General features: G+C 41.0%; 3 protein-coding genes and 1 long non-coding RNA gene across 5 annotated transcripts; 3 read left to right on the top strand and 1 right to left on the bottom strand.

Annotated features, from left to right (window-relative positions):
• The first annotated feature begins 1,307 nt into the window (after positions 1-1,307).
• Positions 1,308-4,936, top strand: LOC139575633 (uncharacterized). Its single transcript, XM_071400807.1, has 10 exons — positions 1,308-2,051; positions 2,139-2,315; positions 2,406-2,467; positions 2,550-2,636; positions 2,724-2,765; positions 2,834-3,007; positions 3,087-3,122; positions 3,221-3,774; positions 4,057-4,168; positions 4,263-4,936. The coding sequence occupies exons 1-7, from the start codon at positions 1,871-1,873 to the stop codon at positions 3,120-3,122; spliced, it is 759 nt and encodes a 252-aa protein (XP_071256908.1). The 5' UTR covers positions 1,308-1,870; the 3' UTR covers positions 3,221-3,774; positions 4,057-4,168; positions 4,263-4,936.
• A 2,466-nt stretch (positions 4,937-7,402) lies between these two features.
• On the top strand, positions 7,403-11,230 carry LOC139575632 (myb/SANT-like DNA-binding domain-containing protein 4). 2 transcript variants are annotated; one of them, XM_071400806.1, is made up of 9 exons: positions 7,403-7,783; positions 8,175-8,245; positions 8,333-8,509; positions 8,600-8,661; positions 8,744-8,830; positions 8,918-8,959; positions 9,028-9,968; positions 10,251-10,362; positions 10,457-11,230. In XM_071400806.1, exons 1-7 carry the CDS (start codon positions 7,626-7,628, stop codon positions 9,253-9,255), a joined length of 825 nt encoding a protein of 274 aa, XP_071256907.1. In that variant the 5' UTR covers positions 7,403-7,625; the 3' UTR covers positions 9,256-9,968; positions 10,251-10,362; positions 10,457-11,230. The 2 variants fall into 2 exon arrangements, 1 of the variants encoding a protein (XP_071256907.1); XR_011674983.1 differs by lacking the exons at positions 7,403-7,783; positions 8,175-8,245; positions 8,333-8,509; positions 8,600-8,661 and having other exon boundaries at positions 8,760-8,830; positions 8,918-9,316; positions 9,415-9,968.
• A 12,151-nt stretch (positions 11,231-23,381) lies between these two features.
• Positions 23,382-36,745, top strand: LOC139575192 (uncharacterized). The gene is made up of 3 exons (XR_011674901.1): positions 23,382-23,455; positions 29,304-29,411; positions 35,629-36,745. It is a non-coding gene; the product is annotated as an uncharacterized lncRNA (long non-coding RNA).
• A 21,594-nt stretch (positions 36,746-58,339) lies between these two features.
• Positions 58,340-60,241, bottom strand: LOC139575631 (uncharacterized). The gene is made up of 2 exons (XM_071400805.1): positions 60,057-60,241; positions 58,340-59,691 (listed from the first exon to the last, which is right to left on the bottom strand). Exon 2 carries the CDS (start codon positions 59,666-59,668, stop codon positions 58,781-58,783), a length of 888 nt encoding a protein of 295 aa, XP_071256906.1. The 5' UTR covers positions 59,669-59,691; positions 60,057-60,241; the 3' UTR covers positions 58,340-58,780.
• Positions 60,242-60,948: the final 707 nt, after the last annotated feature.

Here is a 60,948-nt window from a genome sequence, read left to right as displayed (position 1 = left end):
GTATTGTGTAACATGATGTCATATGAGTGTCATCTGATGAAGATGTTCAAAGGTTAGTGATTAATTTATCTCTATTTCTGGTTTTTGTTACTACTATCTTTTGGTGGGAAAATGGCTGTGTTTTTCTGTGGCTATGTACTGAGCTAACATAATTGTTTGGTGTGCTTTCCCCATAAATCCTTTTTGAAATCAGACATGTTGGCTGGATTCACAACATGTGTAGCTTTAATTTGGTGTCTTTCATGTGTGATTTCATGAAAGATTGATTTTTGTAGTAATATATATTTTTTATTTTTTATTCCTTTGCCTCCAACCCCCTTCGATGTGTAGAACGGATGTGGGTGGAGCCAGGTCTACATAAGGGTGCAACTTTCAAAAAATCCCAAAAGCTCTGACGAAGGCCGTGTGGCCGATACGTAAGCTTATTAAATATCGGTGATACTATCAAGAGCAGTGTGCGGTTTCCTTTTCCTTCATGTAGTAATATATTTGAATTTGGCGCGCTACATTTTTTCTGGATTTTGGCCAAGTGGGACGCTACCGTCCCACCTATCCTAGAGAAGTTACAGTACTTTTCTTCCTCTTTCAAAATCTCCTTTGGTGAGTCATGAGTGACTCCATAATTTCTATAAACTTTCAGTAAATAAAAAAATTGGTCGCATTTCTATGTTGAAGATTGAATAATAATTTGGTGCATTTTTCCCCATATTCCATCCAGTTCTCTTTATTTTTTATAATATACTACACTGGATCTTTCTTGAATTAAGTTCCTCCATTTCTTTTTGTTTTTAACAAAAGAGAAAAAAGACAAACAAAGAAAAAACAGAAAACAATGCAAAAACAAAAGACATCAAGGACAACAAAAATCAGAACAGCAAGGAAAATGGAATATGTTTGAGTGCATATACAGCACATGTGCATATGTGTGAGTTTGAATGCAAGTGCGTGTGTATATGCATGTGTACACGCGTACAAACACCTCCACGGCATCAGCCTCAGGCAAACAGGCATTAGATGAAACAACGTTGCCCCTATTTCATTCAAACTTCACTTTTGTTTTAATTTTTTACTTTATCTTTGACCGTCATTCTATCCCCCGCCCAGCAACTCCACCCCCACTTGTCTTCAATTCACATCCCAACCCTCAACTTCCCTCAGCCCATCCCTAAAAGGGCACAGGGTGAGACCCAGATGCAGACACGGGAGGCAGATGGTTCGAGTCTCTGATATTTATTATAATCCAAGGGGCAGGCAAGAGAATGGTCAAGGACAGAAAAAAGATCATAACAAGGTCAGAGTCCAGGGGCCTGTTGCACAAAAGTAGAATTAAGACATCCGGGATAAATGACTCAGCTGAGCTCAATGAAGCCAAAACATGTGCGTCCAGGCTTAATTGGTTGCACAAAGACCAAGCCAGGATGAGCAGACACGGATTCATTAAGCCAGGTGAAACCAATCCTGGATAGGCGCGCGCTCACGGCTCACTCAAATAGACCCCGCCACAGATCACAGATTAACTGATTTACCATGGCAACTAGAGCCGCGTACTTTTCCCCGTCGGAAGCACAAATCCTCATGGAGGCATACGAGGAGGTAAAATATATAATTAAGAAGAAAGGCAACACCGCCACAGTGATAAAGCAAAGAGAAAAAGCGTGGCAAAGTATTGCAGACCGCCTGAATGCGTAAGTAGTGCACAATTACACACTCACCGCTCCGCTGAAACATCACAATTACAATTCAAATATTTAATTCACATCTCCAAAAATGCAGTTGTACTGTAATTATGAAACGGTTAAATTTTTAATTGAAATGCACTGCAGATATGAGTGAAATTGTGTAAAGTAACTCCATCACACTGTATAAAGCTATGATACATTTTTTGATATTTTTACTGAAAACAAGACAAAAATACCAAGTAATTTTTTGCAGTGTGACTCCATTAAATGTGTGTGTGTGTGTGTGTGTGTGTGTGTGTAGATTAAACATGAACGGGCCAAAACGGACATGGCAGCAGGTCAAAATCAAATACAAGAACATTCTGCAGAATGGTATGGTCCCTGACTAATATTTAACAAAGCACAAGCATATATTGTACCCAGAAGGTGCCTGCTCACACATTGTCTGTACTGTTTTAGCAGTGAAAAAGAATACCCACAGACAAGGCACGGGTGGTGGGTCACCAAAGGCTGACCTTACCCCAGCAGAGGACATGGCCTTGGAGCTAAATAAAGGCAGGCCCGTCTTAGAGGGGATCCCTGGGGGGAAAGAGACGAGCATAGGTTCCTCCCAAGATGCCACCCGCTTCATTCAAGGTATGTCCTTCCATCTCTACATGGGATACAACCACATTCATATTGAATCAATTTGGACTGTCTGACTTTGGTTTACCTATTGCCTTGCAGTGTCTGGCAGCACTGTGTTCCTGTTAGAGCCACCAGCACAAGCACCAGACGATGCTGATCCAGTGAGTACTCCATCAAAGGCATACTGTAGGCCTGGCATGTCTTGTCTACTAGCTTCAATATGAATCCGATTAAATGTGATAGGGTGAAGGCCCCAGTGCAGCAGCAACAGCACATGATGGAGACGATGATGAGGAGGAGACCATCTCTCTGGATTCCAGAAGGCATGAGGTATCATGTTAAGACTGTGAAAGTACTATTTACTCTACAATGGTGAGGAGTCCTCATCAAAATCAAAAAATCTAATTTCTTTTACAGGACCCAGATGCTATACAGTGGGAAAACCAGCCTGGCAACATAGTGCGTATTAATAAAAGGACACCACATCCTGCCAAATTCCAGCTGCGCTAATTGTATTGTGTTCACAGAGCTCACAAGCTATCAGAAAGTTGTATGGCAACCACCTCCGGCGCCAAATAGAACTGGCAGACATAGACATTCAGTACAAGAAGAAAAAGATGGAAAATCTTGCACTGGAGTCCGAAATAAAAAAGAGGACAATTAGGAAACTGGACCTTGAAATAAAAAAACTTGAGAGGGAGGTGAGATATGCCTTCAATGTACACTGTATGCTAACTGTAACACAAATGTATTAATCATTATTTTTCTTTCCTCCCCCAGCTCCAAGAAGATGACACAGCTCAAAATAAAAATTAGGTATATTCTCGTAAAGTCAAGTGAGCCATGACATATGAGCTCTTATTGTGAGCACACAGGACGGTGGCATCTTTCTAAGGTTTTTTTTATTTTCCCAGCAATCAGTACAACCAAGTCATCGTTATAAGGCATCGCCCTCTTTTGCCCACCCCCCCAGCACCAGGTGTGGCCACTAGCCTATATGAAGGCCCAAAATTGTGTGTTCCTTTCTGCTCTGACAATGGCATGCCCATTCGTGCGAGATGTGGTGGATGAAGAAGCACTTGTGCTGAGGAGAGCCTTCAGGCGAGAAAGGGTCTTCAGGGACCGGTTGGACCCACTGGCCTTCCCTGATGACCATCTATATGAAAGATACAGGTTTTCTGCAGATGGCATCAGGTATCTATGCAGACTACTGGGTCCCAGGATTAAGCACCGCACTGCACGGAGCCATGCACTGAGTGTGGAGCAAATGGTTTGTGTGGCCTTGCGTTTTTTGCTAGTGGAGCCTTCCTGTACTCAGTGGGGGATGCAGAACAGCTGAACAAGGCCACAATTTGCCGCACAATAAGGAGTGTGTGTCTGGCTATCAAAGCATTAGCAGATGTCTTCATCTCCTTCCCTGGCCACAGAAGACTCTGTGACATCAAAGAGGAGTTCTATAGGATTGCAGGTAAGAGGATCTACAAATTACAGGACAACTGTTAACACATAGTAGGATACTCATTACTTTGTGTGACAGGTTTCCCCAATGTCATTGGTGCAGTGGACTGCACACACATAAGGATAAAAGCCCCCTCAGGTGCCCATGAGGCCGATTTTTGTGAATAGGAAATCCTTTCACAGCATTAATGTTCAGGTGAACATAACTTTTTGATATTGTCCATTGACGAACACTCTGCATTGCCAGTGATGTGCATTGATTGGTGTAATATTCCTCATCTTATTATTTCAGATGGTCTGCAATGCTGACTGTGTGATCAGCAATGTTGTGGCAAAATGGCCTGGCTCAGTCCATGACTCCAGAATCTTTCGGGCCTCTGAAATCTATCAGTGCCTATCACAAGGTAAGCCACACAACCCCTATTTATAACCATCATGGCTGTGTCAAGAATATCACTGTGTTTATGAGGTAGTAATGATGAGATTTTGTGTTGACAGGTGAATTCTCTGGTGTGTTGCTGGGAGACAGGGGGTATGGCTGCCAGCCTTTTCTCCTGACACCTTTCACAGACCCCCAGGAAGCACAGCAGGCCTACAACCATGCCCATGCCAGGACCAGGGCATGTGATATTACTGTGGCTTGTGCTGTCCTCCACAATGTGGCCTGCCTGAGGAAGGAGAGGGCCCCCAGAGTGCCACCAGCCATGGACTGGGACAATCCGGCAATCTTCCCTGATGACGACAGTGGTCGGCTGCTGAGGGACCAATATGTGTTGAATTATTTTAGTTAGTATGTGTGCTTTCAATTTTGGTTAAATATGTCCTGCGGTGGCAGAGGAATTTGGTTTTTTTTGGGTTCGTTTTTTGACGAATTTGGCCTCTTATGATGTTTGTGCGGTATACTGTGTGTAATACAAGGCTGCAGGGAGGCTACTGCATCCATTCATTTGTCTGTTCAGTTGATGTGTATGGATTTGTCCTGCATTTATTTTAGTGTGCAGACATGCAGGGTGTGTTATATACAGACCTTTGAATGTGTATGTATCATTTTGTATAATATGCTTGGATTCTGTGCTTTCCATCTTGTAGAGTCACTGTGACTTCAGTTTCGAAAGGAGCTGATGGTTTACCTGCTTTGTTTTGTCCTTATTCAATAAAGGAACATAATGTTACACATTGTGTTTTTATATTCATATGGAATGTGTATTTGTTTATATGACAGAGTACTAGGGCCACACTGAAGAAAAAGGATAAAGTCATAAATTTATGAGGCTGGTTCTTTCTGCAGAAAAGCTACATATTGTTTTGATACTTATGACAATGTGATACTTAATATTCTGGCACATCAGCATGTCTTTGTTTATGAAACCATACTGAAGTACAATTTCACGAAATGCCCCACATCTGTCATTTTAACAACTGTCCTCCTTTAAAACAACTGGTTACAATATTATGACTTGTGTTTTTTTCCCCTCTGTGGCCCTAATATTCTATCATTTTATATATAGCCTTATAGTCTATGGGAAACTGTAAATTATCTAATGATAGCAACATTATCTAAAAATCATTTTTTATCCAAAATCATTGAAATTAATGATTACAAACGTTTAAATAATAACAGTGGGTCTAGTTATATGTGATAACAATGTATAGTGAGCAGTGAAATAACTATTGGTTTCCATTTGTGGTGACTGCTGACTGACATTAGGGATGAGATTAAATAGATCTTGGAATTTAGCCTGGTCTGGAGCAGGCTAGCTCCACAGAATAAATCTCCATGGTAATTTATACCATAACATATCCTCCTGCCCCCTATCCATCTTTAGTGCAACCGGATTACGGATCAATTGAGCCAGGATCACCAAGATATCCTGGCTTAATCCCTTATCCTAGTTTTGTGCAACAGGCCCCAGGAGGTAGAGATTGGCAGACAGGCTCGAGGTCAGGACAGGCAGTAAGGTCAGGCAGGCGGGTTCAGAGTAGATGCAGGCAGGGGTCAAAACCGGGAGGACGAGCAAAAAACTGAGAAAAGGGGAAAAACAGGAGCACGGAAAAACACCCTGGTTGACTTGACAAGACAAGACGAACTGGCAACAGACAAACAAGGTACCCAGGAATAAATACCCAGGGACTAATGAGGAAAACAGGTGACACCTGGAGGTGGGTGGAGACAAAAACAAAAACAGGTGAAACAGATCAGGGTGTGACAAATCCACCTATCTCTGCTGGCCACCCTGTTCAGATTTCTACGCACCATAGATCTTTCAACTATGCTGTGATGTATTACATACAATTTGAATCTATCTAATCAAATAGTATCCATAGATTGCGAATTGAAGATTAATACTTTTGCTAAGAGTATTAGTATATGGGTAATTGACCGACCAGGTTTCTCCAGATCTTACAACAATGCTATTTCTAAAGTTAATATTAGATGGCGGTTATGCTTTTTCAGCCATTCCTGAACCTGGCTACCTGTGGGCAATACCAAAACAAATGGTCTATTGATTCTGTATCCTCACAACAAAATCTGCAGAGTTGAGGTGATTGTATGTCTCAAATTTTCAACATTATGATGGTGGCAAGAATTCTGTACAATCATTTTAGCTGAAAGGCACAAAGTCTTGATGTAATGATTCTCGTCCTGGGAAGATGAGGAGGAAGGATCGGACCAATACGCAGCGTGGTAAGTGTCCATAATATGTATTTTAATAAATCAGCTGAACACTGAACAAAATAACAAAGAGCACGAACGAACAAACAAAACAGTTCTGTATGGTGAAAACACACAACACAGAAAACAACTATCCACAAACACAGGTGGGAACAGGCTACCAAAGTATGGTTCTCAATCAGAGACAACGATAGACAGCTGCCTCTGATTGAGAACCACACACGGCCAAACACAAAGAAATAGACAACATAGAACACCAGACATAGAATGCCCACCCCAACTCACGCCCTGACCAAACCAAAATAGAGACATAAAAAAGGAACTAAGGTCAACTCATACACCCTGTACCATGGAATCGGTACATCAACAATCTCTTCCCAACTTTTTTGCTTTCTGTATGGCACAGCTGTCAACATCCTGGTCCACAAATGAAACAGGTAAACTTTCCTATTCATGCTATTTTTACTCCTCCGCCAGTTTTGATCCTTTATATTGGGCAGACAGACCAGTTCCCTACCTTCTCTCGCTGCCACCTGCCTCTTCAATTTTGGGGGTAATGCTGCAATCAGTTGATTGTAATCTTGGATTGAGCAGACCTTCCCATACATTTCTGATGAAAGACATAACTCTACCATTCCAATTGACAATATAATTGTCACGTTCCTGACCTTATTTTCCTTTGTTTAGCTTTGTTTAGTTGGTCAGGACGTGAGCTGGGTGGGCAGTCTATGTTATGTGTTTCTATGTTTAGGATCATTGGTAATTAGCCTTATATGGTTCTCAATCAGGGACAGGTGTTTGACGTTTCCTCTGATTGAGAACCATATAAAGGTAGGCTGTTCACACTGTTTGTTTGTGGGTGATTGTCTTCCGTGTCTGTGTATGTACCACACGGGACTGTTTCGTTTGTTTAGTCTGTTCCTGTTCGTGCGTTCTTTGTGTTCTATAAGTTTTCATGTTCAGGGGCCTGTTGCACAAAAGTAGAATTAAGACATCCGGGATAAATGACTCAGCTGAGCTCAATGAAGCCAAAACATGTGCGTCCAGGCTTAATTGGTTGCACAAAGACCAAGCCAGGATGAGCAGACACGGATTCATTAAGCCAGGTGAAACCAATCCTGGATAGGTGCGCGCTCACGGCTCACTCAAATAGACCCCGCCACAGATCACAGATTAACTGATTTACCATGGCAACTAGAGCCGCGTACTTTTCCCCGTCGGAAGCACAAATCCTCATGGAGGCATACGAGGAGGTAAAAGATATAATTAAGAAGAAAGGCAACACCGCCACAGTGATAAAGCAAAGAGAAAAAGCGTGGCAAAGTATTGCAGACCGCCTGAATGCGTAAGTAGTGCACAATTACACACTCACCGCTCCGCTGAAACATCACAATTACAATTCAAATATTTAATTCACATCTCCAAAAATGCAGTTGTACTGTAATTATGAAACGGTTAAATTTTTAATTGAAATGCACTGCAGATATGAGTGAAATTGTGTAAAGTAACTCCATCACACTGTATAAAGCTATGATAAATTTTTTGATATTTTTACTGAAGACAAGACAACAATACCAAGTAATTTTTTGCAGTGTGACTCCATTAAATGTGTGTGTGTGTGTGTGTGTGTGTGTGTGTGTGTGTGTGTGTGTGTGTGTGTGTGTGTGTGTGTGTGTGTGTGTGTGTGTGTGTGTGTGTGTGTGTGTGTGTGTGTGTGTGTGTGTGTGTGTGTGTAGATTAAACATGAACGGGCCAAAACGGACATGGCAGCAGGTCAAAATCAAATACAAGAACATTCTGCAGAATGGTATGGTCCCTGACTAATATTTAACAAAGCACAAGCATATATTGTACCCAGAAGGTGCCTGCTCACACATTGTCTGTACTGTTTTAGCAGTGAAAAAGAATACCCACAGACAAGGCACGGGTGGTGGGTCACCAAAGGCTGACCTTACCCCAGCAGAGGACATGGCCTTGGAGCTAAATAAAGGCAGGCCCGTCTTAGAGGGGATCCCTGGGGGGAAAGAGACGAGCATAGGTTCCTCCCAAGATGCCACCCGCTTCATTCAAGGTATGTCCTTCCATCTCTACATGGGATACAACCACATTCATATTGAATCAATTTGGACTGTCTGACTTTGGTTTACCTATTGCCTTGCAGTGTCTGGCAGCACTGTGTTCCTGTTAGAGCCACCAGCACAAGCACCAGACGATGCTGATCCAGTGAATACTCCATCAAAGGCATACTGTAGGCCTGGCATGTCTTGTCTACTAGCTTCAATATGAATCCGATTAAATGTGATAGGGTGAAGGCCCCAGTGCAGCAGCAACAGCACATGATGGAGACGATGATGAGGAGGAGACCATCTCTCTGGATTCCAGAAGGCATGAGGTATCATGTTAAGACTGTGAAAGTACTATTTACTCTACAATGGTGAGGAGTCCTCATCAAAATCAAAAAATCTAATTTCTTTTACAGGACCCAGATGCTATACAGTGGGAAAACCAGCCTGGCAACATAGTGCGTATTAATAAAAGGACACCACATCCTGCCAAATTCCAGCTGCGCTAATTGTATTGTGTTCACAGAGCTCACAAGCTATCAGAAAGTTGTATGGCAACCACCTCCGGCGCCAAATAGAACTGGCAGACATAGACATTCAGTACAAGAAGAAAAAGATGGAAAATCTTGCACTGGAGTCCGAAATAAAAAAGAGGACAATTAGGAAACTGGACCTTGAAATAAAAAAACTTGAGAGGGAGGTGAGATATGCCTTCAATGTACACTGTATGCTAACTGTAACACAAATGTATTAATCATTATTTTTCTTTCCTCCCCCAGCTCCAAGAAGATGACACAGCTCAAAATAAAAATTAGGTATATTCTCGTAAAGTCAAGTGAGCCATGACATATGAGCTCTTATTGTGAGCACACAGGACGGTGGCATCTTTCTAAGGTTTTTTTTATTTTCCCAGCAATCAGTACAACCAAGTCATCGTTATAAGGCATCGCCCTCTTTTGCCCACCCCCCCAGCACCAGGTGTGGCCACTAGCCTATATGAAGGCCCAAAATTGTGTGTTCCTTTCTGCTCTGACAATGGCATGCCCATTCGTGCGAGATGTGGTGGATGAAGAAGCACTTGTGCTGAGGAGAGCCTTCAGGCGAGAAAGGGTCTTCAGGGACCGGTTGGACCCACTGGCCTTCCCTGATGACCATCTATATGAAAGATACAGGTTTTCTGCAGATGGCATCAGGTATCTATGCAGACTACTGGGTCCCAGGATTAAGCACCGCACTGCACGGAGCCATGCACTGAGTGTGGAGCAAATGGTTTGTGTGGCCTTGCGTTTTTTGCTAGTGGAGCCTTCCTGTACTCAGTGGGGGATGCAGAACAGCTGAACAAGGCCACAATTTGCCGCACAATAAGGAGTGTGTGTCTGGCTATCAAAGCATTAGCAGATGTCTTCATCTCCTTCCCTGGCCACAGAAGACTCTGTGACATCAAAGAGGAGTTCTATAGGATTGCAGGTAAGAGGATCTACAAATTACAGGACAACTGTTAACACATAGTAGGATACTCATTACTTTGTGTGACAGGTTTCCCCAATGTCATTGGTGCAGTGGACTGCACACACATAAGGATAAAAGCCCCCTCAGGTGCCCATGAGGCCGATTTTTGTGAATAGGAAATCCTTTCACAGCATTAATGTTCAGGTGAACATAACTTTTTGATATTGTCCATTGACGAACACTCTGCATTGCCAGTGATGTGCATTGATTGGTGTAATATTCCTCATCTTATTATTTCAGATGGTCTGCAATGCTGACTGTGTGATCAGCAATGTTGTGGCAAAATGGCCTGGCTCAGTCCATGACTCCAGAATCTTTCGGGCCTCTGAAATCTATCAGTGCCTATCACAAGGTAAGCCACACAACCCCTATTTATAACCATCATGGCTGTGTCAAGAATATCACTGTGTTTATGAGGTAGTAATGATGAGATTTTGTGTTGACAGGTGAATTCTCTGGTGTGTTGCTGGGAGACAGGGGGTATGGCTGCCAGCCTTTTCTCCTGACACCTTTCACAGACCCCCAGGAAGCACAGCAGGCCTACAACCATGCCCATGCCAGGACCAGGGCCAGAGTTGAAATGACCTTTGGCCTCCTGAAGGCACGCTTTCACTGCCTTCACAAATTAAGGGTCAGCCCTGTTAGGGCATGTGATATTACTGTGGCTTGTGCTGTCCTCCACAATGTGGCCTGCCTGAGGAAGGAGAGGGCCCCCAGAGTGCCACCAGCCATGGACTGGGACAATCCGGCAATCTTCCCTGATGACGACAGTGGTCGGCTGCTGAGGGACCAATATGTGTTGAATTATTTTAGTTAGTATGTGTGCTTTCAATTTTGGTTAAATATGTCCTGCGGTGGCAGAGGAATTTGGTTTTTTTTTGGGTTCGTTTTTTGACGAATTTGGCCTCTTATGATGTTTGTGCGGTATACTGTGTGTAATACAAGGCTGCAGGGAGGCTACTGCATCCATTCATTTGTCTGTTCAGTTGATGTGTATGGATTTGTCCTGCATTTATTTTAGTGTGCAGACATGCAGGGTGTGTTATATACAGACCTTTGAATGTGTATGTATCATTTTGTATAATATGCTTGGATTCTGTGCTTTCCATCTTGTAGAGTCACTGTGACTTCAGTTTCGAAAGGAGCTGATGGTTTACCTGCTTTGTTTTGTCCTTATTCAATAAAGGAACATAATATTACACATTGTGTTTTTATATTCATATGGAATGTGTATTTGTTTATATGACAGAGTACTAGGGCCACACTGAAGAAAAAGGATAAAGTCATACATTTATGAGGCTGGTTCTTTCTGCAGAAAAGCTACATATTGTTTTTACAGTTTTGATACTTATGACAATGTGATACTTAATATTCTGGCACATCAGCATGTCTTTGTTTATGAAACCATACTGAAGTACAATTTCACGAAATGCCCCACATCTGTCATTTTTACAACTGTCCTCCTTTAAAACAACTGGTTACAATATTATGACTTGTGTTTTTTTCCCCTCTGTGGCCCTAATATTCTATCATTTTATATATAGCCTTATAGTCTATGGGAAACTGTAAATTATCTAATGATAGCAACATTATCTAAAAATCATTTTTTATCCAAAATCATTGAAATTAATGATTACAAACGTTTAAATAATAACAGTGGGTCTAGTTATATGTGATAACAATGTATAGTGAGCAGTGAAATAACTATTGGTTTCCATTTGTGGTGACTGCTGACTGACATTAGGGATGAGATTAAATAGATCCTGGAATTTAGCCTGGTCTGGAGCAGGCTAGCTCCACAGAATAAATCTCCATGGTAATTTATACCATAACATATCCTCCTGCCCCCTATCCATCTTTAGTGCAACCGGATTACGGATCAATTGAGCCAGGATCACCAAGATATCCTGGCTTAATCCCTTATCCTAGTTTTGTGCAACAGGCCCCAGGTCTGTCTACGTCGTTTTGTTGTTTTGTAGTTATTCAAGTGCGCTTCGTGTTCGTCTTGTTTAATAAATCAACATGTATTCATCACCAGCTGCATTTTGGTCCGATCCTTGCTCCTCCTCAGACGAGGAGGAGAACATTCGTTACAATAATTTCAAAACAAAATACCCTTTTCAAACACATTTTCCATAAATGCAGGTATTTTATCAACCAGCACAATTGAGTCCAACCATAATATTTGTTCTATCTTTTCAGGGGGATGACATTGAAATTGTAACCAACTCTGCAAAGCTTGTTTGAAAAAGAGAGGTACTTTGAAAAATTGTACATTTTCAATTGATCAAATATTTGCAAATATTTGAGTTTTTTAAAGCCTTTTTTTAACAATGGATGAGTGTTTCTTAGTAATCTGCTTGAGAACCATTCAGGTTTTAAGTAAAATGTAGTAAAAATAATCTCAAATAATCTGGTTTAGCATCCCAGACAAAGCAAAATAGTTTTGGCTCATATGATTTGAAAAACGCATCATCAGGAGAAGGCAGCGCCATAAGTAAGTGAGTAAACTGAGATATGACTAAGGAGTTAATCAGTGCAATTTTACCTCTCTGTGGTTGCAGGATCTTGTCTGTTGTTACTAGTTTTCTATTAAAATTCACCATCAGCCCATTTCATAGGCAAATTGCAGGGTAATGTAAAAGTTGTATTTTTTAAAGATCCGATACGTAATATTGTACACTTATCATAATTAGGTTTTAGTCCAGAGAGTTCAGAAAAGTTATCTAGATCTTCAAAGAGACATTGAGGGATCTAGCTTGCGTACTTGATATAAAACTTGTGTCATCGGAATACTTGGATATCTTTGTTTTTAAGTCTTGGATTTCTGATCCTCTAATGTTGTTATTTGATCTGATTTTAATAGCTAGCATTTCGATGGCCATAACAAATAGATAGGGTGACAGCGGACACCCTTGTTTAACTCCTCTTGACAATTCTAAACTCTATGAGAAGTTTACTATTTACTATTTTACACCGGGGGTTGCTATACATTACCTTTACCCATTTTAACCTTTACAGCCCCGGCGTTCCGCTAGCAGAACTCCTCCCACATTCCACTGAAAAGGCAGAGCGCGAAATTCAAAAAATATTTTTTTGAAATATTTAACTTTCACACATTAACAAGTCCAATACAGCAAATGAAAGATACACATCTTGTGAATCCAGTCAACATGTCCGATTTTTAAAATGTTTTACAGCGAAAACACCACGTATATTTATGTTAGCTCACCACCAAATACAAAAAAGGACAGACATTTTTCACAGCACAGGTAGCATGCACGAAACTAACCAAGAACCAACCAAACTAACCAAGAAACAACGTCATCAAATGACAGTCCTATAACATGTTACACAATAAATCTATGTTTTGTTCGAAAAATGTGCATATTTGAGGTATAAATCAGTTTTACATTGCTGCTACCATCACAGCTACCGTCAGAAATAGCACCGAAGCAGCCAGAGTAATTATAGAGACCAACGTGAAATACCTAAATACTCATCAAAAACATTTCTGAAAAATCGATGGTGTACAGCAAATTAAAGACAAATTTGGCTTCCTCTTTTAAAATATAATTCGGAAAATCATAGATGACACGTTTTTAATACTTTTTAATTGTACACTATTCTTTCAATAGCTTGATCTGGAACCTATGCTGTCATTAATCTGTGATGTTACAAGACTAATACAATTTTAACTATTCTCTAGCTAACCTCTTTATAACAGGGTCATGTTAATTAGACACAAAACAGAATAAAGTACTTCCAAATGGGAGATGCTATGTGAACTTAATTTTGTCTGGTTTGCCATTCCAAATAACATTGAATATTTTTTGTTCATATAATTTGAAAAGCAATTTTTTAAAATATATATATTTTAGTTGTCTTTGGTGTATTTCCTATGCTACTATGCTGCCATTTTGTGGAATTATTGTATAATTGTGAGATGCAGCGCTGCCTTTCAAAAGAGACCTTGATCTAGTTTGACACTATATGCTACCAGTACAGTACATAGTGACAACACCTGACATTGAAATAGAAACACCACGTACAATAGAATCCAACTTTATTATGTTCATTAACACACACACACACACATCACACACACGCAAACACACACACACACACACTCACCCCCCCCCTCAAACCAATAAAAATTTTAATACTTTATAAATGTATACTATTATTTCAATAATTTGATCTGGAGTCTATGCTGTCATTAATCTGTGCTGTTACAAGACTAATACAGTCTTAACTAGTGTGTAGCTAACCTCTTTATAACCGGGTCGTGCTAATTAGACACAAAACGGAAGAAAGCACATCCAAACGGAAGATACTATCTGAACTTGTTCACTGGTTGTTTTTCATGATTGTGTTGTGTATATCTTTTTTGTCTTTGGTGTATTTCCTATGCTACTATCCTTCCATTTAGTTGAATAGTTGTGGAATTGTGATATGCAGTGCTCCGTTGGAAAAGAGACCTTGATCTCCTTTGACACTACATTCTGCCAGTGACAGATGTACATAGTGACAACAACAACAACAACTGACATTGAAACGCCACATACAATAGAATCCAACTTTAGAATCCATTTTTATTATTGTTGTGACAAAGTGTTGTTTGAAAAAGACATGTCTGACGTTGTACTGGCTATAGTTCACACAGTTTAAACTTCTTGTCATGGTCCTTGGTCCATTTGATGGGTACATTGAACTGTGCTTTGTCATTAAAGTGTTTTACTAAATATTTAATGTCAAGCATTAGTAATCTAAAAATACAGATGTTGTTTACATTGTTGTGGAAATTCATAGTTGGCTAGCTAGCAAGCAAGGGATAAGAACGTTGCCAGCCAGTATGGCAATAGAACATTTAGAATGAATGTCTGGGTCACGTCAGAGACAATACAGTAGACGGTTTGTGTTCAAAGTGATTGATGAGGTATTTTATGTGTCACGTGGTTATGCCCATTTATGTACATCCGGTCCTGACTTTCTCACGCTATCGAGTGAGTGCTTATGTAACCTGATAGTGCATCTGTTTAGGTTAAAGCATGTGTTTGCATTAAAGCTAAGTGACCTTGTTGAACTGTGGAATGTGTTTGAACATGTGAAAGAGCAGGGCAATGTTGTAGTGAGCTTATGTCTCTGCTGTTTAGTGATATTGTATATGAAACAGTATTTTCCGGTGGGGGGGGGGGGGGTAGGTATTGGTCAGTATAAGTAAAGAGCTGTGAACACTACGAGCGACAAGAAACCTTGAGAGATAAACCACAGAAGACTCTAAAGAAGAAATAAATAAAATATTTCTCCTAGACCAATTGTCGGTGTATTGTGTCCTTAGTGTCATGAACACAATGACAAAACCATCGAAGCCATTCTTTGTGAGGCCCCTGATTGTTTTAATGGCGTGGGGGATATGACTGACGGACATATGGGTTACATTTTCCAACCGGATGATTCAACGGTGAAGATTTTCACAAACGGCTGCCTCAACACCCCTTTTCAACCAAAAACAGGGTGTTTTTCTCCTGCGTTGCGGATGAGAGAATGGCTTAAGATACGACTTGCTCTATGTCAGTTCGGACAGGCCCTCAGGGGAACATCCCTGCCTGGGTATGCATTGGAAGAGGAAGTCTGAGGTCGAGATGATTTGAAAGCCATAAGAATCTCTTCAGTAGCATATAGTCCGGACTCCAAAGTGACAATTTTAGGTTGTGCTGAATTCAATAGTTGAAATGCCACCAAATCTGTTAGTTCGTATGTATTTTCAAAAGCCTGCACAGAGGTCAACTATTTTGTGCCTGTCTTTAGCTTTAGGTGGGGAGATTGCGTTAAAGTCCTTGAAATGATGAAACGTGGAAACTCTTTTCCAAAATCGTGAACATTTGCATCGATGGGCGCTTCTGTCTTCAAGACAGAACATGGGTCTAACGGCAAGAAGGTTGATATATCATGGAAAAGAAAAGATACGAAACCTGGAAGGCGCTGGAGATCAAGGGGGGAAGAGAGTTTCTGAACAGGCCACATATTGATGATGGGGATTTAGAGACAGATGGTGGTGTTGGTTTACAATAGATTATTTACAATAGATAAAGGCCTTTTTCTCTAAGAAAATGAATTACTTATAAAACATGTATATGTAGGATTGTTCAACAATAACGTGTAATATGTATGCATTTAGGTACTAAAGATTTTAAAAGTGTAATTTACATTGAAGGAAATATCAGGCTATCTCTGTGACTCTCTCTCTCTCTCTCGTGTGTGTGTGTGTGTGTGTGTGTGTGTGTGTGTGTGTGTGTGTGTGTGTGTGTGTGTGTGTGTGTGTGTGTGTGTGTGTGTGTGTGTGTGTGTGTGTGTGTGTGTGTGTGTGTGTGTGTGTGTGTGTGTGTGTGTGTGTGTGTGTGTGTGTGTGTGTGTGTGTGTGTGTGTGTGTGTGTGTGTGTGTGTGTGTATGTGTGTGTGTGTGTGTGTGTTGACAAGGATCTGTAGCGTCCGGGGGGGAGCTAATGACCTCTGTCCTCCACCCCACCAACATGTGGTTGTGTGTGGGAGGTCGTTCCGTTACAAACAGAGAAACATGCTGATAACATTATTTTCTAAGAAAGGAATTAAAGAATAATTATACATGTAAACATTTAAAGGATATAAATGGCATTTATGTATTAACATTTTAAAAGAAAATAAAGGGTTTTAAAAAACGAAAGTGTATTTATCTTCAATGAATGACCGCTCTTCCTATGGCCCTATGTCTCTGTGTGTGTGTGTGTGTGTGTGTGTGTGTGTGTGTGTGTGTGTGTGTGTGTGTGTGTGTGTGTGTGTGTGTGTGTGTGTGTGTGTGTGTGTGTGTGTGTGTGTGTGTGTGTGTGTGTGTGTGTGTGTGTGTGTGTGTGTGTGTGTGTGTGTGTGTGTGTGTGTGTGTGTGTGTGTGTGTGTGTGTGTGTGTGTGTGTGTGTGTGTGCGTGCGTGCGTGCGTGTGTGTGTGTGTGTGTACATCAGAGACTTGTACTTTTGTAGAGCTTATGTCAGCTTTCATGAGAACTCTCTCTTAACCTCAGCTATTGAGTTGGTCTGAAAGAGAGAGATAATTTCCTGTAAGTGGAAAGTTTCAAAGACCTGTTTCCTCATATGTGTCCTTTGTTAAAGGTTTCATGTCTCCTGAGCAAACAAACGGGTTTATTTATTGGCCGGAATCCATGCCAGATACATTTTTAATTAAATATCGGATAACATGATGTACTACTTCTAAAAAAGTTGGCTGGGGTGCATTCGGTTACTTGGAAGTTCAGGGGATGGTGTTGAAGTCTCAAAACACGTGTCCACTTGATACTGTAAGCCTGATTGGTTACCATAAAACTGCTGTAGCCTAAATTAAGCACAATAGAAAGCAAGTTCAATGGTTACCAATCAGTCTACCATTATACCAGGTTTGTGTTAATTATTATTTAATTGTTTTATTTATTTAACCTTTATTTGACTAGGCAGGTCAGTTAAGAACAAATTATTGTTTACAATGACAGCCTACTCCGGATGATACTCGGCCAAATGTGCACCGCCCTATGGGACTCCAAATCATGGCCGGATTGTGATGCAATCTGGAATCGAACCCAGGTCTGTAGTGACATCTCTAGCACTGAGATGCAGTGCCGTAGACCGCTGCGCCACTTGGGATCCCCAATTTGACCAAATACAGAAGACAGCACTTCCGAACAGAAAATGTTATATGAACTTGTCCAATGGTTGCTTTTCATGAATGGGTTTTGTATTTGAGATTTTCTTTGGTGTATTTCCTATGCTACTATCCTTCCATTTAGTTGAATAGTTGTGGAATTGTGATATGCAGTGCTCCGTTGGAAAAGAGACCTTGATCTCCTTTGACACTACATTCTGCCAGTGACAGATGTACATAGTGACAACAACAACAACAACTGACATTGAAACGCCACATACAATAGAATCCAACATTAAAATCCATTTTTATTATTGTTGTGACAAAGTGTTGTTTGAAAAAGACATGTCTGACGTTGTACTGGCTATAGTTCACACAGTTTAAACTTCTTGTCATGGTCCTTGGTCTATTTGATGGGTACATTGAACTGTGCTTTGTCATTAAAGTGTTTTACTAAATATTTAATGTCAAGCATTAGTAATCTAAAAATACAGATGTTGTTTACATTGTTGTGGAAATTCATAGTTGGCTAGCTAGCAAGCAAGGGATAAGAACGTTGCCAGCCAGTATGGCAATAGAACATTTAGAATGAATGTCTGGGTCACGTCAGAGACAATACAGTAGACGGTTTGTGTTCAAAGTGATTGATGAGGTATTTTATGTGTCACGTGGTTATGCCCATTTATGTACATCCGGTCCTGACTTTCTCACGCTATCGAGTGAGTGCTTATGTAACCTGATAGTGCATCTGTTTAGGGTAAAGCATGTGTTTGCATTAAAGCTAAGTGACCTTGTTGAACTGTGTAATGTGTTTGAACATGTGAAAGAGCAGGGCAATGTTGTAGTGAGCTTATGTCTCTGCTGTTTAGTGATATTGTATATGAAACAGTAATTTCCGGGGGGGGGGGGTATTGGTCAGTATAAGTAAAGAGCTGTGAACACTACGAGCGACAAGAAACCTTGAGAGATAAACCACAGAAGACTCTAAAGAAGAAATAAATAAAATATTTCTCCTAGACCAATTGTCGGTGTATTGTGTCCTTAGTGTCATGAACACAATGACAAAACCATCGAAGCCATTCTTTGTGAGGCCCCTGATTGTTTTAATGGCGTGGGGGATATGACTGACGGACATATGGGTTACATTTTCCAACCGGATGATTCAACGGTGAAGATTTTCACAAACGGCTGCCTCAACACCCCTTTTCAACCAAAAACAGGGTGTTTTTCTCCTGCGTTGCGGATGAGAGAATGGCTTAAGATACGACTTGCTCTATGTCAGATCGGACAGGCCCTCAGGGGAACATCCCTGCCTGGGTATGCATTGGAAGAGGAAGTCTGAGGTCGAGATGATTTGAAAGCCATAAGAATCTCTTCACTTCAAAGTGACAATTTTAGGTTGTGCTGAATTCAATAGTTGAAATGCCACCAAATCAGTTAGTTCGTATGTATTTTCAAAAGCCTGCACAGAGGTCAACTATTTTGTGCCTGTCTTTAGCTTTAGGTGGGGAGATTACGTTAAAGTCCTTGAAATGATGAAACGTGGAAACTCTTTTCCAAAATCGTGAACATTTGCATCGATGGGCGCTTCTGTCTTCAAGACAGAACATGGGTCTAACGGCAAGAAGGTTGATATATCATGGAAAAGAAAAGATACGAAACCTGGAAGGCGCTGGAGATCAAGGGGGGAAGAGAGTTTCTGAACAGGCCACATATTGATGATGGGGATTTAGAGACAGATGGTGGTGTTGGTTTACAATAGATTATTTACAATAGATAAAGGCCTTTTTCTCTAAGAAAATGAATTACTTATAAAACATGTATATGTAGGATTGTTCAACAATAACGTGTAATATGTATGCATTTAGGTACTAAAGATTTTAAAAGTGTAATTTACATTGAAGGAAATATCAGGCTATCTCTGTGACTCTCTCTCTCTCTCTCTGTGTGTGTGTGTGTGTGTGTGTGTGTGTGTGTGTGTGTGTGTGTGTGTGTGTGTGTGTGTGTGTGTGTGTGTGTGTGTGTGTGTGTGTGTGTGTGTGTGTGTGTGTGTGTGTGTGTGTGTGTGTGTGTGTGTGTGTGTGTGTGTGTGTGTGTGTGTGTGTGTGTGTGTGTGTGTGTGTGTGTGTATGTGTGTGTGTGTGTGTGTGTTGACAAGGATCTGTAGCGTCCGGGGGGGAGCTAATGACCTCTGTCCTCCACCCCACCAACATGTGGTTGTGTGTGGGAGGTCGTTCCGTTACAAACAGAGAAACATGCTGATAACATTATTTTCTAAGAAAGGAATTAAAGAATAATTATACATGTAAACATTTAAAGGATATAAATGGCATTTATGTATTAACATTTTAAAAGAAAATAAAGGGTTTTAAAAAACGAAAGTGTATTTATCTTCAATGAATGACCGCTCTTCCTATGGCCCTATGTCTCTGTGTGTGTGTGTGTGTGTGTGTGTGTGTGTGTGTGTGTGTGTGTGTGTGTGTGTGTGTGTGTGTGTGTGTGTGTGTGTGTGTGTGTGTGTGTGTGTGTGTGTGTGTGTGTGTGTGTGTGTGTGTGTGTGTGTGTGTGTGTGTGTGTGTGTGTGTGTGTGTGTGTGTGCGTGCGTGCGTGCGTGTGTGTGTGTGTGTGTACATCAGAGACTTGTACTTTTGTAGAGCTTATGTCAGCTTTCATGAGAACTCTCTCTTAACCTCAGCTATTGAGTTGGTCTGAAAGAGAGAGATAATTTCCTGTAAGTGGAAAGTTTCAAAGACCTGTTTCCTCATATGTGTCCTTTGTTAAAGGTTTCATGTCTCCTGAGCAAACAAACGGGTTTATTTATTGGCCGGAATCCATGCCAGATACATTTTTTATTAAATATCGGATAACATGATGTACTACTTCTAAAAAAGTTGGCTGGGGTGCATTCGGTTACTTGGAAGTTCAGGGGATGGTGTTGAAATCTCAAAACACGTGTCCATTGGTTGGTTACCATTAAACTGCTGTAGCCTAAATTAAGCACAATAGAAAGCAAGTTCAATGGTTACCAATCAGTCTACCATTATACCAGGTTTGTGTTAATTATTATTTAATTGTTTTATTTATTTAACCTTTATTTGACTAGGCAGGTCAGTTAAGAACAAATTATTGTTTACAATGACAGCCTACTCCGGATGATACTCGGCCAAATGTGCACCGCCCTATGGGACTCCAAATCATGGCCGGATTGTGATGCAATCTGGAATCGAACCCAGGTCTGTAGTGACATCTCTAGCACTGAGATGCAGTGCCGTAGACCGCTGCGCCACTTGGTATCCCCAATTTGACCAAATACAGAAGACAGCACTTCCGAACAGAAAATGTTATATGAACTTGTCCAATGGTTGCTTTACATGAATGGGTTTTGTATTTGAGATTTTCTTTGGTGTATTTCCTATGCTACTATCCTTCCATTTAGTTGAATAGTTGTGGAATTGTGATATGCAGTGCTCCGTTGGAAAAGAGACCTTGATCTCCTTTGACACTACATTCTGCCAGTGACAGATGTACATAGTGACAACAACAACAACAACTGACATTGAAACGCCACATACAATAGAATCCAACATTAAAATCCATTTTTATTATTGTTGTGACAAAGTGTTGTTTGAAAAAGACATGTCTGACGTTGTACTGGCTATAGTTCACACAGTTTAAACTTCTTGTCATGGTCCTTGGTCCATTTGATGGGTACATTGAACTGTGCTTTGTCATTAAAGTGTTTTACTAAATATTTAATGTCAAGCATTAGTAATCTAAAAATACAGATGTTGTTTACATTGTTGTGGAAATTCATAGTTGGCTAGCTAGCAAGCAAGGGATAAGAACGTTGCCAGCCAGTATGGCAATAGAACATTTAGAATGAATGTCTGGGTCACGTCAGAGACAATACAGTAGACGGTTTGTGTTCAAAGTGATTGATGAGGTATTTTATGTGTCACGTGGTTATGCCCATTTATGTACATCCGGTCCTGACTTTCTCACGCTATCGAGTGAGTGCTTATGTAACCTGATAGTGCATCTGTTTAGGGTAAAGCATGTGTTTGCATTAAAGCTAAGTGACCTTGTTGAACTGTGTAATGTGTTTGAACATGTGAAAGAGCAGGGCAATGTTGTAGTGAGCTTATGTCTCTGCTGTTTAGTGATATTGTATATGAAACAGTAATTTCCGGGGGGGGGGGGGGGGGTATTGGTCAGTATAAGTAAAGAGCTGTGAACACTACGAGCGACAAGAAACCTTAAGAGATAAACCACAGAAGACTCTAAAGAAGAAATAAATAAAATATTTCTCCTAGACCAATTGTCGGTGTATTGTGTCCTTAGTGTCATGAACACAATGACAAAACCATCGAAGCCATTCTTTGTGAGGCCCCTGATTGTTTTAATGGCGTGGGGGATATGACTGACGGACATATGGGTTACATTTTCCAACCGGATGATTCAACGGTGAAGATTTTCACAAACGGCTGCCTCAACACCCCTTTTCAACCAAAAACAGGGTGTTTTTCTCCTGCGTTGCGGATGAGAGAATGGCTTAAGATACGACTTGCTCTATGTCAGATCGGACAGGCCCTCAGGGGAACATCCCTGCCTGGGTATGCATTGGAAGAGGAAGTCTGAGGTCGAGATGATTTGAAAGCCATAAGAATCTCTTCACTTCAAAGTGACAATTTTAGGTTGTGCTGAATTCAATAGTTGAAATGCCACCAAATCAGTTAGTTCGTATGTATTTTCAAAAGCCTGCACAGAGGTCAACTATTTTGTGCCTGTCTTTAGCTTTAGGTGGGGAGATTACGTTAAAGTCCTTGAAATGATGAAACGTGGAAACTCTTTTCCAAAATCGTGAACATTTGCATCGATGGGCGCTTCTGTCTTCAAGACAGAACATGGGTCTAACGGCAAGAAGGTTGATATATCATGGAAAAGAAAAGATACGAAACCTGGAAGGCGCTGGAGATCAAGGGGGGAAGAGAGTTTCTGAACAGGCCACATATTGATGATGGGGATTTAGAGACAGATGGTGGTGTTGGTTTACAATAGATTATTTACAATAGATAAAGGCCTTTTTCTCTAAGAAAATGAATTACTTATAAAACATGTATATATAGGATTGTTCAACAATAACGTGTAATATGTATGCATTTAGGTACTAAAGATTTTAAAAGTGTAATTTACATTGAAGGAAATATCAGGCTATCTCTGTGACTCTCTCTCTCTCTCTCTGTGTGTGTGTGTGTGTGTGTGTGTGTGTGTGTGTGTGTGTGTGTGTGTGTGTGTGTGTGTGTGTGTGTGTGTGTGTGTGTGTGTGTGTGTGTGTGTGTGTGTGTGTGTGTGTGTGTGTGTGTGTGTGTGTGTGTGTGTGTGTGTGTGTGTGTGTGTGTGTGTGTGTGTGTGTGTGTGTGGAAGGTCTTTGAAACAACTGTCTGAAAACAGTAGGGTGTTGTGGCGGCCAAGGACCTCATGACCTCTGAACCTCCAAAATACTTCTCAGCATAACAAATGGGTGGTCATAAAAAATACATTTTAAAAAATTAAGTAAATAAATGCCAGAATGGGTTCTCAGAATGTGTCATGGTGTGGTTGTCGCAATCAATCAATCAGGCCATTCACTTAAACAAAGAGGATACCTGTCCCCTGCACCCCTATAAGCAGAGAGTCCTTACATTTTCTCATTTAGGACACAGTAGCTTTCTAGTTCTGAAGACCGAACAGCTAAAAGATAATCAGGGAATCCTTTATCCCCTCATGGAGAATTTTGACGGTGAGTTAAATTACAATATAATGAATGCTTTTTATATCTAAATATGCCTGTTTATAAATATGAATATATTGTATATTATAAAAGGAATGTTTTTTAATTCGGTATTATATAACCATATATATTTATATATTGAATGAGAGGAGTGGTTATTAATACATGTTTTTTTTTATTTGTTAAACGAGAATGGACTAGGGTCTACGTTGGGGTTTATCCCCAAAATGTTTTGGATAAAACCTAGGGTCTATGTCGGGGTTTATCCCCAAAATGTTTAGGATAAAACCTAGGGTCTACGTCGGGGTTTATCCCCAAAATGTTTAGGATAAAACCTAGGGTCTACGTCGGGGTTTATCCCCAAAATGTTTAGGATAAAACCTAGGGTCTACGTCGGGGTTTATCCCCAAAATGTTTAGGATAAAACCTAGGGTCTACGTCGGGGTTTATCCCCAAAATGTTTAGGATAAAACCTAGGGTCTACGTCGGGGTTTATCCCCAAAATGTTTAGGATAAAACCTAGGGTCTACGTCGGGGTTTATCCCCAAAATGTTTAGGATAAAACCTAGGGTCTACGTCAGGGTTTATCCCCAAAATGTTTAGGATAAAACCTAGGGTCTACGTCAGGGTTTATCCCCAAAATGTTTAGGATAAAACCTAGGGTCTACGTCAGGGTTTATCCCCAAAATGTTTAGGATAAAACCTAGGGTCTACGTCAGGGTTTATCCCCAAAATGTTTAGGATAAAACCTAGGGTCTACGTCAGGGTTTATCCCCAAAATGTTTAGGATAAAACCTAGGGTCTACGTCAGGGTTTATCCCCAAAATGTTTAGGATAAAACCTAGGGTCTACGTCAGGGTTTATCCCCAAAATGTTTAGGATAAAACCTAGGGTCTACGTCAGGGTTTATCCCCAAAATGTTTAGGATAAAACCTAGGGTCTACGTCGGGGTTTATCCCCAAAATGTTTAGGATAAAACCTAGGGTCTACGTCAGGGTTTATCCCCAAAATGTTTAGGATAAAACCTAGGGTCTACGTCAGGGTTTATCCCCAAAATGTTTAGGATAAAACCTAGGGTCTACGTCAGGGTTTATCCCCAAAATGTTTAGGATAAAACCTAGGGTCTACGTCGGGGTTTATCCCCAAAATGTTTAGGATAAAACATATTTATCAGGCGGTTAAATAGCAATCACTAACTCAGAGAGGCTATTGCCAACACTGAGACCCAATCACAGGACACTTTAATAAATGGGTCACTAGTCACTTTAAACAATGCCCCTTTAAATAATGCCACTTTAATAATGGTTACATATCTTACATTAAGCATATCACATGTATATACTGTATTTTATACCATCTATTGCACCATGCCTATGCCGCTCGGCCACCGATCATCCATATATCTATATGTACATATTCTCATTCAGCCTTTTTAGATTTGTTTGTGTGTTATGTAGTTTGTGGGGAATTGTTAGATTACCTGTTAGATTTTGTGTGAGCAGGTAGTTTTGGGGAATTAGTAGATAATACTTGTTAGATATTACTACACTGTCGGAACTATAAGCTATAAAATTAACATCTACTAACACTGTGTATGTGACCGTTAAAACTTTAATTTGCAGGTGTTCTATGAACACACGCATAGCAAAGACATACTCAGGAGTGGGCCAATGGCACCACCTAATGGATCAATGGCACCACCTAGTGGATGTTCAGTTACATAACCAAACATTACATGACTTTTTCATTTTAGATTTTTTTTTTATTTTTTTTAACCTTTATTTAACTAGGCAAGTCAGTTAGGAACAAATTCTTATTTTCAATGATGGCCTAGGAACAGTGGGTTAACTGCCTTGTTCACGGGCAGAACGACAGATTTGTACCTTGTCAGCTCGGGGATTTGAACTTGCTACCCTGCTTGCTAGGCTACCCTGCCGCCCCATGCTTGCTGAATGTAGCTAAAATGTTAGCATAATAATAGCATAGATAAATATATATTTTATCATATTTACCACCTGCACCCCATTCAATTCAAATGACTTTATTGACATGGCAAGTTCATTATTACTTACATTGTCAAAGTATACATATCGAAAAATAAAAATCAATTATATATGTATATATATACAAAATATATATATATATTTATATATAAATAAATGGTGGGACCAACAGCAATAATAATAGTAGTAGTGGACATGGGATTACCATTAACAACAACTACAACAACAATATTAATCAGAACAACAATACATTAAAGCAATGGTAGTAGACCAGTCTCAACATGACTGAGAAGACACATGACCTGGTATGAAAGACAAAACAAAACAAGATGGGAAATATTATCAACATTACTTCGCACTTTTCACTGGCTGTCCCTCAGGTTGTGGCAGGAGGACACATATTTGGCTGCCAAAACTGCACATTTTGGCTTTTCACCCAATAAATATTTGATTTTTTCTTCATCTTTTATAGTTTCAAATTCTTTGTATTGAATTATAATTTTGGGAAAGAAATATTCTCTTAGGTCTGAGTATTTGTCACAGTGTAATAGGAAATGTAGCTCTGTCTCTACCTCTCCCCTGGAGCAGAGTGAACACAGCCTGTCCTCTCTGGGCAGCCAGGTTTATCTGTGACGACCGGTCTCTATAGCCAGACTGTGCTCACTGAGTCTGTATCTAGTCAATGTTTTCCTCAGTTTTCTATCAGTCACAGTGGTCAGATAGTCTGCCACCATGTACTGTCTGTTTAGAGCCAAATAGCATTGAAGTTTACTTAGATTTTTTTGTGGTGTCTTTCCAATAGGTGATATATTTTTCTTTTTGTTTTGTGATGATTTGGTTGGGCCAGATTTTCTGAGGGCTGTCCTGAGGCTATATGGGGTTGGTTTGGGTTGGTGAACTGAGCCTCAGAACCAGCTGGCTGAGGGGACTCTTCTCTGGTTTCATCTCTTGACATTGTAGAGCTGTGTGATGGAATGTTTTGGGGTCACTTGTTTTTAGATGGTTGTAAAATTTGATGGCTCTTTTTTCTATTCGAATGAGGAGGGTTATTGGCCCAATTCTGCTCTACGTGCGTTATTTTGAGTTTTTCTTTGTACTTGCAATACAGTCTTGCAAAACTCTGCATGCAATATTTCAATTGGATGTTTGTCCCATTTAGTAAATTCATTATTAGAGAGTGGACCCCATACTTCACTGCCATATAGAGCAATTGGTTCTATAACTGATTGAAACATTTTGAGACAGATTCTAATTGGAATTTCGATTTTGATGTTCCTTTTAATGGCATAGAATGCTCTTCTTGCTTTGTCTCTCAGCTCATTCACAGCCATGTGAAAGCTACCTGTGTTGCTGATATTTAGTCCTAGATATGTGTCGTTTTTGGTGTGTTCTAATAGAACTGTGTCCAAATATAATTTATATTTGTCACCCTTATTTCAGGACCTTTTTTGGAATATCATTATATTAGTTTTTTTTAGGTTAACCTTTTGTCAATATGGGGGCGCCATTTCGACTTTGTAAAAATTCGTTCCCAAATTAAACTGCCTCGTACTCAATTCTTGCTCGTACAATATGCATATTATTATTACTATTGGATAGAAAACACTCTCTAGTTTCTAAAACCGTTTGAATTATATCTGTGAGTAAAACAGAACTAATTTTGAAGCAAACTTCCTGTCAGGAACTGAAAAATCTCAATTCGAGGTCTCTGTTCCAGGATCAGTTTATAAATTATCATGTATTCTATGGGGCGAGATGCACTGCATGCGCCTTCCCCTAGATGTCAGCAAGTAGTGAGAATTGGAATGGTGTTGCTAGGCAGATCTGAGGCCATATAAAGTCTCATGGAACCGGACGTGCACTCTTTTCAATGTTCGTCATGGCGCAATGGAGGACCTCACAATGGCATTCTGAAAAGCTCTCGTTATAGGCCTTAGATATATCCGGCTCTGATTTTATTTGATATAGGTGTTAAAGACATAATGTAGTTATTTTAAACCGAGTTATATCAGTTTATATCAGTATATTGCCATTTTCGGTATTTCATTTGCTGTACGCTGTGTATTTTTCATAAATGTTTTATGATGAGTATTTAGGTATTTCACGTTGGTCTCTGTAGTTATTCTAGCCGCTTTGGTGAGATTTTGTGATGGTGGCTGCAATGTCAAACTATGATTTATACCTGAAATATGCACATTTTTCGAACAAAACATATGCTATACAATAAATATGTTATCAGACTGTCATCTGATGAAGTTGTTTCTTGGTTAGTGACTATTTATATCTTTATTTGGTCAAAGTTGTGATAGTTACCTATGCAGTAAGAAAATGGTGGAGAAAAAAAAGTTGAGTCTTTTGCTATCGTGGTTAGCTAATAGAAATACATATTGTGTCTTCCCTGTAAAACATTTTAAAAATCAGAAATGATGGCTGGATTCACAAGATGTGTATCTTTCATCTGGTGTCTTGGACTTGTGATTTCATGATATTTAGATGCTAGTATTTACTTGTGGCGCTATGCTAGGCTATGCTAGTCAGCTTTTTTACTGATGAGGGTGCTCCCGAATCCGGGATGAGTAGCAAGTAGAAGTTAACGGTCAGAGTCCAGGTCTGACAGAGCCTGTGAAGACGAAATAGGTGCTGCTGTAACCCCTCTTTAGTGGGAGACAGCAGCACCAGGTCATCTGCGTACAGCAGACACTTGACTTCAGTGTTGTGTAGGGTGATACCAGGTGCTGCCGATTCTTCTAATGTTTTTGCCAATTCATTAATGTAGATGTTAAATAATGTTGGACTTATTGGGCAGCCCTGTTTCACTCCCCGCCCCTGAGAGAAGAAGTCTGTTTGCTTGTTGCCAATTGTAACCGCACATTTGTTTTTAGTGTACATTGATTTAATAAAATCATATGTTTTCCCTCCAATACCACTTTCTATTAGTTTATAAAAAAGACCTTTGTGCCAAATTGAATCAAATGCTTTCTTGAAATTCTCTCTCTATCTCTCGCTCTCTCTTTCTCTCTCTCATGTGGTTTCTTCAAATATTTAACAATTATTATATATATGGTTTTGCAGATATATTAAAACTGGAAGACATTACATTTTCAGGTAATTCAAATTATGTTGTTTTTATATAAAATGTATGTATTTTTAAGTAAAAATGTATATATTTTGTATAAATATATTTTAATATTATTTAAAACGTCTATAGGATACCCTACATTTACCCAGCTGTTACCTGCAATAATTGATTTGGATCATCAACCATCAGAAGTTATAATTATAGAAGATGATGATTTTGAGGAACAACCAAACGTCGGTGTATTTTTACTCAGTCCTACGCTCTCAAGATATTTTAGATGTGAGACAAAAAAATAAAATACATAATAATCTTTATACATTAAGCATTAAACAAAGTGTGTACAGTATTTTATAAAGTTAATCTTGTGTTTATAGCTGACAGCCCCCATACAAGAATACTCATTGTATTGTGGGCTCTGCAAATTAATGACTTGAGGGTAATGAAAACGACGATATTCTACCGTTCTGTACGGCCGGCTTTGACAAAACTCAAAACACCCCAAGAATCGAAGATTTGTCATACATATACACACCTCCAAGCAGCCCCAGCCATTCGTTGAATATTCCTGCGCCTACACCATATCCTGCAAGGCTCCACAGAACTGTAGTTAAAATACACAGAACTGCATCACCTCTGCCAGAGAAGGCCGACTGGTCTGAAAACGATTGGATTCAATAGCATGCTCTCTATGGATATGGTATGATCAGTTTTTATCACAGTTATAATTTTGTTAAAAGAATATGTTAATACAATTTCAAATAATGTTTTTTTTCAGACTCCAACAATACCTATACGAATCATGCAGAGCCTATACATCAAGAGGACATCGGGATAGGAAACACATCGAGGATTCCTCAGAAAAACAGCCATCAAACAACCAAAGGTAATTTAACTAAAACCAAGGCCTAACACATCCTGTGGCGGACTGCAATAGCATCAAATAGTCCCCGCGATATGCAACTGTTCAGGGAAGTCAGGAACCAATACACACAGTCAGTCAGGAAAGCAAAGGCTAGCTTTTTCAAACAGAAATTTGCATAACTCCAAAAAGTTTTGGGACACTGTAAAGTCCATGGAGAACAAGAGCACCTCCTCCCAGCTGCCCACTGCACTGAGGCTAGGTAACACGGTCACCACCGATAAATCCATGATAATCGAACATTTCAATAAACATTTCTCTACGGCTGGCCATGCTTTCCTCCTGGGTACCCCAACCCCGGTCAACAGCTCCGCACCCCCCGCAGCTACTTGCTCGAGCCTCCACAGCTTCTCCTTCACCCGAATCCAGATAGCAGATGCTCTGAAAGAGCTGCAAAACCTGGACCCGTACAAATCAGCTGGGCTAGACAATCTGGACCCTCTCTTTCTAAAATGATCCGCCGCCATTGTTGCAACCCCTATTACCAGTCTGTTCAACCTCTCTTTCGTATCGTCCGAGATCCCTAAAGATTGGAAAGCTGCCATGGTCATCCCCCTCTTCAAAGGGAGTGACACTCTAGACCCAAACTGTTTTAGACCTATATCCATCCTGCCCTGCCTTTCTAAAGTCTTTGAAAGCCAAGTTAATAAACAGATCACTGACCATTTTGAGTCCCACTGTTGTGACGTTGTATTAGTTACTACCCACCAGCAAGTAGGATCACCCTAGATATGACATTAGAGACAATGCCATGATAGTCATTTAGCCAAGACCTTGGACATATATAGAACATAATCCAAATTAGATGATTAAGGTGTGGTAGACACATTTTGTATACTTTTATGTTTTTATTCCAATTATTCGTGAAAATCCTCCAGTAACAATCGAACCAATTGGACATGGGCATAGTCATGGTTCATGACCTCTGCTAGCTTTCCTACAGACAGGATCGTTTTGTTCAGGAGAGTAGCGTGTGTGTTGACCACCAGAATAGTGTCCTGGAGAGACTTTCCCACATGTTGCAACCTGAGGGCCTGTGCCTTCATCTGCTGCTATATAAGTGGCATCTCTTCAGTAATCTCATTCCTCTTGACTGTGGCTAGACTGACTGCGTTGACGGCAGTGGTGCCTAGTGCAAATAGTGACCCTACTGCTGCCCCTATCGATAGTAGCGCCCCGACTAATCGTTTCTTTCGCCTGGGCTCGGCTAGTTCTGACTGGGTTACTGTGAACTTTTGGATTTGGGCCAACGTATGGGCAGTGTCTAGCTGGGCGTGCTTAATTGCCTGGCTGGTCCAGTCAGCCCCGGCCCAACTCAAATGCGCCGCAATGTGTTGGCGGTACACATTCTCTGCATCTAGGCGGACATACACCCTCTGCGTGTGTACTCTGCAGTTAGTTATGAGGAGTCCTGGGCCGTTGCGGAGAACGATTCCCGTAGGGGGTCCGTTCGTGATTACGTCTGCTGGGTTGGTTTTGACCAGGGCGCAGAGTGTCAGGATCAGCCAAAGGAACTCCATCCTACAGAAACGCATAATCAGAGATTGATGGATTATTTAAGTTATTTGTTTTTGTAAGCAAAAATGTTTTGACAATTATTTTTCTGGTTTTCTTATTTTGAAACAGTACAGCGTAGGACAATATCAGTAGTGACAACAGATGTATATCTGGTAGCTGGGAAGAGAATAAAATATGTTAGGTGCAACGTACTAATCTCCTGGAAGGGATCAGCTGAGGGTACTTAAGAATTGTCTTAGTACCTCTGACTTTGCTAGGTTTTTATCTATTCGGTGCTGGCTAGCACCCCTTCTATTCCCATGGGGGGAGTGTACAACTTGATTTGGTTCCGGTGGACCCACTTTAATGTGGCATTTGGTCGACCTTTGCTGATTCTGATCTGGGAAGCTAGAGGTGATAGCTTCACCACAGTCTCGTGTGGCCCCGTCAAGTGGGGCAGGAACTTTGTGTATACACCAAACCCTGCGGGTTTGTAGTACCACACCTTATCCCCAACCTCTTGTCACCTCTGCACTTCTTTCCAACTGTCCTTGAGCATATGCAAAGGTAGTCTGGAGATAGTTCCGCAAGTCGGTCACGTATTGATGAGCCATGTAGGCGGTGGCTGCGGCGACCTCTCCCGGTTGGTACAGGAGATGCAGTGGAAGTGTCATTTGCTGGCCCGTCATCATCTCGATGGGTATTATTCCTGTAGACCTGTTGCGTGTGGCTCTGATCGCCATCAGTACCAATGGGAGTTTGAGGTGCCAATCTTTGTGGTTGGTTGCCACATATTTTCTCAAGATTCTGATGATTGTTTGGTTGCTCCTTTCTACCCTGCCCGAGCTCCTAGGGTGGTATGCCATGTGGAGTTTAGCTTTGACTCCCAGAAGCCTCCACAGTTCGTTCATTACAGCTGCCGAAAAGTGGGTTCCTCTGTCGCTGTCCACGGTTTCTCCTGGCAGGCCGAAACGAGGTGGTTTAGCGTGGTTTAGCAAAAGAACGGCCGTGGTTTCCGCTGTGTCATTGGTCGCCGGCAGGCACTCCACCCACTTTGTGAATGCGCAAGTCACTGTGAGGAGATACTTGTTGCCTCTGGCCGACCTGGCAACTGGGCCGACCCAGTCGATCTGGATCGAGCTCCAGGGGTAAGACACACCCTTGCGTTGCAGGGGTGCTCTGTGAAGTAGCTTGGAGGGTTGAAACTGGCAGCAAACTAGACACCCCCTGATGTATTGTGCCACGTCTTGTTCCATGTGAGGCCAGTAGGCCACCTGTCGCAATGTTTCACATGTAGCCTTGAGCCCCCTATGGCCTCCACATGGCTCGTCGTGGGCATGGGCTATCATTATCTCCCTCTGTGTTTTAGGAACCACCCACCTTCGAGCGGTGTAGGTTTCTGAAACATACACCAGTAGGTTATCTACAAGAGTGAGGTGCTGTTAAGTTGCGTACAGCGAACGCAAGTCGTGTGAACCTGCCAAAGCCAGTTCGGACACTGGGTGGTTGACAGGATCTGACAGGAATGCCATCAAAGTGGTGAGGGACTCATCTTGGTGTTGCATTGCTACCAGGTCGCCATTCAGGAATGAATGCGTTAACAACACATTATGTTCGTGCGACGACGTTTTCCGTGGTGCTACATGGCTATGCGTTACCGCAGACACCATAGCTTCCCCAGTGTTTTTTTTGTCTCGAGCATCAAACACCCAAGGGGTGCCGTGAATTGCACCGGATTTCGCCATGCTGTTGGCATGGTCATTGCCAAGTTTGTCACGACCAGGTGATTTGGAGTGTCCTTTGTGACTTTCTTCCAATACACCTGTATGTCGTGTTTGGTGATGAGGTCATCACAAGCTAGGATGAGCTCTTTGTTTTTCACCTCCTTACCACTTGAAGTAGTCATGTGCTTTAGTTTCCAAAACGGCAAGAAACGCTATCCCTCACGGATTCGTTGGCTTTTCAGAAAAGTCACAGGCTGGTGACATGTTTCTATGATCACCTTTTGTCCGCCGACATAACTGGTGAAGTGTTTGATAGCCCAGACTGTCGACAGCAGCGCTTTTTCACAGTCTGAGTATTTGTGTTCAGCAGGGTTGAGTGTTTTGCTCGCGTAAGCAACCACACGTTTGTCTTGGTCGTATTTTTGGTACAACCCAGCGCTAAGGCAGTGCTCTGAGAAACCGACTTCCAAGAAGAATGTCTTGTCTTTGTTGGGGTATACCAGGCAGGGTGCCTTGCCAAGCTGGTTTTTCAAGGAAGCCACAGCTTCGTTGTGAGTGACACCCCAAATGAATGGGGTGTGTTTCTGAAGAAGACGAGTCAACGGTTTTGTCAAGTCGGCGTAGTTTCCGATGAATTGATGCGCACCTCGTGAAGGTTCGTAGGTGTTTTGATGTTGCGGACAGCTTGGATTCTGTTAGACTGTGACAGGATGCCCTCGGCACCCACCAGAAGCCCAACGTAGTTTACCTTGGTCCTGCACCATTGTCCTTTCATGATGGCCAACTTAGACCCTGCAGTCCTGAGTTGGGTGAGAACGTGGTCAATTTCATTGAGGTGATGTGACCAAGTCTCACTTCTCATGAGAACGTCGTCCACGTAGATTATCGTCCCCCTAGAGGCTGCGTCTGGCATTGCCTTGTGCAGGAAGATGTTGAACTCTGAGGGGGAGTTCGCATACCCGAATGGGCAACGATTGAACGTGAAGAGCTTGTTCGAGAAAGAGAAAGCCAACTTGTGTTGGTCACGAGGGTCGACTGTCATGGTCCAGGAACCATTAGCCACGTCGACGGTGGAGAAGTACTTGGCGTTTGCCACCTTTGGCAACTCTTGGTCTAGCTGTGTCATTGGCCAACAAGACAACGGAACCAGTTTGTTGAGTTGTCTATAGTCAACGGTAAGACGCCATTTACTCGTTGGTTTTAGAACGGGCCACACGGGAGCGCTGTACGTACTGTTACATTCCCTGGTTATCTGTTTAGCTAATAAGGAATTGATAATCTCTTGTACCGCTGCGTATGCAGCGATCGGGATTTTGTATTGTCTAACAAACGTAGGAGTTGCTCTGGGTGGCGTAGGAATACGCACCACATGGATACCCGTAACCCCGCAATCCAGTGAGTCTGTTGACCAGATCTCACTGTGTTTGTTAATTTGCATTTTATTGCATGACATAAGTATTTGATCACCTACCAACCAGTAGGTAGGTGCAAAATCGGCAGTGTATCAAATACTTGTTCTCCCCACTGTATATCAACGATGTCGCTCTTGCTGCGGGTGATTCCCTGATCCACCTCTACGCAGACGACACCATTCTGTGTACATTTGGCCCTTCTTTGGCTAACTAACCTCCAAACGAGCTTCAATGCCATACAACACTCCTTCCGTGGCCTCTAACTGCTCTTAAACGCTAGCAAAACCAAATGCATGCTTTTCAACCGTTCGCTGCCCGCACCCGCCCGACCGACTAGCATCACTACTCTGGATGGTTCTGACCTAGAATACGTGGACAACTACAAATACCTAGGTGTCTGGCTAGACTGTAACCTCTCCTTCCAGACTCATATCAAACATCTCCAATCCAAAATAAAACCTAGAATCGGCTTTCTATTTTGCAACAAAACCTCCTCCAAACTTACCCTAGTAAAACTGACTATCCTACCGATCCTCGACTTCGGCGATGTCATCTACAAAATAGCTTCCAATACTCTACTCAGCAAATTGGATGTAATCTATCACAGTGCCATCCGTTTTGTTACCAAAGCGCCTTATACCACCCACCACTGCAACCTGTATGCTCTAGTCAGCTGGCCCTCGCTACATATTCATCGCCAAACCCACTGGCTCCAGGTCATCTATAAGTCTATGCTAGGTAAAGCTCCGCCTTATCTCAGCTCACTGGTCACGATAACAACACCCACCCGTAGCACGCGCTCCTGCAGGTATATCTCACTGGTCATCCCCAAAGCCAACACCTGCTTTGGCCGCCTTTCCTTCCAGTTCTCTGCTGCCAGTGACTGGAACGAATTGCAAAAATCGCTGAAGCTGGAGACTTACATTTCCCTCACTAACTTTAAACATCAGTTATCTGAGCAGCTAACCGATCGGTGCCACTGTACATAGTCCATCTGTAAATAGCCCACCCAATCTACATACCTCATCCCCATATTGTTTTTATTTACTTTTTTGCTCTTTTGCACACCAGTATCACTACGTACACACCATCATCTGCTCATCGTCATCATCTGCTCATCTATCACTCCAGTGTTAATCTGCAAAATTGTAATTACTTTGCTACTATGGCCTATTTATTGCCTTACCTCCTCACGCCATTTGCACACACTGTATATAGACTTTATTTTTTCTATTGTTATTGATTGTACGCTTGTTTATTCCATGTGTAACTGTGTTGTAGTTTGTGTCGCACTGCTTTGCTTTATCTTGGCCAGGTCGCAGTTGTAAATGAGAACTTGTTCTCGACTAGCTTACCTGGTTACGTAAAGGTAAAAATATATATATTTTTAAATAAATAAATAACAGTGATAAACAGAAACAGGGAGTCAGGTGTTGTGTTATTATATTTTTGTACTGTTTAAAAAACAATTTTATTAATATTATTGGTTATTTAATATAATATATATTTAATTTTTTATACGCTATTTGGTATATCTTCTTCTTTCAGACTCCTCCCAGGCCTATACAAACATAGAAGACCCAATACACCAAGAGGAAGAGGAGGAAGAGGACGCTGATGACATACAGAGTAAAACATCTATCACACCCTGACCTTAGATAACCTTTTTATGTCTCTATTTGGTTTGGTCAGGGTGTGATTTGGGGTGGGCATTCTATGTTTTGTTTTCTATGTTTCTTTATTTCTATGTTTTGGCCGGGTATGGTTCTCAATCAGGGACAGCTGTCTATCGTTGTCTCTGATTGGGAATCATACTTAGGTAGCCCTTTTTCCCTCCTTTTAGTGTGGGTAGTTATCTTTGTTAGTGGTACTATAGCCCTGTAAGCTTCACGGCTGTTTTTTGTTTGTTGTTTTGTTGGTGACATTTTAAACAAGAAGAGAAATGTACGCTCACCACGCTGCACCTTGGACTTCCTTTAACGACGGCCGTGACAACATCTAAACCAGTTGATACATTCAATGCTGTTAATGTCAAGGATGCTAAGGTCAATGATGTTGAGGATGAGCTATGATGAGGATGATGCGTTGATGATGCAATTCTGAGGTAGAACCAATACTCATTGAAGATAGCATCAATAAGGACACTGATCCTGAAATAAAACTTCGAGATAGGTTTCTCACAGCCTTTTACAGGGCTCTAAAAGCCAGAGAGGTCCAGCTACACACACGTATGGTTGCTTTACTAAGACGTCAGTACAGTCAAGATCTATCCTTCTGGCATAAAACCATGCCACGCTTGATAAGCACCTATCTGATTAAAAAACGCCCAAACAAACGATAAAAGATGTATGTAACATGGATACTTCTAGACTACCGCCAGAACTGATCTCCTTAATTAATCAAATTAATGAGAGCTCCCCTCCTTCAACAACAACCCCCACACAACCCCCCCGCCTCCTATAACTCATACACATGATCACCCATTATCACAGGTCCCCCACATTAATGAGAGCTCCCCTCCCTCAACACCACCTCCCACACACATCCACATGGCACCTACAACCCCGACAGGCTATGAAGACAATGAACAACAACACAGTGATTTTGATGAATTAGAAAATTGTGTAATAAATCAGATGGGTAACGGTCTTGATAGAAGTGTACGTGTTTTGTACCGCAATGAATTTAACAATACAGAGATTTGTCTGTTTTTTATTTCACATGTATGAATCAGAGCCTTGAATATGCAGTTTTTTAAGTGATGATTTTTGATACTCTAGGAGATCTTTTAGAAAGGGCTACAGATTTCGCCAAACCTCGGGATGTTTTACAGCTTGAAATGTGTGGGGATAGTATGCAAAACACAGTATCTCTTGTTTTACCTAATGGCGAAGCAGATCTTGAACAATTTATAGCCCTGCTGGAATGTCTTGTTGAATCTAATTTATCCATCATAGCTGATAGGACCTTAGAACTAGTTGTACAAATAGTCCGCCGACCCCTAGGCGGAGGGGGTCAGAGAAGGAAACTTGATAGTCTCATGCAATCAGAAATCATAAAAAAGAAGCAGGCCTATCTCATAAATGTTATCAATCCTGGTAATCAATTATGCTTTACAATAGGCCTATCACATTTACTCAACCCTGGATGTACTGATCTAGAAGCTTTACAAAAGGCTAGTGACCTCCAAAAGGCTGTAGGTCTATCTATACATGAGCCAGTGGCTTTCTCTGACATAGTCAAATTAGAAAATTTGCTCAACATCAACATTGTGGTTTTGTACCATAGTAGAACTAATTATGCTCTCTTGAAATTCCAGAACAACCCGCAACCTCATCCTCATATTCTGTACTTTTATGTGCAAAATAGTAATTTTTTATGGTATTACCAACATCAGAGCTTTCTTAGGAGCACCGTGTGTCCATGTCATACAGGCTACACCCAACAGGGGGGGCACTCTTGTCATTAGAACTGTTCAGTATGTCAGGATGAAAAATGTCCGATGCAGCCCTTACACTTAACACCATGTGAGGATTGTCATCGTACATGTCGCTCCTCCTGCTACGAAAACACAAAATTGAAACATGCACCCCAAGGCTTGTAAATCTTGTAAATCAAGCAGTTGTGAAATTAACATGAAATGTCCAAAATGCCATTGCAATTACAACCTTATAATAGACAACCCCAACCCCCAATCTGGGATGATACACTGATCTGTAAAGGGGCTTTGAAAAGTAGAGACACGGAACTGGTTCAAGATGGGGCACATGAGTGCTATATTCAACCCTTGGCTGAAGATGAACATTCAGAGAAATATGTGTTTTATGACTTTGAGACTAATCAGGAATCAGGGGTTCATTTGGCTATTTTTGTATCTACCATGACTTTCAAGGGGGAAAAGTGGTCGGCAGAGGGTCCTAATTGTGCATTACACTTTCTCAAACATTTCCGAAAACCCCAGTACAAAAACTTCACTTTCATAGCTCACAATTCTAGAGCATATGATTCCTATCTTCTTTTGAACCCCTTGATACAACAAGGCGTCGCACCCAGTGTCATAGCGCAAGGTAGGAAAATCTTGTGTTTTGTAACCCCGCCTTCAACCAGAGATACATTGACATTCTAAGTTTCTTACCCATGAGATTGGCTCAAAAGCCAGAGGTCTTGGGTTTTGAAAACTGTGTGAAAGGTTGGTTTCCTCATTTCTTCACATCTGAGAAGAATCGACATCATATTTAGGAACTTATTCCACCCCCGAAATGTATGGGTATGATCAAATGTCTCCCAAAGAGCGAGAGAGATTCATGACTTGGTATGAGACAGTACGTCATAATACCTTTGATTTCCATAAATTATACTGTGACAATGATGTGGTTATCCTGCGTGACGGATGCCTCAGATTCAGAGAAGAGGTAATCAAAGATGCCGGCATTGACCCCTGGAGTTGTTCAACTATTGCATCGGCATGCATGAAAACCTATCGTACACACTTTTTACCTCCAGCATCTATAGCTATTCCATCGCCTGACAACTACCACTGACAATTCAAGTCATACTCTAGCGGGTCCATTCAATGGTTGGAGTACTTATCCAACATCCTAAAGTGTTGATTCTATACTTCGTTTGACATGTTTCTAGGGACTGTAATATGACTTTTCGTCTGAACTTTTGCCTGGACCTGCCCGCACGTCGTGAGTTTAGATTGAGTACTGAACGTGCGAACAACAAGGAGGAATTTGGACATAAATGATGGACTTTATGGAACAAATCAAACATTTATTGTGGAACTGGGATTCCTGGGAGTGCATTCTGACGAAGATCATCAAAGGTAAGTGAATATTTATAATGTTATTTCTGACTTCTGTTGACTGTACAATATGGCGGGTACCTGCATGGCTTGATTGGGCTCTGAGCGTCCGAACCTCAGATTATTGCATGGTTTTTGCTTTTTCCGTAAAGCTTTTTTGAAATCTGACACAGCGGTTGCATTAAGAACAAGTGTATCTTTAATTCTATGTAAAACATGTATCTTTCATCAAAGTTTATGATGAGTATTTCTGTTATTTGATGTGGCTCTCTGCAATTTCTCTGGATATTTTGGAGGCATTTCTGAACATGGCGCCAATGTAAACTGAGGTTTTTGGATATAAATATGAACTTTATCGAACAAAACATATATGTATTGCGTAACATGAAGTCCTATGAGGGTCATCTGATGAAGATCATCAAAGGTTAGTGATTCATTTTATCTCTATTTCTGCTTTTTGTGACTCCTGTCTTTGGCTGGAAAAATGGCTGTGTTTTTCTGTGATTTGGCGGTGACCTAACATAATCGTTTGTGGTGCTTTCGCTGTAAAGCCTTTTTTTAAATCGGACACTGTGGTGGGATTAACAAGAAGTGTATCTTTAAAATGGTGTGAATTACTTGTATGCTTGAGGAATTTTAATTATGAGATTTCTGTTGTTTGAATTTGGCGCCCTGCACTTTCATTGGCTGTTGTCATATCGATCCCGTTAACGGGACGGCAGCACTAAGAAGTTTTAATTTTATCCTTAAATCAACCGAATTTAAGAGTAAATGTTCGTGAAAGAAAATGTCAGATTGTATAAGCCCAAGCAGATGAAACTCTCGATATTCTGCACAGTAGCGAGCACGTGCCTCCAGTCCTTTGTTTTCACCTGTGGTGGGGTCTATGTCTTCCATAGATGCTCCTACAGTATCCTTGCTAAACAGCCCGGCGCTGAATTGTGTCTTCAGAGTGTCTTCGGAGGCATTTAGTAAGCATTCCATTCTCTATAAGGATAGGTGGCACTGCTTTGACTGATAAGTAGTTCACCCAAAGTCACATCCACTTGGGAGAAGATGGTGGCCAAGGGGTAATTAATGAGACTCACTTTGGCATCATTTGCAATATTAGTACCATCTCGTTTGGTCACTTTGAAACGTAAATGTAATAAAGTGTTGTTGAGGTCCAGGTAGTTGTCACCATGGCCTGGGACGAAAAACTCTATAGGTCTATTGTCTGTAATGGCAGAGAGGTCCACATAACTGGACCTCTCTGTTGAATGTTGGGTTAAGGGTGCCGTGAAAAGATCGAGCTCTGTCTTTAGCTTCAGAGGACATGCGGTGTAAAAAAGCCATGTTGCTTGTTCTTTTAGAAAATACTTCTGAGTATTCTTTTCGTAGTTTTTGGTCGAGAACTCCTCACTTTACGTCGTCTGTGACTTACTGAGTTTCTTTTAACGGTTAACCTCCGTTTTTTAAGAGCTGGCCTACACCTTATACCCTGAGGTCGCTTTTTTGGTCTTCGAGACAACAGCATAAGACCCGAACCTTCTTGATGCTCAGGAGCTGATGACGCCCATCTAGTCATAGCATTAGCCACCACCTCACTTACTATATTTTTGGCCGCTGATTTTAAATGAGGTTTGGCTATGCTAAGGCCTCTCTTCATAAACGTTAAAACCATCCTAAAGAGGTTACGAAATATACCGCCTATCCCCGAACCATACATGGTCGGAGTTCCATGATAACTCGGTAATCCATTACCCACTTGATCAACATAGTATGATACATATCGGTTATATATATATATAATACTAATAATATATTAGATATGTAGAGAAGCTTTGGTGGGTCTAAAGGGGAGATTTACAATCGTTTTACCATAAGTAAATTCTATATTTTCATTTTGATCCGTTTTAAGCTCAACCAGAATGTTTTCAATATATTTCTTGCTTACAGGAACGTAGTGTGGCTTGTCATAGTTAACAGTGACTACATCACCATCCTTTCCATCTATATGAACTGTTCTCAGGACTGGACTGTCTCCTACCATTTGATAGGATATGATGTCGGTATACACAAACATGTTGTAAAACCCTGCATGTATATCTTCAGGGAATGGGAATAATTTATCTTTCTCACACGTCCATTTAATGGTATTCATCCCCAACATGTAGGCTAAATTACCACTGGTCTTTATAACCCCCTCATCATCCCATCATCATCCGTTCAATAGTATTTTCATATTGTTCAGTGTTAGGAGGCCGTTCAACTCAAAGATGAGCCTCTCTACAGTTCTATAGAACCCTTTTTTAAGCTTTATAAGCTTTGGGGGTTCCGATATCCTTTTATAATAAAAATCACGATCCCCAGTCCGGAGCCTCCAGCGACGGTCCCCAGTCCGGAGTCTCCAGCAACGATCCCCAGTCCTGAGCCTCCAGCGACGATCCCCAGTCCCGGGCTTCCAGCGACGATCCCCAGTCCGGGGTCTCCAGCGATGGTCCCCAGTCTGGGGTCTCCAGCGACGATCCCCAGTCCTGAGCCTCCAGCGACGATCCCCAGTTCGGAGTCTCCAGCGACGGGGGGGGGGGGGGGGTACTGTCACGCCCTGACCTGAGATATCTCTGTTTTCTTTATATTTTGGTTAGGTCAGGGTGTGACTAGGGTGGATACGCTAGTTTTTGTATTGTCTAGGGTTTTTGTATGTCTAGGGTTTTGTAGGTCTAGGTATTTGTATGTTTATGGTGGCCTGATATGGTTCCCAATCAGAGGCAGCTGTTTATCGTTGTCTCTGACTGGGGATCATATTTAGGTAGCCATTTCCCTTTGGTGTTTGTTGGTTCTTGTTCTATGTTTAGTTTCCTGTCTGCACTATTCATATAGCTTCACGTTTCGTTCGTTTTGTTAGATTGTTCAGTGTTCTTTCTTTATTAAAAGAAGAATGTACGCACGCTGCACCTTGGTCCGATTCATATAACGAACGTGACACTCTCTGATGTACAATAACATTAAAGAGCCCCTTTCAATTAACGAGTACATTTCATTTTCATTTTTGCTTTTTATTTTTGCATACATTTTTTAAGTATTACGTATCCATACAGTTCAGGATACGTAGCAGGATATTAGTACCCGTTTTCTCAATGACCCATGCATGCAACACATGGTATTTACATTTACAGGCTTATATCGCAGAATTTTTAAAACACCTACTGTACATCCGTTGTATAAGTATATAAACAAAAAATATGATACATGTTACAATTTATTGATGGTTCAAACAAATTAACTAAAATCTTAGACAAGGATGTTTCTAGTTCTTCAGAATCATCCACAAGACGTGATACCAGTAGCGACCATTGTAGCCTCCCCCGTATGTCTTACATGACTCATGATTTGTTAAATTTTTAACACACACTCTGCATTAACTCCTGTATTGTGGGTTGTGTAGAGCGATACATTGTTCACTTTATATTTAATAATTTGGTGCATAACATTTGTAAATTCTCTCAAATATTTTTTATTGATTTATTCTCTCTAACATCGTATGCATATAGTTACCCATTGCTTTATATCTAAATAAATAAAAATATATTGTTACTATTGTTTTCTAGGGTTTATTGAGCCAGAAAGTCACCACATCAGCAACCAAAGCTTTCTTGTATTAGTTGTCGTCCACCAGTGCTTGCCTAATTTCTTTGAGTTTCTCAAGGATGAAAATCTCCTCCTTCAGTTCATGTAGGAAAGCCTCTGTTACACCATAAACCCTAGGAATAGATGGCACAAGACCCATAAACTCCAGGGCTCTAACCATTAATGGTATAAAACGGCCCGAGCCCACAGTCTTTTCACCAGTTCCTCAAAGTGGTTGAAGAAGAAGTACTTGGGTGTGTTACTCGGAGCGAACACAGGGGAAGCCAAGAGCGGACTCAGATGCGGAAGCAGGGATGAATGAACCAAAACGTTTATTGTACACAGAGAGATATGGAGTGCAGAACCGGGGTAGCTCAGATGAGTTGCAGAAAAACCAGAAGTGTGGAGTGAGGTTGGAGTTGACTGAGTTGAACAGGGTAAACAGGTCCTGAGGGGAATCCAAGGTGGTGGTGGTGAGTGAAGTCCAGAGCAAGGTGGTGAGTGAAGTCCAGAGCAAGGTGGTTGGTGGTGAGATGTGGTACAGGAGACAGGAGCCAGAGACAGAGCGGTAACTGCAACAGGATCATGAGAACTGACAAAAGGCTAGCATAACAATAAGCAGAGATTACGATCTGGCAGGAATGAGTATCTATATATATATATATATATATATATATATATAGAGAGAGAGAGAGAGAGAGAGAGAGAGAGAGAGAGAGAGAGAGAGAGAGAGAGAGAGAGAGAGAGAGAGAGAGAGAGAGAGAGAGAGAGAGAGAGAGAGAGAGAGAGAGAGAGAGAGAGAGAGAGAGAGAGAGAGAGAGAGAGAGAGAGAGAGAGAGAGAGAGAGAGAGAGAGAGAGAGAGAGAGAGAGAGAGAGAGAGAGAGAGAGAGAGAGAGAGAGAGAGAGAGAGAGAGAGAGAGAGAGAGAGAGAGAGAAAAGGGCAACCAGTGAAGAACAAACACCACTGTAAATACAACCCATATTTATGTTTATTTATTTTAACTTGTGTGCTTTAACCATTTGTACATTGTTACAACACTGCATATATATAATATGACATTTGTAATGTCTTTATTGTTTTGAAACTTCTGTATGTGTAATGTTTACTGTTCATTTTTATTGTTTATTTGACTTTTGTATATTACCTACCTCACTTGCTTTGGCAATGTTAACACATGTTTCCCATGCCAATAAAGCCCCTTGAATTGAATTGAATTGAGAGAGAGAGAGAGAGAGAGAGAGAGAGAGAGAGAGAGAGAGAGAGAGAGAGAGAGAGAGAGAGAGAGAGAGAGAGAGAGAGAGAGAGAGAGAGAGAGAGAGAGAGAGAGAGAGAGAGAGAGAGAGAGAGAGAGAGAGAGAGAGAGAGAGAGAGAGAGAGAGAGAGAGAGAGAGAGAGAGAGAGAGAGAGAGAGAGAGAGAGAGAGAGAGAGAGAGAGAGAGAGAGAGAGAGAGAGAGAGATGCAGGTTAGGATGACACCGGATGAACACCAGAGGGTGTAGTGGGGGCAGATGTGACAGGGTGGGTCATGTAAACAAGGATGTCGGCTCGGGCTGTGTACATGTAGGAGGTGTCGGGGGGTTGCCTGGTGGGATTAGAAAGGTGGGCTGTGAGGCATAGAGTCCTTAGGGTCTTGTACCCATGACATATTGGAGTCCTGATATGGTATATGAATATCCATGGTATATGCTGAAATGAAGAACCATAGGAGTTATGGTCACCACCTTTTATTGTTGAACCATTCCTTTGGTTTCGGGGCGTGGTTAACGTAACAGCCACATACTTCGTTTTTTTCTGGGGATGACCCTTCTGGGGGTTCCTTTGAATCATAATCCTTAGGATTCATATGTATAATGCACTTCCTTGGTTTAACAATACTCTGCCGGTGTTGGCTCTGTATAAAAAGAGCATCCACCAACTCTAACATTTTCAATTCCATTATATCCCCACTTTAAATAGGAATGTGCATACGCAACCTAAAATCCCCGGTCAGTCCACCATCACGTATGTTACCGTTGCGTATTTTCTCGTTGCTGATACAGAACTCCACGCACCCACTACAGGCCAGGTAATCAAACATATACCCCCATAGTTGTCCATTAGACATCAACACTTGATCATTCAGCACAGTTGCAGGCGGTATTTGGGTTCTATACAAATTTAGAAAACGCTTTTTTGGCACATTGTATATTGATGCTTTATACTCTTCCCTTTCTCTATGTTTTATCCGGGGTCCTGCTTCCGATGTTAAGCTCGTCACATGCGTGTCAGTAATAAAAAAAAATCATGTTTTATTTCTTTCTTCTTTAGAGTCTTCTGTGGTTTATCTCTTAAGGTTTCTTGTCGCTCGTAGTGTTCACAGCTCTTTACTTATACTGACCAATACCCCCCCCCCCCACCCGGAAATTACTGTTTCATATACAATATCACTAAACAGCAGAGACATAAGCTCACTACAACATTGCCCTGCTCTTTCACATGTTCAAACACATTCCACAGTTCAACAAGGTCACTTAGCTTTAATGCAAACACATGCTTTACCCTAAACAGATGCACTATCAGGTTACATAAGCACTCAATCGATAGCGTGAGAAAGTCAGGACCGGATGTACATAAATGGGCATAACCACGTGACACATAAAATACATCATCAATCACTTTTGAACACAAACCGTCTACTGTATTGTCTCTCACGTCCGTAGATACAGAACAAAAAAACTGAACGACTGGGTCGTGTTTCCAGCAACCGAACCGATACAAACGACCAGCCGGTTTGGGTAGCAACCATAGATTTGTTTCAGGACTATATGAAGTGGAAGTATGAATTAGAATGAAGAAATTCATCAAAATAACGTTTTTAATGAAAATATATAAACCTCCACTTTGTTTTGGGTCTAACAACACCCGTGCCAATATATCCTCCAAACACTGTCTTCTCGGGCATTATCACTTAAGTTACTATATCAGAATAATATTTGCAGCAAGGCATCTACATGTAAGTGATACAGTATTGTAAATAATCCTGACTTTTCTCATAAACGAAGGAGACATGATGATAAGTGAAAGGTCATTGGTGACCTGGAAAACCCATGTAACAAGAGTTTAGAACTGACAAGGTACTCATGGTGTCTTTTATTTAGTGATGCTGTGGTGTAGACTAGAGCACCATACCTCTGGCTTTCAGAACCCAACACAGAACCCAACACAATAACAAAAGGACAAAACTAAGCCACAGGGTCAACTTTTTCATGAGGAAAATAGTCATGAATATCTCAAATCACTGGCAACTGGATCTCATACATTTCCTATTAAATAAATAGCTGCAGTTGATCATGTGTTGACTGTGTGACGAGAGTAAGACCTTTACCACAGACAGGATGTTCATCTTCTCCACAGTGTTCCATCACTTCACCACTTCCTGAGGGGGAGGGGACCAGAACAGGTTGAGTCTATCTAGTCATTTCAAAGCATAACCCTTCAATGGGACACTTCAGCAATACAAAGTTAACATACTGTACTTACTGATCACGTGAAGGCCCATCGGTTGGCTGGATCTGGTGTCTACATCACAGTAGTCAGGAAGAGAGATGAAACAACGGTAGTACCCTGAGTCAGACAGGGTGATGTTGTGGAGGGTCAGGTAGGACACACCTGTCCCTGGACCTGTATGATTCCAGGTGAGGGTGTGTCTGGACTGACCCTTTAGGGGTAAACAGGTATCCCCATCTTCCCTGCACCATGACACTATGAGCTCAAACCTGAAACTCACCCCACAGGACACAGTGACAGAGCCAGGGATGGGAGCACTCCACCAACAGCCATCAGACACAGAAAACTCTGCTTGACAATCTGTGAATTAAAACAAGCACACTCAAGCCTGAAATAAGGCAAACATCTCATTTGAATAGCTGTTTTGGGAAATCAGGAATTTAGCTGCATGGAATTCTAATGTACAGTAGTCAAGAGGCATAGATGGACAGCATTTGTATTACATTAATAAAGTTGATCTTACCATTTACTATGACACTGATGGAATGGCTAATGATCATTGATCGATCTGTATTAACTGAACACCTGTACAGTCCAGCATCATCTAAGGAGGGATTAGTAAAATGCAGGAATGAAATTCCAGAGTTACTTGTTAAGTAGGTCCACTGGGTTTGGATGTGAGGAGTTTTGGTCACAGGATTGCAGATATCTTTGTTCAGTTTACACCAAGTGACTTGTGGTAGATCAGTGCAGAATCCTACAGTACAGTTAATCGTCAGTTTCTCCATGACAAAAGCTTGAACCACAGTGTTCCGAGACACTATAATATAGTCATCACAGATGGGATGTTGCCCTGTGGGAGGAAAATATTATGAAACACCACAGCGAAATATTGGATTCCGTAACAACAAATGTTTTAGATTATTCTCAAAACTTGACTTGGCATTAATGGACATTACACATAGCATAGCCTTCCCCAGGCAGTCACTACATTAAATAATGAATCATCAGAATAAAATCATTGGATAATTTGCATATAATAATTTGCTCAAAGCAGCACACTGGTCATAATCAGAGAATAATGGTATTTTAAAAACATTGAAAAGTAGCTTGAAAAAAATATTAGAAATATTCTGGTCAGTACCTTGAAGTTGTTTTGCAAACAGCAGGAGGAGGACTCCAACCAAGCCTTTCCCTCCTTCATTAGACGTATATGTATCCATTGTCTTCATTTGAGCCTTGGTCTTTAGTTCACTGATAATACACATTGAACTATACTCATCTTTGTCTTGTCTAAAGCAACGTAAGGCACTGTTTGACTGTTTTTATCTGTGGGCTACTTCCGCTACCACTACTTCCTCTGTGGTTTTTATGAAGCGTATGTCTGCTGCTAACATCTAAACCAATATAATGTCTGTGGTCTTACCTGCCTTGTTCTTTGATCATGATCTTGTTGAGATGGATACAGATAAACAGGAGTCCACATAAACTGGGTCTACCAGTGCATCCAAACATTACTGTTGGCCTCTTCTGAAAAGACCCTACACCTCTTGAAATAAATACATGTATTTCATGTGTTCTGGATTTAGTGAAGCATTTCTGTTGTCTACTAAGCCTACAGATAATAATACATTGTACATATTGAAATACAGTATAACACTTCCATTTGACGAGTATTACGCAAAAAGGTTAAATCAATCTCAAGCTTTGTTTTGTCCCAAATCAAACATAGAATATTTTAAAGAGAGATGGAGCACAATACTTGTGACCACGACAGTATTTTATACAATCTAAGACAAACAGGGACAAAGAAAGAGAGACTATGAAAATACATCTCTGATCGATCCCAGACCTGCTGGCCAACTCTAGGAAATACTTCTGTTATAGTATACAATCTATTTGCTTTAATATTTTTTCATGGTCTCAATGTTTTCTTACCCCTCAAGTCACATCTTGACACCAGATTAATATTTTTTTTATCAAATCAAATGTTATTAGTCACATGCGGTTATGTTGGTTAGTCACAATACAGTGAAATGCTTACTTACGAGCCCCTAACCAACAATGCAGTTAAAAATAAAATAAAAACGGTTTAGAATAAGAAATAAAAGTAACAAGTAATTGAAGAGCAGCAGTAAAATAACAATAGCGCGACTATATACAGGGGTGTACCGGTACAGAGTCAATGTGCGGGGGCACCGGTTATTGAGGTAATATGTACATGTAGATGTAGGTAGAGTTATTAAAGTGACTATGCAGAGATGATAACAACAGAGAGTAGCAGCGGTGTAAAAGGGGGGGGCAATGCAAATATTCTGGGTAGCCAGAATGTTCAGTCTTATGCCTTGGGGGTAGAAGCTGTTTTTATGCACTTTCCTCTCGATGTGTATTCTGTCCTTGAATTTAAGCATGAGAATATCATGCTATTCACCCACTATTTATTTTGGGGTGGGGATCAATGAAATGGAGGTGTGTCGGAGGTGTGTCTACAGATAAACCGTATTCGGACCTTGACTTCATTCCCTCATAATTCCACCACCTTTACGTGCATTGAAGCGATGAATAATGTCGAGCAACATGTCGGTTCCAAACTGGAACAACATCTACTTTATTTTCCCCGACATCAATAAAACCATTCTCCATGCGCTGTAGTTTACACATTTATAAGACCTAGGTAAGAGGTATAGACGGACAGTGTTTGTATTGAACGAAGAAAGTAGATTTTACTATTACAACGATGGAATTGCTAATGATGTAGCGTCTATCTTTATTCACTTGTACTGAACACCTGTACAGTCCAGCATCATCTATAGATACTTTAGTAAAAGGCAGGAAGGAGGGGTTTTGGTCACAGGATTGCAGATGCCTTCATCCAGTTTACACCATGTGACTTGTGGTAGATCAGTACAGAATGGGACAGTTAATCACAGTGGTGTAAGGTACTTAAGTAAAAAGACTTTAAAACACTACTTAAGTCGTTTTTTGGAGTATCTGTACTTTACTATTTATATTTATGACAACTTTTACAACACTACATTCCTAAAGAAAATAATGTACTTTTTACTCCATACTTTTTCCTGACACCCAAAAGTACTTGTTACATTTCGTATGATTAGTAGGACAGGAAAATTGTCAAATTCCTGCACTTATCAAGAGAACTTCCTGGTCATCCCTATTGCCTCTGATCTGACAGACTCAATGAACACAAATGCTTGGTTTGTAAATTAATGCCTAAGTGTTGGAGTGTTCCCCTGGCCATCCGTAAATGTTTTGCTTAACATAAGGAATGTACAGTTATTTATACTTTTACTTTGCCTTTTGATATGTTTATTTTAGCAATTACATTTACTTTTGATACTTAAGTATATTTAAAACGAAATACTTTTCGACTTTTACTCAAGTAGTACTTTACTGGGTGACTTTCACTTTTATTTGAGTAATTTTCTGTTAAGGTATCTTTACTGTTACTCAAGTATGACAATTGAGTACTTTTCCCACCACTGGTTAATCGTCATATGCTCTGTGCTAACTGTTTTAACCACAGTGTTTCGTAGCACTCTGACTCGGTAAGTCGCATGGCAGGGATCTTGTCCTATTTTCCATTAGGAGAATAAGGAGCTCTTGTAACGGTGCGTAGAGTGATGGGTGTGGAGTCAGGTGCAGAGAGCAGAGGATTCGAAAAAACACTTTATTCCGTACAATAACCGCGCACAAAGAGGGTGACGCCGAACACAGGCGTAAACACTCCAAAATAATGTACTCCACAGGCACATACGCTGTACAGCGGACAATCCAAAAACAGAGACACTCCTATACCAAAATACAGCAAAACAATCCAGCACGAACACAGGCGGGCTAACTAAACTTAAATAGCCCCAACCCAAAAACCCCAAACAAGGAACAGGTGAAACCAATTAGACCCAACAAAACGAAAAGGGAAAAAGGGATCGGTAGCAGCTCGTAGACCGGCGACGACGACCGCCGAGCGCCACCCGAACGGGAAGGGGAGCCACCTTCGGTGATATTCGTGACAGCTCTCCTCCTACTATAGATTAGTAACTGGTGATAGTTTCACTATATTGCCCAAACGAGACATGAGACTTTTCAGTTAAAAAAAGATATGTTTACGAATATTGTCAAAGCGTATGACATGGCCTGTAAGTTTACTTTCTGTAGTACGCATACATTAGTCAATCTTGAGGGGTCCTGTATGGCTCAGTTGGTAGAGCACAGCGCTACCTGTAAATCGCTTTGGATGAAAGCGTCTGCTCAATAGCACATATTATTATTAGTTGGAGTTCATGTATTCATTCAATACTATATAATTGCGAAAATATATATAAATATTTTATACCTTTGAATAAATACATTTGGGCAAGGATGTTACCAAGCAGGCCTTTCCCCTCATTACTTTGTATACCTGTTCTCTTAACTTGAGCCTTGGTGTTGTTTGCTGATGAAACTAACTGGTGTGCACTATATTCTTGGATAAAGGAACAATATCCCTGACCTGCCCTACTGAATTATATTTTCCTACCGAATAAATAATCAGTAGCCTACTTGTGAAGACAAATTTCTGATGTGGTTTTTCAAAGGCTTTACACCTAAGATGCAATGACTATGGCCATCCTTCCTTCCACTGTTGTTTTGATTATTTAAAATAAATTCTTGAATAATTATAGGGTAAAGTGAGTTTCCCCACTGCCGGCGCTTTGAGCATCTGGAATTGAATTGAATTATTATAGGTAAATGTGTGTCGGAAGGTAACCTACTCTGTGTAACGTCTGCTTCCAACTCACACCCTCAAACACGTAGATCCCCTGAACGCAGCTCACTCTCCAGATCCCAATCACCTGAATTCTGATCACCTGTTCACACACCTGTATGTCATTAGCACACACTATTTAGTTCAGTTCTTGGCACCCCATCACTGTGAGGTACTGTTTGTTCTGTGACACACGTCTTTCAGAGCGCTGGGTTTCCTGTGAATGACAGTTTTTGCCTGCCTCAGTAACGACGCCTTTTTGCCTATTCCCTGCCTGTACTTTAGCCTATCGGATTTCCTGTTATCTACCTATTGCCTGATCTCCCGGACTACATTACTAAAGTCGTGGCCAAAAGTTTTGAGAATTACACAAATATTAATTTCAACAAAGTTTGCTACTTCAGTGTCTTTAGATATTTTTGTAAGATGTTACTATGGAATACTGAAGTATAATTACAAGCATTTCATAAGTGTCAAAGGCTTTTATTGACAATTACACGAAGTTGATGCAAAGAGTCAATATTTGCAGTGTTGACACTTCTTTTTCAAGACCTCTGCAATCCGCCCTGGCATGCTGTCAATTAGCTTCTGGGCCACATCCTGACTGATGGCAGCCCATTCTTGCATAATCAACGCTTGGATTTTGTCTGAATTTATGTGTTTTTGTATTTTTCCACCCCCCTCTCGAGGATTGACCACAAGTTCTCAATTGGATTAAGGTCTGGGGAGTTTCCTGGCCATGGACCCAGAATATCAATGTTTTGTTCCCCGAGCCACTTATCACTTTTGCCTTATGGCAAGGTGTTCCATCATGCTGGAAAAGGCATTGTTCATCACCAAACTGTTCCTGGATGGTTGGGAGAAGTTGCTCTCGGGGGATGTGTTGGTACCATTCTTTATTCATGGCTGTGTTCTTAGGCAAAATTGTGAGTGAGCCCACTCCCTTGGCTGAGATGCAACCCCACACATGAATGGTCTCAGGATGCTTTACTGTTGGCATGACACAGGACTGATGGTAACGCTCACCGTGTCTTCTCCGGACAAGCTTTTTTCCGGATGTCCCAAACAATTGGAAAGGGAATTCAGAGAAAATAACTTTACCCCAGTCCTCAGCAGTCCAATCCCTGTCCCTTCTGCAGAATATCAGTCTGTCCCTAATGTTTTTCTCTGAGAGAAGTGGCCTCTTTGCTGCCCTTCTTGACACCAGGCCATCCTCCAAAAGTCTTCGCCTCACTGTGCGTGCAGATGCACTCACACCTGCCTGCTGACATTCCTGAGCAAGCTCTGTACTGGTGGTGTCCCGATCCCGCAGCTGAATCATCTTTAGGAGACAGTCCTGGCACTTGCTGGACTTTCTTGGGTGCCCTGAAGCCTTCTTCACAACAATTGAACCACTCTCCTTGAAGTTCTTGGTGATCAGATAAATGGTTGATTTCGGTACAATCTTACTGGCAGCAATATCCTGGCCTGTGAAGCCCTTTTTCTGCAAAGCAATGATGACGGCACGTGTTTCCGGTGACCATGTTTGACAGAGGAAGAACAATGATTCCAAGCACCACCCTCCTTTTGAAGCTTCCAGTCTGTTATTCGAACTCAGTCAGCATGACAGAGTGATCTCCAGCCTTGTCCTCGTCAACATTCACACCTATGTCAACGAGAGAATCACTGACATGATGTCAGCTGGTCCTTTTGTGACAGGGCTGAAATGCATTGGAAATGTTTTTGGGGGATTCAGTTAATTTGCATGGCAAAGAGGGACTTTGCAATTAATCGCAATTCATCTGATCACTCTTCATAACATTCTAGAGTATATGCAAATTGGCATCATACAAACTGAGGCAGCAGACTTTGTGAAAATTAATATTTGTGTCATTCTCAAAACTTTTGGCCACGACTGTAGTTACTGCCTCCTGTGGTCCTTTGCAATTAACACCTGCTGTGCCCTGCGCTTGAAACTAGTTCTCTGTCTCCCCTCGTGTTCATTACACTCTGGGTGTTTTTAATTATTAGTGTAGGCCTACTTTGAAAATACACTAATTTCTTCTTACTCTTGTCAAACTCTTGATTGCTGGTGAGATCAATGAACACAGAAAATAAGCAGTATAGAAGTAGAATCTGAATTTGAGCCAGTTTGATACAGCGGGAAAAGAATTCTGCAGCAACAGGAAATGTGAATTATTATGTGGATTATAATAAATTAACATTTGTGTAGGGGTTGATACATTTTTCGTAAGGGATTATTAAGTCTGAATATTACAAACTTCAGGAGCCTTTTTATTGTATTACATTTTATTATTATTTTATATTTTTTTAAATTATATTTTGTAGGAAAATTGTTCTGCAATAGGGTGATATAATTAAAGGGGGGGGTCCTGCTGATTGAGTCTGATCAATATTATCTGCGCAGTATAGCCTAACATATACTGTAGATCAACTGCCAGCTTGAAATAAAATATGCTATAATATAATAATATTGAACAATTGATTTGCTTTAGGATTTTTTTTTCTCGATTAAGTGTTTCCTTTTAGCATTAGGCTTAGCTTACTGGTTTAGCCTACTGGTTTAGCCTACTGCGCAAATTACAATGCAACAAAAGGTTTAGAACATGATAAACTAGAGGTAATGGTTCCAGAATCACCAGGTGCATTCACCTTTCGAATCCAAACAAACCTGAATTCATGACCTACTGAAAAGTGAAAACAATATGAATGCCAACAAATCCAGATTCTTCCCCTCTCTCTATGACCAGTCCAACGCATGCGGGGATATTTGGACCTCAATGTTGCAGGACCATAATAATTGCAATGCGGAGCAGAAGCAGCAGCAGGATCAGCCAGTTAGAGACACGGAGCGGTGGCCTGACACGGGCATCCTAGTGGTGAACAACTACCAACCTCTGGAGGTGTTTAGTCCCCCGACCGGTATCCATGTGGCCAGGAGGAGCGAAATGGACCAAGTCAACGAGCTGGCTATCCTGATGATGGAGTTGGAGTTGGGAGCGCAGATGGGAGAGCCTTTGGATCGCGGGAGATGTACAATACAGTGCTATTTTTTTCACATATTCTTATCCTGACTTTAAACGCGCTGTTTCGTATTATAGGCCTAGTAGGTCTATGCGACAGACAGACAGTTTGTGGCGTCTGATGCTGTTGTCTATTACAATGTTAGACCTCTTTGCTCTTTGCAAATTGATTGATTCTCTTTCCCTCCCATTATAGATTACTTCCTAAGCAACCTTCATACATCTGTCATCCAACAACAGAGAAGAAAAGGATTCAAATCAGGGAAAAAACTATAATGATTGTATCTCATCAGAATTACCTTGACTAACAACTATTTATGTTCATAAATAAATCATATATTAAAGTCACAAACCACATTCCCCATCAAACAGCCAATCTGGGCCTCCTGAGTGGCGCAGTGCTAGCTGTGCACTAGAGATTCTGGGTTCGCGACCGGGAGACCCATGGGGCGGCGCACAATTGGCCCAGCGTCGTCCGGGTTAGGGGAGGGTTTGGCCGGCAGGGATATCCTTGTCTCATCACGCACTAGCGACTCCTGTGGCGGGCCGGGCGCAGTGCACGCTGACACGGTCGCCAGGTGTACGGTGTTTCCTCCGACACATTGGTGCGGCTGGCTTCCGGGTTGGATGGGCATTGTGTCAAGAAGCAGTGCGGCTTGGTTGGGTTGTGTTTCGGAGGACGCATGGCTCTCGACCTTCGCCTCTCCCTGAGTCCTTATATTGAGTTAATTTGCAAAGATTAAAATCCCATAATCTGACATCCTGTTTCTCTCTGCAGACTGATGTATCAGCATTAAAATGTGAAATGTGTTCATTTCATCACAAAACTGGTCAGCATCTACAGAACAGACAGAAAGGGTTTCATTGTACAATACAGTAGCTACATGGTAATATAACCGTCCATCCACAACCATGAGTGTTGTCAGTCCATCAGCAAAAGAGATGCTGGAAACAGAAAAGCAACAGATTTCTGGTTTGGAGTTACAGCAAGAGAGAATGTTCCTCTCCTATTTACACTCAGACACACTGGACGGGCTGGAAAACCAGACTTGTTCTTAAAGGAAAATGTGTTCATAAGAAGAGCCTGAGATCAAAGTCAATATTCAGACGACTAGGGTTCAATGTTTTTAAATAATCTAATCTATCTCATCACCTGTTCATGTGGAAAAGCCTATGTAGGACAAACAAAAATACAATTAAAACAACGCATAGCTGAACACCGCAGCTCAATCAGGTGTCAGAACATTGACTATCCAGTAGCAGCTCAATCAGGGGTAAGGACATTGACTATCCAGTAGCAGCTCAATCAGGTGTCAGAACACTGACTATCCAGTAGCAGCTCAATCAGGTGTCAGAACATTGACTATCCAGTAGCAGCTCAATCAGGTGTCAGAACACTGACTATCCAGTAGCAGCTCAATCAGGTGTCAGAACATTGACTATCCAGTAGCAGCTCAATCAGGTGTCAGAACACTGACTATCCAGTAGCAGCTCAATCAGGTGTCAGAACACTGACTATCCAGTAGCAGCTCAATCAGGTGTCAGAACACTGACTATCCAGTAGCAGCTCAATCGGGTGTCAGAACACTGACTATCCAGTAGCAGCTCAATCAGGTGTCAGAACACTGACTATCCAGTAGCAGCTCAATCAGGTGTCAGAACACTGACTATCCAGTAGCAGCTCAATCAGGTGTCAGAACACTGACTATCCAGTAGCAGCTCAATCAGGTGTCAGAACACTGACTATCCAGTAGCAGCTCAATCGGGTGTCAGAACACTGACTATCCAGTAGCAGCTCAATCAGGTGTCAGAACACTGACTATCCAGTAGCAGCTCAATCAGGTGTCAGAACACTGACTATCCAGTAGCAGCTCAATCAGGTGTTAGAACATTGACTATCCAGTAGCAGCTCAATCAGGTGTTAGAACATTGACTATCCAGTAGCAGCTCAATCAGGTGTCAGAACACTGACTATCCAGTAGCAGCTCAATCAGGTGTCAGAACACTGACTATCCAGTAGCAGCTCAATCGGGTGTCAGAACATTGACTATCCAGTAGCAGCTCAATCAGGTGTCAGAACATTGACTATCCAGTAGCAGCTCAATCAGGTGTCAGAACATTGACTATCCAGTAGCAGCTCACTTTGTTGAAGCTAACCATCCCATCTCCTCCCTCAAATACACAGGCATTGAGCATGTTGCTCTACCAAGGAGAGGAGGTAACATGGAGATACTACTACTACAAAGGGAGGCTTACTGGATATCCTGTCTAAAAACATTGACCCCTAGTGGTCAGAATTTTGACTTTGATCTCAGCCCCTTCTTATGAACACATTTTCCTTTAAGAACAAGTCTTATAAATTGAAATATTATTTTTACAGCTTATTAGCGTACACCTAATATGTTCCCCCTGTTGATGAAGTTCATTATATATTAAGGTTGAACCAAAAGATTACATGTAACACAAATTAATATGAAATTATTATGTGAAATTGAATGAAACAATGTATGTTGATGCTAATATGATGTACAATATTCCATTATGTTTCTATATGATAACAATAGCGTAATATATTTAATATGCCATATACAATTTTTTTAACAGTTTCACTAATTAATTTTAATTAACTTTATCATTATGACACACCCCTCACTACTGTCATTGGTTACACTAATTGCACTGTGTGTCTACATAACCTGGTTCAAGTATTCATGGCATTACCCTGAGGAAGGCACAGTGATGCCGAAACGTTGGTAAATACCCATTAAATTGTTGGGAGATTATACATGGAGTGTGCGACTTTCTTTATTTTGATAGTTTATAGTTTATTGGCCGTTAGTCAGCACCTCCACACAAACTATTATTCTGGGTGTGCGCCAGCTCATGTTTTTTTTTATATATATAGTTAGGTCCAACATTTTTGCCACCCTTGATAAAGATGAGAAGAAAATACTGTATAAAATAAATACTACAAACACTGACATCTGTAAGGACCTGTACGCCAACAATGTCATATCTGGTGGAACCACCATGTACCCTGGTATCGGTGATCACAGGCAGAAAGAGTTCACAGCCCTGAAGATCAAGATCAATGTAAATGGTTGAGAGCATGCCTACGACACACACACGTTACTGTAGCGACGTTGTGTTTGGTGTGTCTGGCTACGAAGTAAAGCAGGTGTGTGTGGGATTCAAAGATTCATTCATTCATTGTAATGATATTCCGGAATTGGACACTTGGGCAATTGCCATTTTCGCTTCTTCTTCTTCTTATAATAACAAAAAAACGTTAAAACAAGCAACTGTAAAAAAAAATATATATAATAATTATTCCAAATATATAATTTTCAGACATATGGAACCCCCCTCTCATCTCCCCCTGTGTAGATAATTGCTCCCAGTGAGTGTACTCGGTGGCTCCATCTTGGCCTCCCTGTCCATCTTCCAGCAGATGTGGATCAGTAAGGATGAAAACACAGAGGCTGGATCCTCCATCGTACCAGTGGAAGATAAATAGCCCCATAACATAAATGTTCCACCACCATTTCTTTACAGTAGGAATGGGGTTATTTTCTGTTTATGCATCTGTTAGGATTTACCTAGGGGTCATGATTGGGGCTGTACAAATGTTTGGTGTATTAGAATAATTGATTATGCTTATGTTATATTAATAGAAGGGGAGGGGTTAAAAGACCCCTCCCTCCTTACATTTATAGGGTTTTAGACTACTGATTAACAATAGATATAGTCATTGTAGAAGTTTAGTATTGTTCTACATTTGTATTTTAGTTCTCTCTCTCTGCCTCATTATAAAGAGGCCCTTAGACAGAACTCTGCAGGGGAGTGAAGGAGATAAGACATTCCACAATGGGTCAACTTTGGGGGAAGGGGACATTTACTGCTAAGTGTTTAGCTAACAATAAGGGCCCTGTTTATACAGCTTTGTAGGCATGGTTTTGGTCCCAGGAGTAGAGGATGATGATATAGGCAGTGACGTCACCAGGGCGCGACTTAGCGTTTAATAAAACCACTGGAGACCTTTTGTTTGATGCAGAACTTACTCAGAAACATGCTTGCTATGTTCCTGTTTGTCAACTTCTGTCTGCAATTGCATTAATAAAGGTTTTTGAATGATTTAATTAAAGATATTGTCATAATGCTAATTTCACCAATGAACCAATGATTGACAAAGAAGGACGTAAGAAACGAACCCTAGCACATCCTTCTTTCAACAACAAACCCAACACTGGTGTGCGTGAACAAAGAGATCTATTTCATGTCATCCAAGAAAGTTTATCTGATCTATGATCAGCTTCCCCTTCCCCAATCATAAGTGCAAATCTGACCAAAGATCAGTGTCTATGGTCAACATCACCCTACTCCTTAACACACCAACCCATGACCTTCGACTCTTGTGACCTTTGACACCCACCGTCTTAAAAACCCTCTCGTTGGCCACAAATGCAAGTATAAGACGAGTCAACAACATTATTTGGACATGAGTTAATAGAAAAGGAACTTTTAAAAGTGAGATTTTCACTGGGGAGTTATTTAAAAAGGTACAACGTTCAGATTTGCAAAGCTTTCTTTATTGATGAGCAGACTGGGATTCTCAGTGTTACACAGAAATCATAATTTTACTTTATTTCTATTGCTGTGCTAAAGCTTTTCCAAAGTCACATTTGACACAATGAGATATAATACCTTACAACCCCTTGAAATAGTCATACAAAAGTTAAATCTGCTGCTAAAATTTTATAGTAAAACTGAATACCATAATTATTGTGGATTGATTGGAAAGAACATTACAGTCAACTTCAAAACGTTCCTTAATGATCTATGACAGTGACTTTATGACACGAAAGCTAAGATTTAGTGTCATTTAATTATTACATTTTTTGTCGGAAAGATAATATTTTTTTAAACAGAAAATAGACAGAGAAATTGCCATGCACAAGCTAACATCTTGCACATTTTTAGTCTGACACTTCCTCTCCACCTCAGGTTTTTACTTTCCATTCCAGAGGAAGAGGGGCACACCGTTGTTGCCAGTATTCAGACTTTTTTTGATGAAAACCAAGCCGGCCTCCTCATAAGGAACATCTGCCTTGTGGTTGGATGTAACGGTCAAGGCCTTGATAGGGAGAGATCCATCTTTCTTCAGCCAGACAAACACTGGCTGACCGGATGTTCCCTCGTTGAGGTTAACATTCACCACGGAGAAACCACGCTGCTGTAGGCTGAAATCCTGCTCATGGTTGATGGAGACATCCATCTTGATGACCCCGCTTTTGTTATCGGTGGATTGGCGATACCAGAGGAAGATCCAGTTTCCTCTAGCACCTCTATTGAGATCTTCATCCATCCGGATGTAGCCCTCGTTGAAAAGGTTGATGTCTTCTTGGAATGAGGTGGTGGCAGCAACATCGCAGATGTAGGTCACACTCTCTCTCTTCACCCAGAGGTAGATGTAATCTCCTGAGTTACCGCGGTTTAGATCACACGGTAGCCTTTCCCAGCCGTGTTTGAATTGAGAGGCCTCTGCATTCACATCAGTGATGAGTAGCAGATCAACAATGGGAATGCCGTACTTAGGGCTTGCACCACTAGAGTACCACAGCTGGATGACATTTCCCTTTGCTCCAGAGTTGAGGTTTTCTGGGAGCTCAGTGTACCCTGCACTCCTCGGGCCATCTTTCATTTCCTCAGTGAATGAAAACTGGACTCTGGTGATGGGTTCTTCATTGCCCTTTTTGTACCACATGTAAACACTGGTGGTGGATGAATTGCCTTGGTTGAGGTTGACTTCCATCATGTGAAAGCCTTGCCCACGAAGCTGTTGCTCCCTTTCAGAGCTAGTGGAGATTGCAATTTCTGTGATGTATTTAGAAGCCATTTTGTGTAGTTGGAGACAAGCGTCTGCAAAGTACAAATACATAGTGACATTGGTCAACACCTCATATGAAGCAAGAAACAACACACTAAATACACCAAAGACCAGGACATTTGATAAGTATAAAATATGAAATAATTAACGGCTAGCTTTTTTAAGCATTTTCTCCAGGTGTTCTAAAGTGGAAACATGGCTTATCAAAATGATGACTTCAAGGATGCACGAAAAATGCCCTGAACAGATACTAAAACAGAAACATGGGCTCGGCTGAGTCAAATTAATAATTATACAAATATATTCAATTATAAGTTTACTGAATAAGAAACACTACAACACATAATCACATAAACCAGGAGTGGTAATGACTCTTGATTGCAAGTCATTTCTTTACCAGTGATGTTGTGTTCTTCCTCTGTTCTGGAGTGTCAGACGTCTCTGGGAGAAAGTGTCTTCTCTAGGAGAAAGTGTCTTCTCTAGGAGAAAGTGTACACATCAGAGAGCTGAGTGTCTCTTTTATACAGTTTGTCCAGTTAAGGTGGCAAATTATTAACCTATCATAGTTCTACAGAATACATATTACTAGGAACTGTATCTTTCCTCCTCCTCAGACCACACCCCTCCTCTAGTCATGTCTCAACCTGTCCATCCAGTACCCAGTTCGTGTCTCTTTTTGACCCTGACCCTAAAGTTGGAATCCATAGAGGTGAAACTGACACTTCAGTTTGCAATATTACAACAAAGACATTCATTCAAACAACGAAGACAAAATAAAATTGGTTGAACATCATTCCACATGATTCCCCTCACAATAGAACAGCAGAGTATGTACTATGATGTATTTATTTTATTTACATATACATCTTCTTTTAGATGGTAGATCATATTTAATATTGCAGAGAGATTGTGGCCTCTATCAATGTAATTATCTGCACCATTTCCAATCCCCCATATATATATGTTTTATTATATTTTCTTACTTTATTATTTTCCCCTAAGCCTACCACCCCACCCCAAACTGGAGTAAACTAATGGACAACTCTACTTCCAGCTTACACAAAATATAAACATTTTACATTAGTTATCTCTTTCTGTCCCACCATTAAGCTACTCAAAACTCCTCCCATCTATCTCTGAAGAGCATCACGTTTTGTATTTGCCATATATTTTCAACTGTGCTGTGACGTTTTCAGAAGGTTCTGAACCTTTCAATTCCCATAGTTTCTACAGATTGTACATTAAAGATAAACATTTAGCTAAGAGTATGTATTATTATATTATTGATT

The sequence above is a fragment of the Salvelinus alpinus genome, chromosome 5, assembly GCF_045679555.1.
Source record: "Salvelinus alpinus chromosome 5, SLU_Salpinus.1, whole genome shotgun sequence".
In the NCBI taxonomy this organism is placed as follows: domain Eukaryota; kingdom Metazoa; phylum Chordata; class Actinopteri; order Salmoniformes; family Salmonidae; genus Salvelinus; species Salvelinus alpinus.
The sequence above is the reverse complement of the archived record's forward strand: the minus strand, read 5'-3'. Positions and strand labels throughout refer to the sequence as shown.

What these genes read in the sequence shown, in the direction of transcription:
- LOC139575631 (XM_071400805.1), bottom strand. Translation starts at nt 59,668, where the DNA reads ATGGCTTCTAAATACATCACAGAAATTGCAATCTCCACTAGCTCTGAA.
- LOC139575633 (XM_071400807.1), top strand. Translation starts at nt 1,871, where the DNA reads ATGATACATTTTTTGATATTTTTACTGAAAACAAGACAAAAATACCAA. An exon ending in TGCCACCCGCTTCATTCAAG is followed by an intron (nt 2,316 to 2,405) that starts GTATGTCCTTCC and finishes ATTGCCTTGCAG; the next exon opens with TGTCTGGCAGCACTGTGTTC. An exon ending in TGGATTCCAGAAGGCATGAG is followed by an intron (nt 2,637 to 2,723) that starts GTATCATGTTAA and finishes TTTCTTTTACAG; the next exon opens with GACCCAGATGCTATACAGTG.
- LOC139575632 (XM_071400806.1), top strand. Translation starts at nt 7,626, where the DNA reads ATGGCAACTAGAGCCGCGTACTTTTCCCCGTCGGAAGCACAAATCCTC. An exon ending in CAAGAACATTCTGCAGAATG is followed by an intron (nt 8,246 to 8,332) that starts GTATGGTCCCTG and finishes GTACTGTTTTAG; the next exon opens with CAGTGAAAAAGAATACCCAC. An exon ending in AAAACCAGCCTGGCAACATA is followed by an intron (nt 8,960 to 9,027) that starts GTGCGTATTAAT and finishes TTGTGTTCACAG; the next exon opens with AGCTCACAAGCTATCAGAAA.